Raw genomic sequence first — 72,089 nt, forward strand, 5'->3', positions numbered from 1 at the left:
TGCTCCTTTTCCAGCCCAGAATCCCAGCTGCTGGCATTCTCCCTCTTTATGTAAACCTTGTAAAATAAGAGAGAATAGGCATAAGTATTGTAACATAATGTGTAATAACAGCCCATAATGCAATAAATATCGATATAAAAGCATGATGCAAAATGGACGTATCAACTCCCCCAAGCTTAGACCTCGCTTGTCCTCAAGCGAAAAGCCGAAATCGAAAAATATGTCCACATGTTTAGAGATAGAGGTATCGATAAAAATAAAATACGGACATGAGGGCATCATGATCATTCTTAGAACAACAACTGATATAACTCTTGTCATATAATCTCTAATGCTAGAGGAATAATTCAATCACAATATCAAGTATGAATCATAAACTTCATTGAAAACTAACAACTACAATCTCAGTCATTGAAACAATTGCAATTTATCATAACATAGGAAAGAGTCAATGTATAAGAGTTTTTCAGCAAGTTCACATACTCAACTATCATATAATCTTTCACAATTGCTGACACTCACGCAATACTTATGGGTATGGAGTTTTAATCGGACACATAGAAAGATAGGGGCTTATAGTTATTCCTCCCAACGTTTTACCTCAAGGGTAATGTCAACGGTAATAGTTCATGAAAACTCACATCCAATTAGCCATATATACCAGGATCTTTCCAACATATTGTGCTTGCCAAAGGATAAAGTGTAAAAAGGAAGGGTGAAAATCACCATGACTCTTATGCAATGTAGGAGATAAAAGTAAAATATAGGCCCTTCGCAGAGGGAAGCAGAGGTTGCCATGCGCTTTTATGGTTGGATGCACAAAATCTTAAAGCGAAAGAACGTCACTTTATATTTCCACTTGTGATATGGACCTTTATTATGCAGTCTGTCGCTTTTATTACTTCCATATCACACACTCGTATAAAGCTTATTTCCTCCACACCAATCAATAATACATATTTAGAGAGCAATTTTTATTCCTTGCACCAATGACAACTTACTTGATGGATCTTACTCAATTCATAGGTAGATATGGTGGACTCTTATGGCAAGACTGGTTTAAGGGTATTTGGAGGCACAAGTAGTATCTCTACTTGGTGCAATGAATTTGGCTAGCATGAGGGGGAAAGGCAAGCTCATCATGTTGGAAGATCCAAGACAATATAATTTATCTCAGATGTAAGAAAACATAACCCATTACATTGTCTTCCTTGTCCAACGTCAACTCTTTAGCATGTCATATTTTAATGAGTGCTCACAATCATAAAATATGTCCAAGATAGTATATTTATATGTGAAGACCTCTCTTTCTTTATTACTTCCTATTAATTGCAACGATGGCCAAAACTATGTTTGTCAACTCTCAACAACTTTTATTCATCAAACTCTTTCTATGTGAGCTCATTACTCTCCATAAGACTCATATGATCTCTTTGTTTCTTTTTGTTTCTTTCTCTTTTCTTTTGTTCACTTAGGATCATGGCAAAATAATCAAGCCCTTGACTCGACACTAATCTTTATTATATAGCTCACGGACTCGATTACATAAAAGCAAAACTCACAGCTAGATCATACTAAGAACTTTTATTCTACTAGATCAAGATATTATCAAAAGTATTGAACTAAGAAAAACGGTAAAGATAAAAGTGATGGTGATACAATACCGGGGCACTCCCCCAAGCTTGGCAGTTGCCAAGTGGAGTGCCCATACCCATGTGATTATGTCTCTCTTTTCAGGGATGGTGATGTGATGTTCTTGGCGATGATGCCCCTCAAGATACGATTCTCCTCCTCAAGCTTGTTGACTTGCTGCTTGAGGTCCATTATTTCCTTTCGGAGTTTTCCTGTAACAGCCAAAGCTCCCTGCACCCAAGGGTGCTGCATAGCTGCGGGAGAACCAGTGACACTATTTTTCATATTCTCATAAGAAAGAAATCTAACATTGGAAGGGATAACCGAGTTTGGAATAGCTGAGCTCTGCAGTTCTCCCATTGTGAATCCAGCTTGGAGGCGGGAAGTGACTTCTTGATCTTCTTCCATGGCATCTATCCTCTTCAAATCAGCCTCCATCTCTTCCTCCGTTGCTGGCCCAAAGGGGTCAACATGATTGTTTGTCGTTGATCTCGGTGCCGGCTGAGACACCCAGCTCTCCCCGACTGATTCTTGCAAAGACATCCTGCTCTAACCTGCAGCAGCACAGCTCGAAACAAAGATAGGAGATTTTTGCGTGATACGGGAGTCAAAACCCCCGGGAGATTATATAATGAATTTTTACCGACCAAAATACATATTGTGTACGAAAACGGAGTCCGGAGAGCACACGAGGTGCCCATGAGGTAGGGGGGCGCGCCCTCCACCCTCGTGGAGCCCTCGTGTCCTTCCCGGACTGCTGCTTATTTTTCTATTTTTCTAAATATTCCAAAACGGAGAAATATTGCCTTAAAAATAGTTTTGGAGTCGGTTTACTTACCGTACCACATACCTATTCCTTTTCGGAGTCTGAAAGGTTCCGGAAAGTGTCCCTTATGTATTCCTCCGGGGTTACGGTTTCAATAACATTGGTTTCAACATTTATGGGATTACCAGAGATGTAGTGTTTGATTCTTTGACCGTTCACCACCTTCGGATTTGTGCCTTCGAAGTAGTTGATTTTTATGGCACCGGAATGGTAGACCTCCTCGATAACGTAAGGACCTTCCCATTTAGAGAGAAGTTTTCCTGCAAAAAATCTTAAATGAGAGTTGTATAGAAATACATAATCACCTACATTAAACTCATGCTTTTGTATCCTTTTATCATGCCATCTTTTAACTTTTTCTTTAAACAACTTGGCATTTTCGTAGGCTTGGGTTCTCCATTCATCAAGTGAGCTAATATCAAATAACCTCTTCTCACCGGCAAGTTTAAAATCATAATTAAGTTCTTTAATAGCCCAATAAGCCTTGTGTTCTAGTTCGAGGGGTAAGTGACATGCTTTTCCATAGACCATTTTATACGGAGACATACCCATAGGATTTTTATATGCAGTTCTATAGGCCCATAATGCATCATCAAGTTTCTTGGACCAATTCTTTCTAGACCTACTAACAGTCTTTTGCAAAATTAATTTGAGTTCTCTATTACTCAATTCTACTTGACCACTAGACTGAGGGTGATAAGGAGATGCAATTCTATGATTAACATCATATTTAGCAAGCATTTTACGGAAAGCACCATGAATAAAATGCGAACCACCATCAGTCATTAAATATCTAGGGACTCCAAATCTTGGAAAAATAACTTCTTTAAGCATTTTAATAGAAGTGTTATGATCAACACTACTAGTTGGAATAGCTTCTACCCACTTAGTAACGTAATCAACAACAACTAAAATATGTGTATAACCATTAGAGGAAGGAAAAGGTCCCATATAGTCAAAGCCCCAAACATCAAACGGTTCAATAACAAGTGAATAATTCATAGGCATTTCTTGACGTCTACTAATATTACCAATTCTTTGACATTCATCACAAGATAAGACAAACTTACAGGCATCCTTGAAGAGAGTAGGCCAATAAAAACCAGATTGCAGTACCTTATGTGCAGTTCCATCTCCAGCATGGTGTCCTCCATAAGCTTCGGAGTGACACTTGCGTAGGATCTGTTCATGTTCATGCTCAGGTACACAATGTCTAATAACACCATCTACTCCTTCTTTATAAAGATGTGGGTCATCCCAAAAGTAATGCCTCAAATCATAGAAGAACTTTTTCTTTTGCTGGTATGTGAAACCAGGTGGTATAAACTTAGCAACAATGTAATTAGCATAATCAGCATACCATGGAGCAGTATGAGAGGCATTTATGACATTTAATTGCTCATCAAGGAAGCTATCATCAATAGGTAGTGGGTCATCAAGCACATTTTCTAACCTAGACAAGTTGTCTGCAATGGGGTTCTCAGCTCCTTTTCTATCAACAATATGCAAATCAAATTCTTGTAGTAAGAGAACCCATCTAATAAGTCTAGGTTTAGCATCTTTCTTTTCCATAAGATATTTAGCAGCATGATCAGTGTGAATAGTTACTTTAGAATCAACAATATAAGGTCTAAACTTATCACAAGCAAATACAACTGCTAAGAATTCTTTTTCAGTGGTAGCATAATTTCTTTGAGCATTGTCTAGAGTTTTACTGGCATATTGAATAACATTTAGTTTCTTATCAACTCTTTGTCCTAGAACAGCACCTACATCATAATCACTAGCATCACACATAATTTCAAAGGGTAAATTCCAATCAGGTGGCTGAACAATAGGTGTAGAAATCAATGCTTTCTTAAGTATTTCAAATGCTTCTACACAATCATCATCACAGACAAATGGTATATCTTTTTGTAATAAATTAGTCAGAGGCCGAGAAATTTTTGAGAAGTCCTTAATGAACCTCCTATAAAAATCGGCATGACCAAGGAAACTTCTTATACCTTTGATGTCCTTGGGACATGGCATCTTTTCAATAGCATCAACCTTGGCTTTATCAACTTCAATACCTCTTTCAGAAATTTTATGCCCCAAGACAATACCTTCATTAACCATAAAGTGGCACTTTTCCCAATTCAAGACAAGATTAGTTTCTTCACATCTCTGCAAAACTCGATCAAGGTTGCTCAAGCAATCATCAAAAGAAGATCCATAGACGGAAAAGTCGTCCATGAAAACCTCACAAATCTTTTCACAAAAGTCAGAGAATATAGCCATCATGCATCTTTGAAAGGTAGCAGGTGCATTACATAAACCAAAAGGCATACGTCTATAAGCAAAAGTACCAAAAGGGCATGTAAAAGTAGTCTTAGATTGATCTTTGGCTGACACGGGTATTTGAGAGAAACCAGAATAACCATCTAGAAAGCAAAAATGTGTATGTTTGGACAATCTTTCTAGCATTTGATCGATAAAAGGTAAGGGGTAATGATCCTTTTTAGTAGCCTTATTTAATTTGCGGAAATCAGTTACCATCCTATAACCTGTAATAATTCTTTGAGGAATCAATTCATCTTTATCATTAGAAACAACAGCAATACCTCCCTTCTTAGGGACACAATGGACAGGGCTTACCCACTGACTATCAGCAACGGGATAAATTATACCTGCCTCAAGGAGCTTTAGTATCTCCTTTCTTACCACTTCTTTCATTTTAGGATTCAGCCGGCGTTGATGATCACGAACTGGTTTAGCATCTTCTTCCAAATTAATTTTATGTTGACATAGAGTGGGACTAATGCCCTTAAGATCATCAAGAGTATACCCAATAGCAGCACGGTGCTTCTTCAGAGTTTTCAATAATCTCTCTTCTTCATGCTCTGAAAGGTTAGCACTAATAATAACAGGATGTATCTTTTTCTCATCAAGATAAGCATATTTAAGAGTATCAGGTAACGGTTTAAGCTCAAACACGGGATCACCCTTGGGTGGAGGAGGATCCCCTAGGATTTCAACAGGTAAATTGTTTTTCAGAATAGGTTCCTGTTTAAAGAATACTTCATCTAATTCCCTTCTTTCATTCATAAACATGTCATTTTCATGGTCTAGCAAATATTGTTCTAAAGGATCACTATGAGGTACGGCAATAGAAGCAAGACCAATAATTTCATCCTTACTAGGTAATTCTTCTTCACAGTGTTGTCTACTAAATTTATAAAAATTAAATTCATGAGTCATATCATCTAAACCGATAGTACCAACATCTCTTTTGCAATCTATGGTGGCATTAACAATATTTAAGAAGGGTCTACCGAATATAATGGGACAAAAGCTATCTTGTGGGGAACCAAGATCAAGAAAATCAGCAGGATATTTAGTTTTCCCACACAAGACTTCAACATCTCTAACAATTCCCATTGGTGAAATAGTATCTCTATTGGCAAGTCTAAATGTGACATCAATATCTTCCATCTCAGCAGGTGCAATATCATGCATAACTTCTTGGTATAAGGAATAAGGTATTGCACTAGCACTAGCACCCATATCACATAAGCCATGATAACAATGATCTCTTATTTTAACAGAAATAACAGGCATGCCTACCACAGGTCTAGGTTTATCTTTATCACGGGGTTTAGCAATTCTAGCAGTTTCATTACAGAAATAAATAACATGCCCATCTATATTATCAGACAAGAGATCTTTAACAATAGCAATATTAGGTTCAACTTTAACTTGCTCAGGAGTTGTATATGTTTTAATGTTGCTTTTACGAACTACAGTTGAAGCTTTAGCATGATCCTTTATCCTAACAGGGAAAGGTGGTTTCTCAACATAAGAAGTAGGAACAATAGGATCATTATAAGTGATAGTCTTTTCTTCAACTTTAATAGGTGCAGCTACTTTTACTTATATGGGAGGATGATATTTAAACCACTTCTCCTTGGGGAGATCAACATAAGCAGCAAAAGATTCACAGAAAGAAGCTACTATCTCAGAGTCAAGTCCATATTTAGTGCTAAATTTACGAAAAATATTTGTATCCATAAAAGATTTAACACAATCAAAACTAGGTGTCATACCTGACTCCTTACCATTGTCGAGGTCCCAATATTCAGAGTTGCGTTTAATTCTTTCCAATAAATCCCATTTGAATTCAATAGTATTCATCATAAAAGAGCTAGCACAAGAAGTATCAAGTATGGTGCGATTGTTACCAGAAAGCCGAGCATAAAATTTTTGAATAATCATTTCTCTTGAGAGCTCATGATTGGGGCATGAATATAACATTGACTTAAGCCTCCCCCAAGCTTGAGCGATGCTTTCTCCTTCGCGAGGCCAAAAATTATATATATAATTGTGATCACGATGAACAATATGCATAGGATAAAACTTTTGATGAAATTCCAATTTCAATCGTTTGTAATTCCAAGACCTCATATCATCACATAGCCTATACCATGTCGATGCATCTCCCCTCAAAGATAAGGGGAAGACCTTCTTCTTAACAGCATCTCCGGGTACACCTACAAGCTTAAATAATCCACAAACTTGATCCACATATATCAGATGTTCATCAAGATGTTTTGTTCCATCTCCTAGAAAAGGATTAGTTGGCAGTTTTTCTATCATACCCGAAGGAACTTCAAAGCAGGCACTTTCATTTTCATTTTCATTTTCAGTAGGTTCAGTAGGTTGAGGAGCAACTCTTTGCTCTACTGGTCGGGGTGAATATACCTCGAACAAGCCCCTCAGAGGATTACTTTCCATGGTAATAAGTGATAGTAAATTTCAGCACACTATATACATTTTTCCTTACCAAATTCCACCTACCAAAGGCGCTTCACTCCCCGGCAACGGCGCCAGCAAATAGTCTTGATGACCCACAAGTATAGGGGATCTATCGTAGTCCTTTCGATAAGTAAGAGTGTCGAACCCAACGAGGAGCATAAGGAAATGATAAGCGGTTTCCAGCAAGGTATTCTCTGCAAGTACTGAAATAAGTAGTAACAGATAGTTTTGTGATAAGATAATTTGTAAGGAGCAACAAGTAACAAAAGTAAATAAGGTGCAGCAAGGTGGCCCAATCCTTTTTGTAGCAAAGGACAAGCCTGGACAAACTCTTATAAGATGTAAAGCGCTCCCGAGGACACATGGGAATATCGTCAAGCTAGTTTTCATCATGTTCATATGATTCGCGTTCGGTACTTTGATAATTTGGTATGTGGGTGGACCGGTGCTTGGGTACTGCCCTTACTTAGGCAAGCATCCCACTTATGATTAACCTCTATTGCAAGCATCCACAAATACAACAAAAGTATTAAGGTAAACCTAACCATAGCATGAAACATATGGATCCAAATCAGGCCCTTACGAAGCAACGCATAAACTAGGGTTTCAGCTTTCTGTCACTCTAGCAACCCATCATCTACTTATTACTTCCCAATGCCTTCCTCTAGGCCCAAATAATGGTGAAGTGTCATGTAGTCGACATTCACATAACACCACTAGAGGAGAGATAACATACATCTCATCAAAATATCGAACGAATACCAAATTCACATGACTACTAATAGCAAGACTTCTCCCATGTCCTCAGGAACAAAAGTAACTACTCACAAAGCATAAACATGTTCATAATCAGAGGGGTATTAATATGCATATAGGATCTGAACATATGATCTTCCACCAATTAAACCAACTAGCATCAACTACAAGGAGTAATTAACACTACTAGCAACCTACTAGCACCAATCCCGGACTTGAAGACAAGAATTGGATACAAGAGATGAACTAGGATTTTGAGATGAGATGGTGCTGATGAAGATGTTGATGGAGATTGCCCTCTCCCGATGAGAGGAGCGTTGGTGATGACGATGGCGATGATTTCCCCCTCCGGGAGGGAAGTTTCCCCGGCAGAACAGCTTTGCCAGAGTCCTAGATTGGTTCCGCCAAGGTTCCGCCTCGTGGCGGCGGAGTTTCGTCCGAGAAGATGGCTATGATTTTTTTTCCATCGAAAGACTACATATAGCAGAAGATGGCCACATGAGGGCCACCAGGGGGCCCACGAGGTAGGGGGCACACCCAGGGGGTAGGGCGCGCCCCCACCCTTGTGGGCAGGGTGTGGCCCCCCTGGTGAAGTTCTTGCTCTCAGTATTTTTTATATATTTAGAAAACATCTTCCGTGAAGTTTCAGGACTTTTGGAGTTGTGCAGAATAGGTCTCTAATATTTGCTCCTTTTCCAGCCCAGAATCCCACCTGTCGGCATTCTCCCTCTTTATGTAAAGCTTGTAAAATAAGAGAGAATAGGCATAAGTATTGTAACATAATGTGTAATAACAGCCCATAATGCAATAAATATAGATATAAAAGCATGATGCAAAATGGACGTATCAGTTACTATGGAAAACAATCGTTTGAGGGGTTTGTTCGGGGTATCTTCACCTCGTCCAGAACCACAATTAGCTACCCCTCAACCTACTGCACCGACTGAAAATATTGAATATGAAATTCCTTCGGGTATGATAGAATAATTGCTAGCTAATCCTTATGCAGGAGATGGAACCGAACATCATGATATGCACTTAATATATGTAGAACCAATGTGTGGATTGTTTAAGCTTGTTGGTTTACCCGGAGATAAAGTTATGAAGAAGGTTTTCCCTATATCTTTGAAGAGAAAAGCATTCGCATGGTATAGGCTATGCGATGATATTGGATCATGGAATTGGAATCGTTTGAAATTAGACTTCCACCAAAAAATTATCCTATGCATCTAGTTCATCGTGATCAGAATTATATACATAATTTTTGGTCTCGTGAAGGAGAAAGTATCTCTCTAGCTTGGGGGAGGGTTAAGTCAATGTTATATTCGTGCCCCAATCATGAGCTCTCAAGAGAAATTATTATTCAGAATTTTTATGCTCGCCTTTCTCGTAATGATCAAACCATGCTTCATACTTCTTGTGTTGGTTCTTTTAGGAAGAAGACTATTGAATTCCTGTGGGTTCTTTCGGAAAGAATTAAACGCAACTCTGAAGATTGGGAACTCGACAACGGTAAAGAGTTAGGTATTAAACTTGAGTATGATTGTGTTAAATCTTTTATGGACACCGATGTTTTTCAAAAGTTTAGCACTAAATATGGACTTGACTCTGAGATAGTAGGCTCCTTTTGTGAATCATTTTCTACTCATGTTGAACTCCCTAAAGAGAAGTGGTTTAAATATCACCCACCTATTAAAGAAGAAATGAAAGAACCAGTACCGGTTAAAGAAGAAACTATACTTTATAATGTTGATCCAGTTGTTCCTTCTGCTTATATTGAGAAACCACCTTTCCCTGTTAGGACAAAGGAACATGCTAAAGTTTCAACTATGGTTAACAAAAGCTATATTAGAACACCTAAACCTGATGAACAAATTAAAGTTGAACATAGTATTGCTATGGTTAAAGATCTCTTGGAAAAGATATGAGTGGGCATGTTATTTACTTCTGTGAAGAAGCTGCTAGAATTGCCAAACCTGATAGGAAAGATAAACATAGACCTGTTGTTGGCATGCATGTCATCTCAGTTAAAATAGGACATCACTGTTATCATGGTTTATGTGACATAGGTGCTAGTGTGAGTGCTATTCCTTATACCTTATATCAAGAAATTATGAAAGAAATAGCACCCGCAGAGATAGAAGAAACAGATGTTACTATTAAACTTGCTAATAGAGACACTATATCACCAATTGGGGTTGTTAGAGATGTTAAAGTCTTGTGTGGGAAAATAAAATACCCTACTGATTTTCTTGTTCTTGGTTCTCCACAAGATGACTTTTGTCCCATTATTTTTGGTAGACCTTTCTTGAACACCGTTAATGCTAAGATAGATTGTGAGAAACAAACTATCAGTGTTAGTTTTGGTAATGAGTCTCATGAGTTTAAATTTTCCAAGTTTAGTAGAAACCTTCATGAAAAAGAATTGCCTAATAAAGATGAATTAATTGGTCTTGCTTCTATTGATGTACCACCTACTGATCGTTTAGAACAATATTGGCTAGACCATGAGAATGATTTTCATATGAATGAAAGAAATGAAATAGATAAATTTTTCTTTGAACAACGTCCTCTACTTAAACACAATTTGCCTGTTGAAACTCTAGGAGGTCCTCCTCCACCTAAAGGTGATCCTGTGTTTGAATTAAAACAATTGTCAGACACTTTGAAATATGCTTATCTTGATGAAAAGAAGATATATCATGTTATTATAAGTGCTAACCTTTCAGAACATGAAGAAGAAAGATTATTGACAGTTTTAAGGAAGCATCGAGCTGCTATTGGATATACTCTTGATGATTTAAATTGCATTAGTACCACTCTATGTCAGCACAAAATCAATATGGAACCTGATGCTAAACCCATTGTTGATCACCAACGTCGGTTAAATCCGAAGATGGAAGAAGTGGTAAGAACGGAAATATTAAAACTTCTGGAAGCAGGTATAATATATCCCATAGCTGATAGTAGATGGGTAAGCCCTATTCATTGTGTTCCTAAGAAAGGAGGTATAACTGTTGTTCCTAATGATAAGAATGAGCTTATTCCGCAAAGAATTGTTACAGGTTATAGAATGGTAATTGATTTTAGAAAGTTAAAGAAAGCAACTAGAAAAGATCATTACCCTTTGCCTTCTATTGATAAAATGCTTGAAAGATTATCTAAGCACACGCAGTTTTGCTTCCTTGATAGATATTCTGGCTTTTCACAAATACATGTTTCTCAACCTGATCAAGAAAAGACCACTTTTACTTGTCCCTTTGGAACCTATGCTTATAGACGCATGCCTTTTGGTTTATGTAATGCACATGCTACCTTTCAAAGATGTATGACTGCTATATTTTCTGACTTTTGTGAAAAGATTGTTGAGGTTTTCATGGATGATTTTTCTGTTTATGGGAAGTCTTTTGATGATTGTTTAAGCAATCTTGATCGAGTTTTGCAGAGATGTGAACAAACAAATCTTGTCTTGAATTGGGAGAAGTGCCACTTTATGGTTAATGAAGGCATTGTCTTGGGTCATAAAATTTCTGAAAGAGGTATTGAAGTGCACAAAGCTAAGGTTGATGCAATCGAGAAAATGCCATGTCCTAAAGATATAAAAGGTATTCATAGTTTCTTAGGTCATGGTGGTTTCTATAGGATATTTATCAAAGACTTTACTAAAATTTCTAGGCCTCTTACTAGTCTCTTGCAGAAGGACATTCCTTTTTTTTATGATGATTGTTCAAAAGCCTTTGAAACACTTAAGAAAGCCTTAATTTATGCACCTATTGTTCAACCACCTGATTGGAACTTGCCTTTTGAAATTATTTGTGATGCTAGTGATTATGTTGTTGATGTTGTTCTAGGACAACGAGTTGATAAGAAACTTAATGTTATTCATTATGCTAGTAAAACTCTAGACAGTGCTCAAACAAATTATGCTACTACTGAAAAAGAATTCTTAGCAGTTGTGTTTGCTTGTGATAAATTTAGACCTTATATTGTTGGTTCCAAAGTAACTGTTCACACAGACCATGATGTTATTAAATATCTTATGAAAAAGAAAGATGCTAAACCTAGACTTATTCGATGGGTTCTCTTATTACAAGAATTTGATTTACATAACATTGATAGAAAAGGAGCTGAGAACCAGTTGCTGATAATTTGTCTAGGCTTGAAAATGTGCTTGATGACCCACTACCTATTGATGACAGTTTTCCTGATGAGCAGTTAACTGCAATAAAAGTTTCTCATAGTACTCCTTGGTATGCTGATTATGCTAATTACATTGTTGCTAAATATTTACCACCTAGCTTTACATCCCAACAAAAGAAAAAAATCTTCTATGATTTAAGACATTACTTTTGGGATGACCCACATCTTTATAAAGAAGGAGTAGATGGTATTATTAGACATTGTGTACCTGAGCATGAACAGGACAAATCCTACGGAAATGTCACTCCGAGGCTTATGAAGGGCATCATGCTGGAGATAGAATTGCTCACAAGGTATTGCAATCTAGATTTTATTGGCCTAGTCTCTTCAAAGATGCCCGTAAGTTCGTCTTATCTTGCGATGGATGTCAAAGAATAGGTAATATTGGTAAGCGTCAAGAAATGCCTATGAATTATTCACTTGTCGTTGAACCATTTGATGTTTGGGGATTTGATTACATGGGACCTTTTCCTTCCTCCAATGGGTATACACATATTTTGGTTGATGTTGATTATGTTACTAAATGGGTAGAAGCTATTCCAACTACTAGTGCTGATCACAACACCTCTATTAAAATGCTTAAGGAAGTTATTTTCCCAAGGTTTGGAGTCCCTAGGTATTTAATAACTGATGGTGGTTCACACTTTATTCATGGTGCTTTCCGTAAAATGCTTGCCAAGTATGATGTTAACCATGGAATTGCATCACCCTATCATCCTCAGTCTAGTGGTCAAGTTGAACTTAGCAATAGAGAAATAAAATTAATTTTGCAAAAGACTGTCAATAGGTCTAGGAAGAATTGGTCTAAGAAATTCGATGATGCACTTTGGGCTTATAGAACAACATATAAAAATCCTATGGGTATGTCTCCTTATAAAATGGTTTATGGAAAAGCTTGTCATTTGCCTCTTGAGTTAGAACATAAAGCATATTGGGCAATCAAAGAACTTAATTATGATTTCAAACTTGCTGGTGAAAAGAGGTTATTTGATATTAGCTCATTAGATGAATGGAGAACCCAAGCTTATGAAAATGCAAAATTATTTAAAGAAAAAGTTAAAAGATGGCATGACAAAAGAATTCAAAAGCGCGAGTTTAAAGTCGGAGAATATGTTCTTTTGTACAACTCTTGTTTCAGATTCTTTGCAGGAAAACTCCTCTCAAAATGGGAAGGCCCATACGTTATCGAGGAGGTTTACCGGTCTGGAGCCATCAAAATAAATAATTCCGAAGGTACTAACCCGAAGGTTGTCAATGGGTAACGAATAAAGCATTATATCTCAGGTACGCCTATTAATGTTGAAAGTAATATTATCCAAACTATGACACCAGAAGAACATATAAAAGAGTCCTTCTGGAACACTCCAGAATCGTGAAAATAAGGAGGTACGTGATTCGGTAAGAAACAGACTCCGAAAAATCTGCAATTTTTTTTATCAGTTTTGGAATATTTTAGAATTTTGGGAATAAAGAAACTTCCAGGAAGCGTCCCCTGGTGGGCACAAGATACCAGGGCGCGCTAGGTTTGCCTGGCGCACCCAGGTGGGTTGTGCCCACCCGGGACACCTTCTGTACTCCGTTTTTCTACCATATACTTGTCCTCCAAGATAAAAAAAATCTATATATACTCCCCGAACCTGTTGATCACCATATCGCAGAGAAATCCTTGTTCTCTTTTCTTGTTGTTTTCTGTCATATCTGTTGGGCCAGGCATCATGTCTTCTTCTGAAGGAAATATGCCCTAGAGGCAATAATAAAGTTTTTATTTATATTTCATTGTATCATGATAAATGTTTATTATTAATGCTAGAATTATATTAACCGGAAACTTGATACATTTGTGAATACATAGACAAACAGAGTGTCCCTAGTATGCCTCTACTTGACTAGCTCGTTAATCAAAGATGGTTAAGTTTCCTAGCCATAGACATGTGTTGTCATTTGATGAACGGGATCACATCATTAGAGAGAATGATGTGATGGAGAAGACCCATCTGTTAGCTTAGTACTATGATCGTTTAGTTTGTTGCTATTGCTTTCTTCATGACTTATACATGTTCCTATGACTATGAGATTATGCAACTCCCGAATACCGGAGGAACACTTAGTGTGCTATCAAATGTCACAACGTAACTGGGTGATTATAAAGATGCTCTACATGTGTCTCCGATGGTGTTTGTTGAGTTGGCATAGATCGAGATTAGGATTTGTCACTCCGATTGTCGGAGAGGTATCTCAGGGCCCTCTCGGTAATGCTCATTACTATAAGCCTTGCAGGCAATGTTACTAAAGAGTTAGTTACGGGATGATGCATTACATAATTAGTAAAGAGACTTGCCGGTAACGAGATTGAACTAGGTATGAGGATATCGACGATCGAATCTCGGGCAAGTAACATACCGATGACAAAGGGAACAACATATGTTGTTATGCGGTTTGACCGATAAAGATCTTCGTAGAATATGTAGGAACCAATATGAGCATCCAGGTTCGGCTATTGGTTATTGATCGGAAGTGAGTCTCGGTCATGTCTACATAGTTCTCAAACCCGTAGGGTCCACACGCTTAACGTTTGATGACGATCGGTATTATGAGTTTATGTGTTTTGATGTACCGAAGGTAGTTCAGAGTCCCGGATGTGATCACGGACATGACGAGGAGTCTCGAAATGGTCGAGACATAAATATTGATATATTGGAAGGCTATGTTTGGACACTGGAATGGTTCTGGGTGAGTTCGGGCATTTTCCGGAGTATCGGGAGGTTACGGAACCCCCCCCCCCGGGTGTCAATAGACCTTAATGGGCCCTAGTGGAGAAAGAGGGCAGCAGGAAAGTGGTGGGGAGCGCCCCCCTAGGCCCAAACCGAATTGGTTTATGGTTTGGGGGCCGGCCCCCCTTTCCTTCTCCTCTCCTCCTCCTTCCTCCTTCTCCTAGTAGGAATAGGAAGGGGGGCAAACCTACTTGGAGTAGGATTGCCCCCCCCCTTGGGCGCGCCTCCTCCTAGGCCGACCCTCTCGTCCTCCCCCCTTTATATACGGGGAGGGGGGCACCCCATAGACACACAAGTTGATTGTTTAGCTGTGTGTGGTGCCCCCCTCCACAGAATTCCACCTCGGTCATATCGTTGTAGTGCTTAGGCGAAGCCCTGCGTCAGTAACTTCATCATCACCGTCATCACGTCGTCGTGCTAACGAAACTCTCCCTCGGCCTCAGCTGGATCAAGAGTACGAGGGATGTCACCGAGCTGAACGTGTGCAGATCGCGGAGGTGTCATGCATTCGGTACTTGATCGGTTGGATCGCAAGACGTTCAACTACATCAACCATGTTTCATAACGCTCTGCTTTAGGTCTACGAGGGTACGTAGACATACTCTCCCCCTCTCGTTGCTATGCATCTCCTAGATAGATCTTGCGTGATCGTAGGAATTTTTTTGAAATACTGCATTCTCCAACATCTTCTTCCTACAACAACATGGAAGAGGATGCTTGGTTGATGAAGATCGAGTTGAAGAGAGAAGAGCCCACGGGAGCTATCGAAGGAGATGAGAGCAATGAGGTTACCGTAGACCAGCCTCCGGTATTCGAACAAGCACTGCCAGCTGACGAGGAGGAGGAAGACATCCTTGAACCTTACCTTACTCATGTTACTCCTGCTGAGATTGAAGCCTTTTGCATCATTGAAATAGTTTGCATACAAAATAAGTATCTCACTCATGAGAATATTCTTCATCAAGAACACATCACCCACCTCCGGAGCGTCATCCGTCGATTGGAGAATCTTTTGATCCTTAAAGATAGGATCGCTTCACCACCATCACCTTTTTCCCACCAAAGGAGAATTGAGTATCGGGTATGGGCACTCCCCTTGGCTTCCGCCAAGCTTGGGGGAGGTGCCTCGGTATCGTATCATCCCACTATCTTTTGCTTTTACTTATTTTAGTTTGATCTTTTGCTTTAGTTGAATAAAAGTTTAGTTCGATCCTTTCTTCGTCGAGAGTTTGCTTAGTGATGTAATCGTGTGCAAGTTATATAATAAAGTTAGTATGAGTTTTTGCTTTCTTTACTTTCATGTTGCAAATAAGAGAAAGAAATAAGCAAGGAAACAAATAAAAGAATGGAAATAAATAAATAAAATATTATATACTAATCCTATGGTAGGTGATGGCACCACATAAGGAAAAGTATAAGTAGAAAATTTTATTAGAGATTGACAAACATAGCATTAGTCAATGATGCAACTCATGAAAGAATTAATAAGGGAAGAGAAGATTCACATATAAATATACTACTATCCTAGAAATCTTTTGTGATTGTGAGCCCTCATCAAAATATTATATGCCAATTGACATTGGACAAGGAAGACAACTTAATGATTTATGTTTGTTCATATTCACATAGAAGTCATATTGTCATAGATCCTTTAACATGTGGTGCTTGCCCCCTATATTTGCTAGCCAAAAACTTCACACGAAGTAGAGATACTACTTTTGCATCCAAAAATCCTTAAACCCAAATCTTATTTTCAAGTGTCCACCATACCTACTGTTGGGGATATTACTACTGGACGTAAACCAGCCAGGGGTAGCCGGATTAACCCTATGAAGATTAGAAGCCCATGAAGACATAAGAATGATGGCGCTTTATGAAGGCCCAAGGCCCAGAGGCGAGTTAAGGCCTGTAGATGTAAACCGACCTTGTTATGTAACTTGCATTGTAAGATAGGAAGGATAGAGACTGAACCGGACACGTTTATGATCTGGCTTCGGGACTCTGTAAACCGGCGGGCGTCAACATATGTATATAAAGGGACGACCCGGCAGCGGTTGAGGGACAACAGACAACAACTCGAGAGCCAGAAAAAGCGGATTCACTCCCTGGCCTTCGAAACCCCAGCAATACCAATCACAACTAGACGTAGGCCTTTACCTTCAACGAAGGGGCCAAACTAGTCTAAACTCCCCGTGTCCCCTTGTCCGGTTTAACCCCTTTAAGCTAACCCGTTGCGATGGCTCCACGACTAAGTCCTTTCACAAGGACATCTGCTGTGACAAACCCACGACAGTTGGCGCCCACCGTGGGGCCATCGCACGATGGTTTCGAGTTCTTGAAGGGCAGCTTTGATGGACTCAAGGGATACACTATGGGCCGGATGACGAAGAGTCGTCGTGGCAAGCTCTACATCGACAACACAAGATGGGGTCCCGAGGCCGATTCACTCGAATACAGATACCGGGTCCCCTTTGGTGGGATTCACGTCTTTATCGGCAAGATTGGCGAACCGGCCCCTGAGTCGGACATCTGCACCGACATCATCGAGACGGCTCAGCGTGCAAGCCCTTCGCCGGTTCAGCCCGTGGCGAAGCATGTTTTCGTAGGCGTCATACATGGAGCAGAATACAAGGACGGACCGGCGTCCGATGGAGAAACTGTTGTCTGTTCCAACGACGAGTCTTCTGGAGAGACCGAATCGCTCTATCAGTTGCAGGATGGCCGGATTAGCGGAGGATCCGGGGGCAACAGTATTCCGGACTTACCTGATCTGCCAAACTGGGCCGCTATCTTCATGGCCGGTACACAGTCGGCGCCTCATTCATCAGCTGCCGCGGCAATACTCTCCAGTTCAACAACGGCCACGCCGGCAGGGGCAGGAAGCTCTGCGCCGCCTCCGGCTCAAGTCATGTCTGACTTGTTCGACGCTTTGGCAACATTGATGGCCGCAAAGGTGGATGCAGTAGCCCGGGATCAGCACAACGTGGAGATTGCAAAGGTAAAGGATCAGATAGTTCAGGCTAAGGCGGACCTAGCGGCAGAGAACGCTAGGATGGCTACAGAACGGGCTGAGTTGGAAGCTCAGGCCTACCGGATTAGGCTTGATCAGAACGCTTCCGAAGAAGTCATGAGAAGAAGGTACCGATCGCATCTCCCGTCGGGCTATGAGCCACGAAATCTCTTCAACATGCCAGGAGTAGGAACTAGTAACCAACCAATATTAAACCGGACGGAGGCGCCAGGAATAGGAGCGCCGGTTCAGCCGCGCACGATGGATCCGCCTCGTCAGAATAACATTGTACCGCAATATGTTCCAACACCTCCCGGGCATTACTCCAACCCATTGGACAACATAGTGGTCGCCGCTTCATGATTGGCAGCTCTCCCAACCGATGGCGAGTCATCAGTTGCGGTTGAAGCACGACAAGCCAGAGATCTCCTTCAAACAGCCCTAAATCAGCAGCAGACATATTCGCACAGTCGTGAGAGGATTCATTCCACCCCATGTCCAAGCCAGAGCTACAACAGGCATGTAGAGGATGAACCAGCCGTGTCAAGCAGTGCGCGTCGCTGTAACTCGCCGCGAGGACACAACCCGGCAGGGGACGGCGCCAATGCACAGGATGTAGTGGATCATGGTCGTGCACGTCGGGAGGCCGAGTTAGCGGCCCTACACGGGGCCCGTCAACCTACTCCGGTTCGTCCCACCGCTTCAGTCGAACCAGGGGTAGTGTTCAGTTCCTTGGAAGTGTCGTGCCTTACCCCCGCTTTGCGTAATGTGAGATTACCCAAAGACTTCAAGGGACCTCGTAAGGTACCCAATTATACCGCCGATCTACAGCCAGAAGCATGGGTTGAAAGCTATGAGATGGCGATGGAGATGCTAGATGTGGATGAAGCGGTATGTGCTAAATACTTCACCGTGATGTTGGAAGGAACAGCTTGTACTTGGTTGAAGAGCTTACCAACTAACTCTATTGGATCATGGGCCGAATTGAAGCACCGGTTTATCCAGAACTTCAAGGATACTTGTAAGCAGCCCATGTCAATCGTGGATCTGGCCGCTTGTGTCCAAGAGGAGGGGGAGTCCACGACCCATTGGGTCAAGCGGGTCTCAGCGATTTTGCATTCATCGGATCGTATCAATGCCATGAAACATAGCTCTTCTTCGGCCTTACTATACTTGAGCCATAGGCTCTTCATATGTACATATTTATGACGATGTATATATTATATAATAAACCGGAGCCTCCATTAAAGCGGGGTATCTGTTCTTTTTACATCATGTGTGTGCTTACAAGAGTTTCTACTGACAAAGTGGAGCTTTTTGTTAAACCGGTCTCTGCAGCCGCACGAATATAAAGAAAATCACTAGGGTGCTTGGTCCTATCTGAACCATAGCTACACCTCTTGATCGGTTTGAAACCACAAAGGGATATCACTAGGGGGCTTGGTTGTTATCACACCATAGCTACACCTCTTGATAGGCGTTTAGCCACAAAGGAAATTATGTGGGGCCAAAGAGAGTGTTGCAGAAAGCACAAACTCAAACATGGGCACCCACTAAGCACAGCTCACAAAGTTACTTGGGGGCTTTTTGTGCAAAGCAACAAAGAGTTTGAAAGGACCCTTGTAATTGGCTATCAAGCCACGGCTTGGAAGCCTGGTGTATTCACCTAAAACCCCGGGTTAACCTGTCTTCATCAAGTAAGCCACTCCTGTCCAGGTAATCCTGGTATGACCCGCCGAACGTTTGACAAGTCAATCTTATATAGACCCTGAACTTGTCAAAGTTAAAACGACGATTGGTTAATTGGAGGCCCATCTTAAAAGGCTTTGTTAAATGGTTTAACTCAGAGGCCTGGCAGCCCATGAAAAGCCTCGATTTGGAGCCTGGCAGCTCGTAAAAAGCCTTGTATATTTCTTTTTTGACTCTTATTTGTTAAGTTTTTTGACTTTATAGAGGTTCATAATGTCTTGTGACAAACCGGTGTCCTTGACCCAGCTTGGCTCTCAACTACAAGTTGTCAGTACATGATCAGTTATAAACCGGTGTTCGTTACCCCGGTCTGGTTTTGACTAACAAGTCGCCAGTGTTATATGGAAAACCCGATGTTCATTATATACCCGTACGGTTTATTATCATAATCCGGCGAATTAAGGACGGAGTTATCACTACTCCGGATTGGTGTTTACACCTTTACTATTCAAGCAGTTGGTCAGCCAATGAGGTATGTTACACATGTTATTTTTATATACAAACTTTGATTATCCCTTGGGCATCATGGCCCGTCCAGTGGTAAACCACTAGGACACATTTCACGTTCTTGTATCCAGGAACACAATTCATATGAGTTAAGCATAAATAGATCCCAAAAGGTGGAGCAAGTTTTCACATTGACAAAGCGTCACAAAACATGCTCGATGGCATGACAGATAAAGGAGTTTTTGCTATCCTATTACATGAAGCTTTCAAACGGCTCCAATTGAATAGTTGTTTTTAAGCATTGGCACACAGTAGCTGGTAAACCGGCGGCCGGTTTAAGATGCTTCGTCTGGACAGTTTGATGGTTGAGGGTCAGTTGGTGCGATCACTTCTTCTTCATCCCTCCCCAGACGCTGGAAATCAACCGTCGACCAATCGATTCCAGTTAACGCTTGAAACACAGCCTCTTCATGGATAAGGCTGGAAGGGTTAATATCAGGAGTGTAGGTATGCTTACGAATTGGAGGTACAAGTTCTTCGACTTCATGGATTTCGGCAGGCTGTCTCTTCCCTTCAGCGTCATAAGCGGTTGGAAATGAGACGAGTCTATGTCCTCTGCCAGCTTGCTAGCTATTTGTCGCATTTCTTTGGTCAGCCTTCGGAGGTCATAATTGTCGAAGTTTGAACCGTCCTCTTTCACACATGGATATCCTTTGATGATGTCCTCCGCTTCAAGATCTGGAATCCATGCCTTGGCTCGGATTAGTGCGGTTAATGCTCCTGCTCTTGTAGCTGCCTTCTTCAGTTCGGTAATCCGGGATGGTAACATGGCCAGCTTCTCAAGAGTTTCCTTTATCAGTGATGGCGCCGGTTTATTGTAAGCCGCAGTACAAACCGCACGCTGGGACCCAGAGTACAGCTGTTCAATAAGGATATAAGTCGCTTTAAGCTTCATCCGCATATCTGTGCCTAGATGAGCAATACGAGTGCCTGTTATGGTTCAAAATCAGCGTTCTGGTCAATGATAAGGTTTCATGAATTGGACAAAGTGCATAAAGAGATACTTACCAAAGATAGCGGAAGTCATGGCGTTTATTTGCCGTTTCAACCCAGTTAGTTCATCCACAACTGGTTTCAGGGCCACTTCAGTGTCTTCAGCTCTTTTGGTTAAACCGGTTTTCTCGGTTTCCCAACCAGCACGATCTTTATTAAAAGACTCTTTCAACTTTTCCATCGCTGCCAGGGCTTTGGTCAGCTCCTCTTTAGCTTTCGCGGCTTCTGCTTCTTGGGACTTCACATTCTCTTGCAAATCAGCAGTCTGGGCATCTCTATTGCTTAGTTCGGCCTACAACAAGGAAGAAATGTCAAACAACAGGATATATATTTTCTAAAGTACAAAGCGTATAACAAGTTATGCACTTCGTACTTGGGGGCTAATGACTATTTGCGCTGATTCACTACATCTTTTACAAAGTCTCCAGAACAATGCAAGCATTATCCTTGACACTTGGGGGCTAATGTACATCTGTTCAAAATGGATGCATGGATTAAAACCCGGATTACCTTGTAAAGCTAAACCGGCCTTTGGGGGCTACGCGGAGGAAAGCTATATCATTACATTGGTAAAGTATCGGCCTTGGTTTTCACTAAGGGCCTAACATTTTGAGGGTCAGTGGGAAAGAATTAAAGTATTACAAAGACCCGGTTCATGATTAATATCATAAAATGGCCCTTGGGGGCTACTTGGGCTGGTATTTCAACTTTGGAATTAAGAAGTAAAGGGAGATCAAAATACCTCATAGTGTTCCTTCATCAAATTCACCAAACCGGCTTCATAGTCACGGTTTGAGTGCAGACGGTTTAAGAAGCTGGAGTGAAGCTCTTCAGCATTGAGATGGGCTAAGTCAGTACTCCATTTGCCCTTCTCCCTAGCAGCACGCTCTTCTTTGGCACTATGTTGGGCCAAAATTACGGGATGGCCAGGAGAGCTGTGGCCCATACCAGTAACAATAACATCATCTCCTTGGCCTTCAGTGGTTTTTGCAGGTGATGACGGAGTTTCAGTATCTCTCATTGGACTAGCCCGGTTTGGAGCTGCCGGTTCAGTGTCAGGCATGGCAGGGTCAGCTTCTGGTGGTTCATCAGTATTCCGATCTTGAAGGGGCGGTTCATCAGCGGTGGTTTCAGGATGAGGACCCTCCGGTTCACGAGTTTGGTCCGGCTCACCTCTCTGCTCTTCTTCAAAAACTGCCTGGTCTTCTGACGGATTGTTGACCCGAGCTTTCTTATTGGGTCTGGCTTTGGCTCTGCAAATAAATTAAAAGAGGGTTAGCATCTTATTCAAGATTTGTAACGCGTTGGAAGAAAGAGTTTGAAAACTTGCCCAGCAACAGTTTTTAGAGGAGGGAGCTGGATTGTTGTCGACTCGCCAGAGGATGAGGGAGGTGTCACCTGATAATTTGAATCGGACGGATTAAGAGGTTGTCTGAAATAACCTGCCTTGGGATAAGAATGGTCAGAAGTGGAAGAGACCTCAGACCGGTGCTTCCGAGCCGGGGTATCAGGTAAACCGGCCGAAGTGACTTGTTGGCCACTGTGCCGGGTTGTCTGACGAGCTTCATGTTGCTGTGTCTTCAAAATAAATGTTGGGTCCAAGTAAGCAAGAGGATGAGAAAAGCTTACTTTCCGAACTGCTTAACGGGTTTTTTGTGTTGGCATAGAGTCTGAACCAGAGGAAAGGGTAATTACCTCTACATCATCAGCTTGGCTGCCTTCTACGTCCTCCTGATAAACATCATTGCTAATGAGGTGCATGAAAAGGGAGCCAAGTGAGTCAAGTTCTACCTCAACTTCCGGATCATCAGCATCGTCATCAAGTTGCAAGTTGATCCGGTCAGCTGTTTTCCGCTTTGAGGTCCGCTTGACGGCTATGGTTTTGGGACGAGATGGCTTGGCCGCTTTATCCCCGGTTGGCTTCACTACTTTATCTACGGATTTCCATTTCCAGAAGGGATCATCACCCTATTCATACATAAACAGAAGAAGGATTACAAGTTGAAACAAGTTAAAGACATCAAAGATGAAAAGGAAGTATAGTGCTTACAGCAGGCGGTTTGTTCTTGGTATAGAAGGGATTTAAGCCGGTTTGACTACAGACTGATTTCGATTCATTCAAAATTTTCTTTACGCTTTCAGTGACCTCTTCATCGGTCACCTGAATGTTGATATGGCGTTGAGGGTCTTCAACATCACCGGTGTACTCACACATTAAACCAGGGCGCCGGCTTAGCGGCAAGATGCTCAAAGATATCCAACAGCGCACGAAATCGACGCTTGTTAAACCATTGGCCATAAAAGCCCGGAGCTTGGCGAGTTGAGGGGCATACTTGGCCCGTTCTGCATAACTTAAGCGTTGCGGCATTGGATGGGTGTTGGAAAGCCGGTGATCACGATAGCCTCGAAGGGGATTTTCATCTTCAGGAGAAGTATCTCTGCAGTAAAACCAAGTATGGTTCCATTCCTTAGGATGGTTGTGCAGCTTGGCGTGAGGGAATTCAACTTCCTTCTGTTTTTGAATAGAAACACCACCAAGTTCAGTGTTGGGACCATTTACAAATTCTGTGCGCCGGTTCAGATGAAAGAAGTCCCGGAACAGTTCAGCAGTCGGTTCTTCTTGTAAATACACTTCACAGAAGACCTGGAAGTTGCATAGATTGGACACCGAGTTGGGTCCGATATCCTGAGGATGGAGTTGGAAACTAGCAAGCACATCTCGGTAGAACTTTGACCCTGGCGGTTTGAAACCACGGCCTATGTGGTCGACAAAGACCACAACCTTGCCCTGCCTTGGGGTTGGAGGATTTTCTGTTCCTGGAACTCGCCATCGGATTTCAGTTTTCTTAGGCAAAGTTCCAATGCTGACCATCCCGTTCAACTGTTCCTCGGTGACCCGGGAACGAGCCCAATTGCAAGCGGCAAACTGTTTGGCCATTGTGAAACAAAAAGCTGGAAAAGAAATGCCGGTTTACAAATCATTCACGGTGGTATACAAGATGCAGTGGAATAAAGATATATAGGTATGTGAAATTGCATAAACTGGAGACAAATACAATAGTGAATGGCAAGGTCATATCAAGGGCATACATGTGTTGTTAAACCGGACTATTGTAATCAACATAAAGAAGGTTTGCCGGTTTACTAGGGGACTAATGGTATGAGATAGATTGTTTTTGCAAAGGTAAACCGCCTACAGAGGATACAGATCTAAGGCGAAAAGGGCTAAGTAAGGAAAAACAAGTTTCACAAGATCACATGGGAATTTTGGATCTACCGAAGACAGAAAGGCAAAAATATTTTGACCTAATAAGAGTAGGACCCGAAACAGTTTATGAAGGACTAGATCAGTTTTTTGGCGCATAAGGGTTTATGGTGGTAACAGAAGATTAGCCACGGCAAGAGATATGTCAAGCATGAAGTGTCCATCTATAGACTAAGGAGGAACAAGGAAGAATAGCACCGAAACACTGATGAACTTCAGAGAACCGCGAAGAACAAGGAAACCCTAGACAGATCTACAAGGGGGGAAAGAAAAAGACTTACAGTGATTGTTGAAGCAACTAAGGAACGCCGCAGTTTTCTGGTAACGGTCAGGTTGATGCAGCGACCTTTGTCGAGGCAGAGGAGAAGCTCAGTCACGGCGGCGGCACTCAGGGGCAGAGAGGTCGCGAGGAGGAAGAAGCGAAGGAGACGAAGGGGAAAATAATAAAGACCCATGGCCCTATTTATAAGGCGAAGCAATAAAGCGACAAGTGCGGGAATCGAGGAGCTCAAAAATGGATAGTTAATAATGATGTCGCCTCGATGACTGGATATGTATTAATGAAGAGAATCTTCAGCCTCAACGGATAGATGACGTCAGGACAGTTTATCATAATCCTGGAGTATGACGTCACGACGGTTTACAAAATCAAGGTGAAGATGCAAAGGAGGAATTTTTCTAAGTATTGAAGATTGACATGAACAAGTTCAAACCAATCTGGGGCCTAATGTTGGGGATATTACTACTGGACGTAAACCGGCCAGGGGTAGCCGGATTAACCTTATGAAGATTAGAAGCCCATGAAGGCATAAGAATGATGGCGCTTTATGAAGGCCCAAGGCCCAGAGGCGAGTTAAGGCATGTAGATGTAAACCGACCTTGTTATGTAACTTGCATTGTAAGATAGGAAGGATAGAGACCGAACCGGACACATTTATGTTCCGGCTTCGGGACTCTGTAAACCAGCGGACGTCAACCTATGTATATAAAGGGACGACCCGACAGCGGTTGAGGGACAACATACAACAACTCGAGAACCAGAAAAAGCGGATTCGCTCCCTGGCCTTCGAAACCCCAGCAATACCAATCACAACTAGACGTAGGCCTTTACCTTCAACGAAGGGGCCGAACTAGTATAAACTCCCCGTGTCCCCTTGTCCGGTTTAACCCCTTTAAGCTAACCCGTTGCGATGGCTCCACGACTAAGTCCTTTCACAAGGACATCTGCCGTGACAAACCCACGACACCTACCTAGGGATTGACCAAGATCCCTCAAGTAAGTTATTATCGGTGCAAAAAGGCAATAAAATTGCTTCTAAAAGTGTGAGATCATTTAGTGTAAGAGAAAATTGAGTGTTGCACGAACTTGTGATGGTGAAGAATAAAAGTGACAGACTGCATAATAAAGGTCGCCATCACAAGGGGCAATGTAATGTGACGTTCTTTTGCACTAAGGGATTGAGCATACAAACAAATAAGCGCATGGCAACCTCCGCTTCCCTCTGCGAAGGGCCTATATTTGACTTTTATGTATTTACTTTTATGCAAGAGTCAAAGTTTTTCTCTCTATTCCTTTTATTTTTCTCATTTGGCAAGCATCATGTGGTGAGGAAAGATCTAGGCACATATGTCCAGTTGAATATGGGCCGCATGAGTTATTATTGTTGACATCACCCTTGAGGTGAGTATGTTGGGAGGCGAAACCATAAGCCCCTATCTTTCTATGTGTCCGGTTGAAATGTTTTGCTCATGGGTACGAGGTGAGTGTTAGCAATCATAGAAGACTATATGATGGTTGAGTATGTGGACTTTCCTAAAGGCTCTGACACGTGACTCTTCCTGAAAAGATGATGAATTGTAGTTGCAAAGTTGAGTGAGAACATAGTTTGTTGGTTTCTAATAGAGTTTTTGCGTTATACTTCGATTGTGTGATGAACTATTACTTATTCATGAGAAGTATATGATAAAAGTTCTATGATAAAAGTTCTATGATAAAAGTCCTATGTTTAATTTGTTGTTATAATAATTAACATGATGTTTCTATGTTCTTATTTTGTTTTTATCGACACCTCTCTCTCAAAGCATGTGGACATGTTTTTGATTTCGGTTTTCGCTTGAGGACAAGCGAAGTCTAAGCTTGGGTGAGTTGATACGTCCATTTTGCATCATGTTTTTTTACTGTTATTTATAATATATTTTATCCATAATAATGCTTTTTGGAGTAATTCTAATGCCTTTTCTCTCATAATTTGCAAGGCACACACCAAGAGGGAGAATTTTGGCAGCTGGAAATCTGGACCTGGAAAAGCTACGTCAGGCCATCTATTCTGCACAACTCCAAACAAGCTGAAACTTCATGGTTTTTTTTATGGATTATTTAAGAATTATTGGAGCAAATAACTACCAGAGGGGGCCCACCAGGTGGGCACAACCCACCTGGGTGCCCAGGCAGCCCAGGCGCGCCCTTGTGGGTTGTGCCCTCCCAGGCCCACCTCCGGTGCCCATCTTTTGGTATATAAGTCATTTGACCTAGAAAAAATAAGGGGAGAACTTTCAGGATGAAGCACCGCCGCCTCGAGGCGGAACTTGGGCAGGAGCACTTTTGCCCTCCGACGGAGCGATTTCGCCGGGGGAACTTCCCTACCGGAGGGGGAAATCATCGTCATCATCATCACCAACAACTCTCCCATCTTGGGGAAGGCAATCTCCATCAACATCTTCAACAACACCATCTCCTCTCAAACCCTAGTTCATCTCTTGTGTTCAATCTTGCTACCGGAACTATAGGTTGATACTTGTGGGGTGGCTAGTAGTGTTGATTACATCTTGTAGTTGATTACTATATGGTTTATTTGGTGGAAGATTATATGTTCAGATCCAATATGCTATTTAATACCCCTCTCTTCATGAGCATGTTTAGCATTTGTGAGTAGTTACCTTTGTTCTCGAGGTCACTGGAGAAATCATGTTGCAAGTAATCATGTGAATTTGATATGTGTTCGATATTTTGATAGTATGTATGTTGTGATTCCCTTAGTGGTGTCATGTGAATGTCGACTACATGACACTTCACCATATTTGGGCCTAAGGGAATGCATTATGGAGTAGCAATTAGATGATGGGTTGCGAGAGTGACAGAAACTTAAACCCCAGTTTATGCGCTATTCCGTAAGGGACCGATTGGATCCAAAAGTTTAATGCTATGGTTAGAATTTATTCTTAATACTTTTCTTGTAGTTGCGGATGCTTGCGGGAGGGTTAATCATAAGTAGGAGGTTTGTTGAAGTAAGAACAACACTTAAGCATTGGTCCACCCATATATCAAATTATCAAAGTAGCAAACACAAATCGAACCAACATGATGAAAGTGACTAGATGAAATTTCCATGTACCCTCAAGAACGCTCTGCTTATCATAAGAGACCGTTTTGGCCTGTCCTTTGCCTCAAAAGGATTGGGCTACCTTGCTGCACTTTTGTTATTACTATCGTTACTTGCTCGTTACAAATTATCTTGCTATCAAACGGTTCTGCTACTTATAATTTCAGCACTTGCAGACATTACCTTACTGAAAACTACTTCTCATTTCCTTCTGCTCCTCGTTGGGTTCGACACTCTTACTTATCGAAAAGAGCTACAATTGATCCCCTATACTTGTGGGTCATCAATAGGGCACACCCACTGGGTGTTCATATTCCAGTGGGGGCACGCTGAGTGCATCCACTGGGTGTAGTCCCTGAGGCTCCTGTTGACTGGAATCAGTCGACATGAGTCTTTGGACTTATTCTTCTTTTGTCGCTTTCATTCGGGATCTTGCCAGAGCGTTTCCGAGTGATCACGATCCAGTGGGGCACGCTGATTGCACCCACTGGGTGTAGTCCCCGAGGCTACTGCTGACTGGATGCAGTCGGTGGTAGTCTTAGAACTGTAGCAGTTTTGCCCTGTGGTTGTTTGCCATTTTTTAGCTTGACATGAGTCACTTTTCGGTGGGGGCACGCTGAGTGCACCCACTGGGTGTAGTCCCCGAGACGGTTATCAATTACGGGCAATCGATAGCGGTCTTTAGAACTGTCGCTTGGCACTCGGGCGCTCGGCAACACTCACGTATTGTTCAGACAGTAGGTAGGATCTTCTTCATTGCTGACTTGGAAGTTAGCCAAATGAAAGTAGATCAGTGTGTTGTTGCCCTCTATCTTGTTCATTGCTGACTCGATGGTTAGAGGGTACTTGAGGATCTGGTACTGGTCAAGCTTGTTCCTCCCATGGGCATGGTCGACTCGGTAGTAAGAGGGTACTTGAGGATCTGGTACTGGTCCGGCTTGTTTCTCTCGGTGGTGTACGACCGAGTGGTAGTGAGAGGGTACTTAAATATCTGGTACTGGTCCAGCTTGTTCCTCTCGGTGGAATACGGCCGAGTGCTAATGGATCGGAACTTTGGTTTTTTCCTTTAAGGCCCTGTTTGTTTGGGCTTTTGCTTCTATTTTTTGCAGATTTTTCACTTTGGCTAAAAAACCATAAAAACTCCTAAATAGGTGTTTTTGGAGCTTTTATGGCTTTTGGAGCTCAAATAGATTATATTGATTCATCAAAAGCCAAAAAAGCTTCAAAAGCACCTACTTAGAAGCTTTTATGACTTTTAGGCCAAAGTGAAAAGGCTGTAAAAGCAGAAGCAAAAGCTCAAATAAACAGGGCCTTAAAGGTACAACTGGCAAATATTCCTCACGATCTTTTCCATTGGTGATATTTTACAACATGTAGAGACGGAGATCATCACTCAAATATACCATGCATGAAGTTACTCATGGTTAGGTGTCGTAGTACAATTGTAGTCTTCGCATGTAACGATTGGAGATTGTGAAAATATCACCATTGTAGTACTCACAATTCGAGGCAGCGAGGTGATCCGCCAAGTCATGACACTGAAGCACAATGTCTTACGTGCAAGCTCAGAGTGTGAGGACGTCATCGGTTCACTCACAAGTTCACGACGGTCATCCCCTAGTGCCTTGGGTCAAAAAGGTTGCACAAAATATATATTCCAATAAGTGATCATTGTCGCTTTGTAATGAGCAATTTGACGACGAAAATCTTAGCGTCTTTGCGTCAAAAAGTTTCACAAAATGTATAATCCAATAAATGATCATCGTCGCTTATGTAAATGAACAATTTGACGATAAAAATGTTAGCATCTTTGGGTCAAAAGGTTGCATAAAAAGGTATGTATCCAATAAATGATCGCCGTCGCTTACGTCAATGAGCAATTCCACGACATAAATGTTTATGATGTGAATACAAATAGCGTAAATACCCACCATCTCTCATATTTAAAATGAAGATGGGTCGTGCCTTCGAGTTTGCCAAGAAAATAATTTCTTTTTGTTTTGACATCATACTTTGCCCCTGATGCGGCGGGTGCCTTGCATTAGTTTTTCTCAAAGTTTTTCCTCTTCGTTTTCGCCACTGTGAAAAAATCATGATGTACAGGACGATATTTTTCTTAAGAAAAAGTAAGCAGAACTTGATGAGAAACTAGCACTGCAGCAAGTCTGTTCATGACGTACTATTTTTCTTATTGCAGGAGGATGTATTAGTTGACGTGTAATTCTCTGCTGCCATCACTCCCCCGGACTCTCGCTCTCTCTCTCCCTCTCTCTCAGCACAGCACAGCACAGCACAGCACAGCGAGCACATCACTCTCCTCGCTTTTCCCCACTCGCCACTTTCTTCCCTCTCCGCCTCCTCCTCCCCCTCCCCCTCCCCTGCCATCGCCCCCGCTTTTTAGCCCACCTACCGGCAGCAGCGGCACCCCATAACAAAAAGCACCCGCGCCTCCATTCCCCACCCCGCCCTCCCCCTCCCCTCTCCCCCACCCAGCCTCCACACTCCATTGCTAGAACGAGAGCAGAGCTGCATTACCGAACCAGGAGCACCGAGCACGCCGAGGCCGCAGCCACGAGCTAGCAGCAGCGAGGCCGCGCCTGCTTGCCGCCTGCCGCTCGTGCTGCCAGGAGGAGGAGGAGGTGCGATTCCAAAGGGGCAAAAGGCGCGGGGAGCAAAAAGGGGCGACGCGAGGCGAGGCGAGGGCCGGGGTAAAAGGCGGGGGGAGTGGAGGGCATCCAGCGCAATCCACCCGGCTAAAGCGCCTCCGCCTGACTGATTGGAGCAAGTGTGCGCTGCAAGCGACGACCGCATCGCGCGCGCCAGCCACCGACACTCCCCCCGCCGCCGATCGGAGCGGCGCGCCAGATCCAGCCGCCGCCGGAATTGGGGCGCCCCGCCGGATCTGCATTCCGCGCAGCGCCTGCCTGAGCCGCGCCCCTCGCCTCCCGTAAGTCCCCGCTCCCCCCTCTGCTCCACGCCTGCATACCATCTCTCTCTATTTTCCTGTATCTCTCGCCGTCGCCGTGGCGCGGCCGCGCTTGCTGCTCGTGCGTGCAATGGCGCGTGGATTTTCTGGGTTGTTCTCGCGGAGCCTTGCCGTATCTGCGATGGTTTTCTTCGAGAGTTCGAATAGTGTTCATCATTAAAAAAAAAAGCTCCTCGGTTCAAGCCGTGCTCTCCGGATGGATTTCACTGTTTATCAGCCCGGTTTCTCTCCTCCGTTACAGTCCCCGGGCATTTTCGTTTCACTGGGCGCCGCTCGTTTCGCCCTCCCGGGCTTCCTGGCTCGTGTCCCCTTGTCTCTTACGAACGAAATCATACCACTAGTAGTAGTCCAGCCCCAGTGAAATCGCACAGCGTCGGCTCGTCGCCAACTGCTGCGCTAGCTCTCGCGAGCGCAATCAATCAGTCAGGCGCCATGCCGTGGCCGCTCGCTTTGGTCACGTTTTGTCTACCCCATGATTTCGTCCCAAGACTTCCATTCCACCCAGTGAATGAAATCGCCACCCCACACAGTACCGATTTTTAGTTTTTTACCCGTGACAGCATCGAACAACAAGTACGGCCACGGCTTCCTTCCTTTCCTCCGGTGGTATTTGAATCGTTGGTACTCCTCCGGGAGTACAGGATTAGTAAAAAGAGATCGTACAAGATTAGTAAAAGGAGACGGTAAAAATGGGCGCGCCTGCTAGCTAGCGAGAACCTGCAAGGAAAGGATTTAAGAGGAGTGTCACATCTGGTTAAAAATCCAATCAGCCGAGGGAGCACCGCCATTAATGGCCCGTATCGTGTTTGTGGTAGCTCCGGGCTTTCACTCCGGCTCACGCGCGCCATCATCTTTATTATAGCCAGAGCCACCTTCCAGTTCAAGAAGAATCCACCTTCTTCCCCGGGGCGGCGAGGTGGGTCGTCCGGTCATCTCATCCACCCCGTCCGTCCGTCAGTCAGTCCGGCCACGGCCACGGCCAAACCAAACCCTCCGCATGGGCTTAAATAAACATTCGATGCGGCCAGGCCACGCCGGCCATTACTCCCGCGGGCGTCTTAGGTGCCGCCCTTAACTGCCGCGCTTGCCGAGACCGAGGCCGCCCGCCCTCGCTGCCGTCCGCGTCAAACTCCACACGCTACAGCCTGGGCGCCATGGGTCCATGCATAGAGATACTGCTGCCGCCTTAATTAAGCCCAGTTAGGTGAGCACAGCCACGAGATGAGCCATGACTGTTGAGTACGTGACACGACTCTTCGTTACTTGCCCCGCGTCAATGCCCTGGCCTGGCCCTGGCGTGACGGTGATCGGATCGGATCGGCTGTTGCTGCTGCAACTTGGCGGCCTCTCGGGTGGGGGGGCACCCCAACTTTGGACGGGATCGGGAATTCTTTTGGCCTACTTGCCCTCCTCCTCCTCCTTGTTGGCCATGGTCCTATCTTAGTATCCTATATAGCCCTAGCTGCGTGAATTGTGACGCAGGCTTAGGTTTTTGGATCTTGCCAAATGGAATATGTGACGCTGGCTGGATGCTTCAGGTACGCGGGGTTTATGTTGCGTACCTTGTGCTGATCTGTTCTGTGGATTGGTTGTGAGTGGTTGATTGCTTGTATTGTACATACCATATATGGTGGACCGACTGTGATCTCAACTGAAGTGTGTACTTGCCCAACCACCGGTGTCCCACTGTATGTGTATGACCTTATCTGTGGATTAGGGATTCTTGGTAGCAGTGTGAATTATGGATGTTGTATGTGCGCGCAGGAAAAATGTTACTGATAACGTTTTCCATATAGTGACAATGGTGGAGTCAAATGCTTGCTTACTGAATTTGGTTTGCTGGTCACGTATATGAGCAATATTTTGTCTGATAGTTTGTGCTGGTTTTTTGTGCGTTCTCTTCTTAAAATTGGCTTATGATGTATTTTGTTGGCTTTCCTCGTCAATTCCACTGTCCTCTGTAGCTCTAGCCTTTAGCTGTAATACTACAAAAACTTATGCTATTGGAGTTTGGATACATGCGCCAGTCTGTCAGCTCATTGTAGGAAACCTGAGTTGTAAGGAACACCATACATATCAGGACTTCCATATAGTGACAACGGTGGAGAGTCAAATGCTTGCCAGCTATTTTGTTATATGACTTTATATGCAAATTTGGTTCTTGCAAGTACTGTCAATACTGAAATTTGTATGGATATGAAAGGAAAGGAGAGCTTTTCCTTGCCATGATGCTTTTTTCATTTGTCTGCTCTCAAATGATACATTTCATTTGATGCCTATCTACTGTTGCCTTTGTCTTGTCATCGTGGTTGTTGACAAACAAACAAAAATTCAGTTACTATTTAGCAACGCACTTGTATATGATCGATATATATATATATATATATATATATATATATATATATATATGGGCAAGTTTGTTGCATTAGGTTCGCTGATTACAGATATTTACCTTCTTTGATCAGATACATTGTGTGAGATGGACCGGCGTAGTTGGCCGTGGAAGAAGAAATCATCGGACAAATCCTCAAACGCAGATGTCTTGCAGAACTCTAATCAAGCAGAACAGGTTTGTGTCTTCAGTACTATTTTGATTTGGATTTGCTGAAGTGTCAGTGGTGTCATTCTATAGTACTGTCTGTCCTCAAATTTCCTCATTGACAAAGCTAATGCAAATAGTTCATAATTTCAGTAGCACAGATGTTCTTATGATTTAACCAGTGGTTTAAGATTTAAACCCTATTGTATTTGTATAACCTAGATACATTGCGAATAATCAATAAAATGCTGCCATTTCCAACAACAACAAAATCCTTACCAAGTGATTGTGCATGATCTGCTGCCTCAAGTTGCTGCCCTTGCAGCCAAATTTTTAGCTACTTATTTTGGCCCCATGAGTGTCTTGTGTTGGCTGTGTTTCAAACCTGTATGACAATGTTTGTTTCCTTCTAAAATTAACTTCTATTTTGCAGGAGGATAAAGTTCCGAAATTTGTGCAGATTTCACCGGAAACATATGCACATCTTACTGATTCTGAAGAACAAGTGAAAGTCTTGGATGAAAAGGTGAAAACCTTGAATGAGAAACTGTCTGCATCACAATCTGAGATCACTACCAAAGATGCCCTAGTGAAACAACATGCTAAAGTTGCTGAAGAAGCTGTATCAGGTGCGTAAAAGAACTCTATATTCATTCTCTCTTTTCTGGATCTGGGTAGAATTATTTACTCTCTGTAACTGCTGTCTTTACTAGACCTTCCTCATTTTCCATGAACCTTACAGAAGTGAATGATAGTTTACTTTAGTAGGCAGAAAAAATTTCTCCAGTGATCTGTGCTCCTTTTATGAAATGACTATAATTAAATTATTGATGGTATGTATATGTTGTTATGTTAGGTTGGGAGAAAGCTGAAGCGGAGGCCTCGGCACTGAAGGTTCAGCTAGAAACTGTTACATTGTCTAAGCTAGCAGCTGAGGAAAGAGCTGCCCATCTGGATGGTGCTCTAAAGGAATGCATGAAGCAAGTAAGAACTGTGAAGGAAGAAGGCGAGCAGAAGCTACATGATGTAGTTTTTGCGAAAACCAAACAGTGGGAGAAGATAAAGGCCGAGTTGGAAGAAAAGTTGCTTGAATTTGACCATGAGCTCATAAGGGCTGGTGCTGAGAATGATGCACTCTCAAGATCACTCCAAGAGCGGGCAGATTTGTTGATGAAAATTGATGAGGAAAAGGCTCAAGCAGAAGCTGAAATTGAAGTCTTGAAAAGCACAATTCAGTCAGGTGAAAGGGAAATAAATTCACTGAAGTATGAAGTACATGTTGTCACCAAAGAGCTTGAAATCCGCAATGAAGAAAAGAACATGAGTGTGCGCTCAGCTGATGTAGCAACTAAACAGCACCTGGAGGATGTTAAGAAAATCACAAAGCTGGAAGCTGAATGCCAAAGATTGCGTGGTCTTGTTCGGAAAAAGTTACCAGGCCCTGCTGCATTAGCTCAGATGAAAATGGAAGTTGAGAGCCTGGGAATGGGCAGAGATTATGGAGACAACAGATTGCGACGATCCCCTGCAAAGAATAATAGCTTCCATCGTCCTATGTCCCCTATGTCTCCAGTTCCTGATTATGCTTTTGATAACCTACAGCACATGCAGAAAGAGAATGAGTTTCTGACTGCACGTTTGTTAACTATGGAAGAAGAAACTAAGATGCTCAAAGAGGCATTGACAAAACGGAACAGTGAGCTACAAACTTCAAGAAGCATGTACGCTAAGATAGCGGGCAAGCTTCGCACCTTGGAAGTTCAAATGGTGACTGGTAACCAACGTAAGAGTCCATCAAATCCAAACATGGATATCCACTTTGATGGTGCACATAGTCAAAATGGAAGCAATCCACCTAGTATGACTTCCATGTCTGAAGATGGTGTTGATGATGAAGGCAGTTGTACCGAGTCTTGGGCCAATGCTCTGGTATCTGAGCTATCACACATCAAGAAAGAGAAAGTAGCTAAGAGTAGTGTGACTGATGGCTCCAATCGGTTGGAACTGATGGATGACTTCCTAGAGATGGAGAGACTAGCTTGTTTGCCTTCTGAAGCCAATGGCCATGACAATGCTGTTGACAAAGTAAAGATGGTTGATGCTGAGGCTGCTGTATCTGGTCTTACTGAGAGTGATGGTGTTAAAGATTTGCAGTCAGTACCATTGCCTGGAACTCCATCTAGTAAACAGCAGCTGTCCGAGGGATCTCCACTCTTGAAACTGCAGTCCAGATTATCTTCTTTGCTGGACTCTGAATCACCACAGAACAATGCTGGGAAGGTACTAAACAGTATCAGAAATATTCTTAAGGATATTGAAGAAGAGGCAGATTTAATGAATGCAAGCAAGATGGTTGAAGTTTCTGAAAGTGAATCATTAATGAACCAAGACAAGAGGTTGAGCATTGGGAGTAAGCATTCCATGGATCAAGAAGTTATAAATGCCATCTTGAAGATTCAAGACTTTGTTAAGTCACTTGATCAAGAAATGTCCAAGCACCAGAGACCGTCTTCTGATTATGGTGGGCTTTCTGAGAAAATTCAGCAATTCTCTGCGCTAGTTGAGAAAGTTCTATCAAATGAAAATGTCATAAATGACATCATTATGACACTATCTCACATCTTGTTAGAAACTAGTGAGATCAAGTTCACAATGTTGAGAGACAGCACAAATGAAGCAGACAGTAATAATTTGGATTATGTTGACAAAGTGACACTACTTGAAAATAAAGTGCAGCCTCATTCATCTTCTGGCCCTTGCCCACTTATTCCTCATCCATCTTCTGATCCTGAGATTGTGGGGCCTAATGATGCCGGATTCGATGTTAAGACTGCAGTGCAGATGTGCTCACCGGAGGACTACGAGCGACTTAAATCTGAGAAGATTAATCTGGAGACAGAATTAGCGAGATGCAGTGAAATGATAGAAGATACAAAGTGTAGGTTTAGTGAGATGGAGAAAAACCTGGAAGAGCTTACATCCAAGTTGTCTGCCAGCGAGAATTCAAACAGCTTGGCTGAGACGCAGCTGAAGTGTATGGTTGAATCCTACAAGATTCTTGAATCAAGGAAAGTTGAATTAGAAAAGGAAATAGAAGTGTTGCAGTCCAAAATAGAGACTTTAACAGCTGAACTCGGGGATGAAAGACAAAGTCATCAGGATGACTTAGCCAGATACAAAGATCTCGAAGAGAAGATGGAAAGGTAATACTGAAATCTATTTATGAGTAGTTAGTATATGTGCATCTGCTTAGTTTCTTCTCACTTGACTTTGTGATATGAAGGTACGAAAACGAGCAGAGTTCAATGCATGTGGAAGAGGTTGACGACACCAAATCAAAGCAGGTACTAATAATAACTAATAAGTGCTAGAGCTCCTTTTCTCAAACACACATCCAAGTGTGTGATTGTAGTACTCCCTCCAATCCGAATTAATTGACACAGCCTCTATACAATGTCAAACTGGCATTGTATAGACGCTTCAACAATTAATTCGGTTGACATTGTATAGAGGATGCGTCAATTAATTCGGATCGGAGGGAGTGCAAGAGATGTTCTTAGATTCACAATATCTATTTATATCTCTGTGTGGCTCTTTCGGAGCGATCTGCCCTGTTAAGTTTCACTGTTAGGTTGGCTGATGAATGTTGTCTTCCCTTTTGGTTCCTTTTTCTTCTTTTGGCAACGTTGTACCATACTGTTGGATTCTGGCAACAGAAATCAGTGAAAACCCCTTTTCAAAAATAAATAAGTAAAGATTGCATTGTAATGTTTGTTTCACTGCTGAATTCTGCATGTTCATGATGGCACAATTCCAAATCACTCCCTCCGTTCCTAAATATAAGTCTTTTTAGAGATTTCTATATGAACTAAATAAGGATGTATATAGACGTATTTTAAAGTGTGGATTCACTCATTTTGCTTCGTATGTAGTCCATATAAGAAGACTTATATTTAGGAACGGAGGGAGTACTTATGTTCATCTGTTGTGCTTGTGATTTCTGAATGTAGAATTTTAACTATGAAAAATATGTTAGCAATAAATGATATCCTACTAAGAATCAAGCGGCAAGCGCTAAATATGTTATAAGCTCATTTCCGGGTTACTTCAGACTAGGTTGTAAATTTGTAATGCTGAAAGCAATGGTCTTTTCTGGAAATTCAAGACTTACAAAACACTTATAACACACTTATTCTTGTTTAAATCGGTGGCAGGAGGTGGAAATAGCGGCCGCAGCAGAAAAGCTTGCAGAGTGCCAGGAGACCATGTTGATTCTTGGTCGTCAACTGCAAGCTATGCGTCCTCCAGCAGAGTCAATGGGTGCCTCGCCAACCCGGCAACGAATGGAGGACTTCTTGCAAGACGCGGCAGGAACAACCGAAGGCGAGTATGCCCAGAAACCATCAGGCCAGCATGATACAGATCAGGAAATGCTGGAGTCAGAGAATGTATCTCCCCTCAATGGATACAAGACCCACATGACCCCTTCTGATGCGGACGGAAGCCCTTCTCTTTCAACAAACAGTTCCAAGCGCCCAAAGCATAGGTCGCGATCCTCATCCTCTTCCTCATTTGCTAACCAGTTGCCCGAGAAACAAAGCCGGGGCTTTAGTCGGTTCTTCGCCAAGGGCAAAGAGTGAACATTAGCTGGATTGCAAGATTATGTGATGTTGGCTTGTTGATTCTTCGGCGAATGGATGGATGACGGATGAAAACGGATCATGGGTTTCTATAGAGCTACTCGGCGAATCTGCTTGTGTATTATTTTGGGGTGACGCCTCCGGTGGTTCAGTTGCTGGAGTAATACTTGCCTTGCAGTCGAGCGGTTATGACCAGGTTGTGTGTGAGAGAGAGAGTGTGTGTGTGTTAGCTGTCGTTATCTTCTTCTAGAGTTTTTTCTGGGTTGCTGTTTGTCTGAAACCTCACTAAAACCTCACTGTACATGGTGCTTACCTGCATGAAGAAGAGAGCTGCTGTTTGTTTGTGTTCCATTCTCTTGTGAGAAGTAGTCTGTGTATGTCGTTGGTGCCAAAACTGGCTTCATGTACAGCTAAGTTAACCTGCGTCAGTTTGAAGGTTATCATTGTGTTTATATCTGTTTATCAGTGTCAAAATCTGAAGAAAGATTTTTGTTGCCCATTTTGTGTCTTCTATGTTACTCATACATCCTTGCTGCTGGTAAGACAGCTTATACCAATTCAGAAACAGCAAAAACAACAGCCTAGTTTTCTTTCTCAACAATCCAGAAAATACAACGAACGCAAATTGCAATCCTGGTTGTCCATTCCAACTAAACATTGGTGACAAGGGAAAAAGCACCGCTAATATTTCCTTGTGCGAGCATGTTGAAGCGCCATCACCAATTTGGGAGGTCATAATTTAGAGTTCTCTAAAACAACACGACTGCAACTGCAAGAACCAGGGCAAAGCAATTGTCCAAAGAAGAAATCAGCCGCAAAAGAAGAGAAGCGCACGCATTTCTGGCATTGGATTAAAAGGGGCACAATCACGGCATTCTTGAAATAAGACACCAGGATTTACTTCACTGCAACAGGGCACGGTTACATCAGGAACACAACATTCGGCACCAAACTACCAACACCAACAGGATGAACAGGCACTCCCTCCGTAAACAAGCCGCCACGAGGAAAGGAAAGCCTAGCCGCCGAAGCCGTAGAGGGTGCGGCCCTGGCGCTTGAGCGCGTAGACGACGTCCATGGCGGTGACGGTCTTGCGGCGCGCGTGCTCCGTGTAGGTGACGGCGTCGCGGATGACGTTCTCGAGGAAGATCTTGAGCACGCCGCGGGTCTCCTCGTAGATGAGCCCCGAGATGCGCTTCACGCCGCCCCGGCGCGCCAGCCGCCGGATCGCCGGCTTCGTGATGCCCTGGATGTTGTCGCGCAGCACCTTCCTATGCCGCTTCGCGCCGCCCTTGCCCAGCCCCTTGCCGCCCTTGCCGCGCCCAGACATCTCCGCCGCTCTCTCTCTTCCTTTCCCGGGCACGAAGATGGATTTGGAGATTTTGTTTTCTGTTGCTTGGGATTGGATGGTTTGGGGGGAGACGAGTGGGCGGGGATATATAGAGCTGGAGGAGGGTCGCGGGAGGCGTTGGATCGGGGAGCGATCCGCGTGAGGGGCGAGCGCGATGGCCTTAGCCGTTGGATCGAGGTGGGCTGGTTCCTATTGGTCGAGCGGGTAGGGGCGCGGATCGCGGCTGCCCGCGCGGGGGGAATGGAATTCAGGCAGAAGGGCTGAGCGGGAATTTTTCTGTGCGTTCACGGGGGAGATGGAAATTTTGGGCCAATCCCATGTGCCGCCGCGGGCGGCATACCACAGTCGCCGCTTCGCTGAAGCCAGCCTCCAGACAGGCCGGCCTTTTCGGCTGTCTTTTTTTTCAGCTGTTTCATTTCTCAAAAAACAAATGTGTATAGTTTTTTTGTTTCGTTTCTTCTTCTTTTTTTTCTGTTTTTTAGATGTTCAGTCTTCTTCCTCTTTAGCTTTTTAATACTTTTTGCATATTTCTTCTTTTATATAGGTTGTGCAATATATTCTGAACTTTTTCTCAATATACGGTGAACATTTTTCAAATACTCACTGAACTTTTCCAGTATATGATACACATTTTTAAATACACACTGGACAAATTTCTATAATATACGATGACTATTTTTTATATAAATTGAACATTTTTAATATATAATGGACTTTTCAAATTATATGATGAATATTTTATAAATACACACTAAATATATTTTTATGTATGGTAAACTTTTTTATGTAACACATACTGAAAAAGTTTCTAAATTATTTTTTCTATTTTTCAATAGTTCTAAAAATATCCAACTCCTAAAAACAACTACAAAACTGAACAAAAAAGCAACATGCGGGGTATAGTGGGGACCCACTGGGCTTGCCTTCAGCGAAGGCACCCCTAGTTAACGCACACAGGCGTCAGGCGTCAACTAGGAGCTCCTGTAATTTTGTGCATGGCCCACTAAACCAGAATGTTTGGTGCTGCGATGGTTGACTAGGGTTGTGAGTATTGATGTACTAGATCTGGCCTGACACGACTAAGGCAAGGCTGCCTTCAAAGTCTAGATTCTAGCAGGCACGTCAACCATTGTTGTTGTCACTCTTGGTGGGCCCAATGATTTTCCTTTTTCAACTACAAATGTGTTTTTACACTCACAAATGTGTTCTATTCAAGGCATATCAGGAAAGAGAGGTGAGAGGACCTACCCTCTCGATTAGGGTTTAACCTACTCCCGTGTCGATCTTGATCGCCGACGAGAGTTCACCATTACGGGAGCTGTGCATGGATCTATTTGCTCTTTGGATAGATTTCAGCTTCTCCTCATCAAGGGTTCTCCTTGAACCCTAGCCACGACGGTGGCAAATGAGGGATCGTCTGCGTTGGTGGGAGTGTGGTCTTAGGAAACCTAGAGGAGATGATGAAGCATCTTGATCTGCATGAGGGCAGACTAAATGAGGTGGTCAATGGAAAAAGTGGAAGTAAAACAATTTGAGGCAACGCTAGATGGCTGGCAATCGGGCCTTTAAGCACAACCCGCGTGTTCAGCTCCTCGACAATGTTTGAGAAACTTAAATCTGTTTGGATCCTAGCCCATGAGACGAAGTATAAAGAGGCTAGCAAAAAAAACTCTTTTATGTTTTAGGTGTATTGCCTTGCGTACCGGAGGAGAGTAGTTCATGGAGGACCTTGGCTTCTTAGGGGCCTAGGTTTATTGATTAAGGATTACGATGGAAGGATTCATCCGAATTCGGTTGTGTTTGATGGCCATTATGCCTAGGCTCATATTCACAAGATCCTCAATTTGTACTGGCAGAAGGAGTGGTTGATCGGCTCACTCGAAGGATGGACCAAGTAAAAGGAACTCATATGACACCGAAGCCTTTTTTACGAGGGCGATTATGTGTGTGCCAGGGCATGAGTTCACGTGCAAAAGGCTCTTGCCAGGTTCACACCATGACTGTGCAAGGATAAGAGAGGCTCTTACTGTCGATCTGGTATGAAAAATCCCGTATTTCTACCAGGTGTGTGGGATCATGGTCCATAGTTACAATGAGTGCGATGACGGGGTATGGGTGATGAGTTTGGAATGTATGGTATTTTGATGGTTATTTTGCGCCTGCATAGTAGGCTTTGTCAGTTTCCCCAGATCGCACATTTTGATAGAAAATGGGATAATATGAAAGAAACCTTAGAAATTTATGGTGGGATCACATCAATTGACGTGATTATCACTTGTCATAAAAAAGTAATGAAGCATTTGGGAGAATTTGGGAGCTTGCGCTAGCTTCTAGAGTGCAAGATGGCCAACGGTATGAATGCGAGTGCTCGTACCCACGGTCGTACCACATGCCACCGCCTTCCTCTGGTCGTTTGCTTTCGCCCCATGGGATCAGATCAGAGATCAGACACACTTACACACGCGAAACTCATCTGGAAGGCAGAACCCTAACCTCCGCATGCAAAAAGGAGATCGCCATCTTCATCACTGTGTGCAAGGGGACGTTGAGATCATCCATCTCCACCAACCACCATCATCAACATCCATCCCCATCTAGTTGTAATACCAAACCCTATGTGGGTCAGCATGTGTACTACTCGTTCATACCATCCATGTTTATCAACACCGCTTGCATGATGTTTGTTGCCGCTATGTATGAGTAAACCCCCTGGTTCTCACGAATATGAATAAAACATTGGCGGCTCTCGAGTAAACCTCCTAGCCCGCGGACATTTGATAAGATTTGTTCATTGTGGTTGTAGATGCTCTTATGCCATGTTTGATAGCAAAATATTTTATAAGTATTTTAAGAATACCATATTTCTGTTTACAACGACGTGTTTGGTTGCCCTAAAAATCTGTAGTTTTAATACTGCGATATTTGCTAAGGGTGTGTTCGGCAACTGCCCACCTCCCAGATTCGTTGAATCCACGCGGGGAGCTGTCTTGAACGGCTTGGCTCCAGGAAGCTAGCTCTCGAGTATGAGATGGGTCGTAATACAAAAACTGGGAGCACGTGTTTCGTGGATCCCAAATATCGCAAAACCTGGAGTTCAAGTTATTTACGGCAAGCTGCCACCGTGAAGTGAAAGAAAATATTTTGTTTAGGGAAAAAAGACTGGAGCGAACTCCCTTCCCTCCATACCAAGACAGAAACGAGCTTAATGGGCTAGCAAGTGACCAGCCCAGGACTAGCGATTGGATCTGCCGAACGGTGTTTCCAAATCCCTGATTTTTCTTTGGGGAGCTAGAACCGAGATCCGGAAATTCCTATTTGCCGCTCTCTGTGATAAACTGTCGCTGGTTCGCACAAAGATAGCGATTAGCGAGCAAGGTGGGCCGACCCATTTACAAGATGACACACGCGCTACAGTTTCCGATTTTGGGAACCTCGTAGAAGGTTCCTAATCGGTTTTGGGAAGGTTCCAGAAGGTTCCTAAACCGGTCTTCTGTGGTTTTCGTTTTTATTTGTTGTTTTTCCATTTTCTGTTTTTTTTTCTTTTATTCCTTATTCCTTATTCTTTTTCATTTTTGCATTTTCTCTTTCTTTTATTTTTACAATTTATTTAGTAATTCCTTTTCTACTCATTTTTTCAGAATTTCAAAAATTGTTCACAATTAAATAAAAAATTGGAAGTTTAAAAAATGTTCATGTTTTTTATATTTGTTCAGAATTTTAAAACAAATCGTGATTTTAAAAAAATTTCATCTTTCAAGAAATGTTCATCAGTTCAAAAAGTGTTCCGGTTTCATATTTTGTTCAAAATTCAATTACATTTCTTGATTTTGAAAAAATGTTCGCATATTTGAAAAAATGTTTGCCTTTCAAAATATGTTCATAAGTTAAAAAATGTTCCTATTTTCAAATTTTATTCACAAATTCAATAAAATGTTCATAATATTCACCTTTTTAAATTTTTTTTCAGAGTTTCAAATTTTGTTCACAGATGCAAAAAAGTTCCCTTTTGTCCAAAATGTTCATGTTTTCACAATGTGTTCCTTATTTTCAATATTTATTCACAAAATTAAGAAAGTCCCCGTTTTTAAATTTGTTTGTGAATTCAAAAATTGTTTGTGTTTGTCAAAAAATGGAATTGAAAAAATGTTTCTATTTTTCAAAAAAATTCACAAATTCATACATTCCTTTCATTTTGAAATTTGGTTACGGATCTAAAAATTTGACAATTTTTAATACTTGTTCGTGTTTCTGAGAATTGTTCAGAGTTTTTTTTAAAAGTAGTTAGAATATTCTTTAAATGATTGAGAAAAGGGAAAATATTTTGGATCTGCCGATATAGTTAGTTCTAAAGGTTTTCGCGCTGTAAATTTAACACTAGCGCTGATCAAGGTAGCTATCTCTGCTAGCGCACTTGAATCCTAGCGGAAGCAGCTCCTTTTTTGCGTTGTTTTTCTTACAACACCGGCTTATTCTGCGTGGGTTGGCCCGGTCGGAGACTGGCGTGTGCGAAGCCCTACCAGTCTACCACGGGATGCGGCAGATAGGAGGTCTCGTGAGATTCTGGAGTGGGATTTGAGGATTTCTAGACGCTAGAGAGTTGCCGAACAGTGCCTAAACCATGAATTTTTTCTTTGTATTAAAAAGCACCTAAACTTTTTTTAAACAACCGAAGAGAATAATATCGCAGACCCTTATCATCTCCCCCGCTATTCTCAACAACTCACTCCGCTCTCCAAAAAACCTACCTTGCTCCCACGCCGCGCCGCCCGCCGCCGCGCCCGCCCCTCTGTTCGAGCGATCTCTTTGATGACCTACAAGCCTTGAGGATGGCCAGTTCGGTGGAATTCAATTTGTGCAAGCTCTAAAAAAATGTGATGCTCCATGGCAGATCGCTACATGCAACAAAAAAACGGGTGTGTTTGCAGTTGCAGCTAGTACAACTAATTTTACGTCGTTGTGTCAAACAGCTCCTCCATATTGTCAATAGTTTAAAATACGGTTTTGTGATTTATGTCACATCTAAATCCATCATCACAGAATCAAATTTGCTCCAATATTAGTGCAGCCACCTCATACGTCCGGCGCAGCTAAGTTTTTTTAGACAATGGTGCAGCTTTTTTTTAGAAACACCTGCAATTTTATTCATACTCATAACAATTACAGGTACACTGATTTGGATCTAAAATTCAAATAAAATATAAAGTAACTCCTATGACTAAGAATTACAATGAAATCTCTTGAAAACACCTTCTTCGTTGCATCAATCTTCGTTAGAAGAAATACTCCAAAAACTTCGGTAAAAAGGCTGCAATTGGACTGGAGCAACAATATTGTCACTCTTTCACCCACACAAACTAAACATTTTTTTGAAAACAGTAATGTTTTGGAATTTATGAACAATTTTTTCAAGCAATAACATTTTTTGAATCTTGATTTAGAAACGGAGAACAAATTTTGTACCACGACCAATTCTTTAAAGCACGAAGATTTGTTGAATCTTGAGAACAAATTTTGAAAAATCCCAAACAAATTTGGAACCATGATTTTTTTAATACGTGAAAAAAAATTGAAATCCGGTACATTTTCTGAATTTTGAAAGTTTGAAACAATTTTTGAATTTTGAGAACAATTTTTCAAAAACTGAACGCTTTTCGGAAACATGAACAAAAACTTAAATATTTTGAAAAAAAATTGATAGAAAGAGAATAAAAGAAAAAGAAATAAAAAACCAAAGAAAGAAAATTTGTTGAAAAGAGAAATTAACTTGAAAAGGAAAACTGAAAGAAAATAAAAAAGTAACAAAAAGAAAAGAAAAAAGAACCGAAAAAAGGAAGAAGAACAAACAAAAAGAGTAAAAAAGGAAAATAAAAAACCGGTTCAGGAACCTTCTAGATGGTTCCCCAAAACCAGTAAGAACCGACTAGGAACGTCTAGAAGGTTCCCAAAACTGGAACCTGGTAGACGCTATAGGGCCGGCCCAAAATTGATCGCTAGACAGACCCCCCTTTGCGACTCGGCGACAGCTCGACGCAACGTGCGTCCAATAAGGAATTCCGTTTTTGAAAGCAAGTTGAGTCGTCCATTCAAAAAGATGGGAAGCCTTGAGCGGTGTAGCTAAGTTGTTTTCTTCTTTGCGTGGCGTTGTCCTCCCTGGCCAGGGCCAATAGCGTAAATAACTTATTTTCTCTGTTTGTGCACTTTATATGGGCCGGAATTGTTCTGTGTGTTTGCGGGCTAAAGTTAAAACAAAGCAAGGCACGATTAAAAATGAGAAGAATAACACAGTGCATTTTTTCTGTTGTTTGTGTATTGCCGGGCTTGTGTGTGAGATTTACATTTTCCCTATTTTTTCTTATTTATTTACTTGTTTAAAATTCATGAACTTTTAAAATTCTTGGTTTTTTGTTTTGGTTTTTAAATTATTTTCCATTTTATCTCCCTTTTCCATTCTTTTCTTTTTTATTCTTTATTTATTTTTGTTCTAAATTCATGATTTTTTAAACGGATTTGCTAATTCTCAACCAGATGAGATTTAGTAGTGTCTCATCTAAGTTCTTGACCGTTCGATTTGTTCGCTTTAAATGTCGTGCAAATCTTGATCGTGTGTTGTCTTGTTGCGCGCGTCTCATGCGAGCCGTGCGTCCAGTGTCCACTTGTCAACCCGTTCGCGCTTGCGTATTTGGTTGAACCATTTTGCGGCCCAATCTAGGGGGATTGTTTCAATTTGTTTATTCTTTTTTGTTCTACGTTGTATATGTTAGAACATACGAGTTGGTCGCTGCCTCCTCAGTTCCATTCGCCATTTTTTCTCTCCCATTGCCCTTTGTCTTGGAGGAGAGCCAACACGAGCAGGAAGGAGGGAGTCAACTGGGGGGTTTGATCTTTGTCCCCCCGGTGAAGAAGATGTTGGGAAAATGATGATATGAGTGATCTCGGATTCATCTTTATCCCTTTTGCCCTATTTTTCATCCATGGAATTTGTGCTTTTGTGTTTTTTATGATTTCCATCTAACGACTTTTTTCCTGGTTGCAACTCCATGCCCGACATGCAACTGGGCCGCCATTTTTATCCTAGTTGCAAATCACCCCTCGATACACAATTGGGTCGACCCATTTTTTGTCCCAGTTACAAGTTCACCCTCTTTGTTGGTGTCCTGGACTGGGGAGTGCTTGCCATGTTGACCCGCCGGTAATGGGCCGGGCCGAGGACCCACCAATGATCGATGAATGGGTCGTGCAGGCCCTGACCCTCGGCGTAATCAAGATGAAGATCTCCGAAGTGTACTTAACATGCACTTCAAGACATGTTTAAACTATCGACATGTTTATCCCTAGATTGTAACCAACCATGTGTAAACCCTAGATACCCCTAGTGTTTATATAAGCCACGGGAAGTCTGTAGAGGCACGATTGCAGGGCTTTAGAGCTTAGAACTCCTTCATACGATCATGATGTAGATCATATTGTACTTTGTACTCCATCACAATCAATATATCAGAAGCAGGACATAGGGTTTTACCTCCTCGACAGGGCTTGAACCTGGGGAAAGATCATGTCCCTACTTTCTCATGTTATCATCTAGCTCAGATCACCAAGGTTGGGACCCCTACCCGAGATCTGCCGGTTCTGGCACCGACATTGGTGCCCATACAAGTCCTGATGTATGGTTGCAAGAGCTTGATGTCCAATCTTCGAATCGATGTCAACATTGGCTGCGGGGACATCTTCGTCCCCGACCATCTTTTCGCCTTCGGCACCATCATGTTGCATGCCAACTCAACCGGCCATCTCGGCCAAATAGAAAATTTCTGCCCTGGCCAAGCCATCCGGTTTGGCAATCTAGAGTACGGTGCAGATTCATGCGGCGAGCTTACTTTGTCAGGTTGGGTGTCAGATCAGCCCGAGAATCCCACGGATGGCATTGGCCACGCACCAGATTAGATCCCGGAGCAAGCCCACAGCGCGATCGATGCCTCGGTTCTAGCTTCAAGCTCGGATCCGAGGATCCTCTCGTATGTTCAGATATCGAGCCTCCTCGGTGAAAGCCCCGAGGTTACTTCAAGCAGTACCTCGGCTAAACTTCAAGTTAACCCCGCCTACTTTCAAGAGATGGGCGAGTCCGACCTCTCTGTTTTAAATGAGATGTTGGACCGAATCAAGAGTCTCGGGATCTCGGATAGGCAGACCTCGGTCTACGACCAAATCAAATGTAAATCTGAGGGAACAGAAATTTTTGTCCCACCCGCCACCACCTAGTTGCTACGGTCGAGGATTTAACCGATGTGCTGGACTACGCCTCTAAGGAGGCCATTGATATGGATGAAGATGCCGACGATGCGTCATATAACGCATGACCCATAGCCATTGGTTACACCGATAATTGGGTGGCTACCTCCACCCATGATGTCTACATGATAGACACTCCTAAAGATGGCGAAGGAGATCGATAAGGAGCCTCCCAAACATCAATGCCAGAGATGCCATAATAAAGGCGCAGGTAACAACGATACTAGCCATGAGGCAACTAATAATGACGATGCTGCCGACAACAGCGACACTCCGAATGGTGTCGAGGCCATAACGCGAGCGATATAGCTAGCGACGGTCCTGTTAACGGCACCACGCCCAAACAGGATGATGATGACCCCGAGGACCATGACTATTACCCATAGTCTAAGGAAGATTTAAGCCCTGAACCCGCCAAATTTTATATCCTCGAGGAGCCACTAGATGACCCTCGGTTACAGGCCTTCCACTGGTGGTTAATTAGCACCACCAAGAGCATGAAGCAAAAGTCCCAGAAGCTTCGAGCCGAACATGATAGACTAATGGATAAATGGACCGAGGTTATTGATACATCTTCAACGCATCTATAATTTATAATGTATTAATGCCATGTCTACATAAAAATTATATGGTTTTGGTATGATATGAATGGAACTAACCTGGACTGACGCTGTTTTCAGCAGAACTATCGTGGTGTTGTTTTTTGCGCAAAAATAAAAGTTCTTGGAATGGGCTGAAAATTTACGATGATTTTTTATGGACCAAAAGAGACCCCCGAAGATTCGTGGAAGGACCAGAAGAGACACTAGGACGCGACAAGCCTAGGGGGTGCGCCCTCCCCTTAGGGAGGGCCTACCGGGCTTGTCGCTTCCTCATGGGTCCCCTCGACGCGAAACCAACGCCAAAAATTCCTATAAATATAAAAAATCCTAGAAAGAAACCTAGAACTTCCACGCCACGGTCGCAAGCCTCTGTACCGATATGATCTCATCTGGAGACCTTCTTTGGCACCTTGCCAGAGGGGGAAATCATCACTGGAGGCCATCTTCATCATCCCGACGGTCTCCATGACGAGGAGGGAGTATTTCACCCTTAGGGCTGAGGGTATGTACTAGTAGCTATGTGTTTGATCTCTCTCTCTCTCTCTCTCGTGTTCTTGATTAGGCACGATCTTGATGTACTGTGAGCTTTGTTAATATAGTTGGATCATATGGTGTTTCTCCCTCTCTATCTTGTTGTGATGAATTGAGTTTTTACCTTTGAGGTTTCACTATTATCGGATTGAATACTTTTTGGATTTGAGAACACTTGATGTATGTCTTGCATGTGGATACCTGTGGTGACAATGGGGTGTTCTATCGGTTCACTTGATATATGTATTGGTATTCAACTTGCGAATTATCGTGACATTGGGGTAATCTATGCATAGGGGTTGATACACGTTTTCGTCCTACTTTCTCTGATAGAAACCTTGGGGCACTCTTTGAAGTTCTTTGTATTGGATTGAGTATTATGAATCTGAGATTGTTTGATGCATATCGAATAATCAACTCATGGATACTTGCGGTGACATTGGAGTATCTAGGTGACATTAGAGTTGGTTGATGTGTATCATATGGTGTTATTTTAGTACGAACTCTAGGGCTGTTTGTGACACTTATAGGGATGGATCAATAGATTGATCAGAAATGATAACTTTGAGGTGGTTTTGTACCTTTAAACAATTTCATCTTGTGTTCTCTGCTAGATAAGAACTTTGGAGTGATTCTTTGTTGCACGTCGAGGGATTGTTATATGATTCAATTATGCTAGCACTATTGAGAGATTGCACTAGTGAAAGTATGAACCCTGGGCCTTGTTTCTAAGCATTGCAATATCGTTTGTGCTCCGTTTTATCACTTGTTACCTTGCTGTTTTTATATTTTCAAATTACAAAAACATATATCTACTATCCATACTACACTTGCATCACCATCTCTTCGCCGAACTAGTGCACCTATACAATTTACCATTGTATTGGTTGTGTTGGGACACAAGATATTTCTTGTATTTGATTGGAGGGTTGTTTGAGAGAGACCATCTTCAGCCTATGCCTCCCACGTATTGATAAACCTTAGGTCATCCATTTCAGGGAAATTTGCTATTGTCCTAAAAAACTCTGCGCTTGGAGGCCCAACATGAGTCTTCAAGAATAAAGTTGTGTAGTAGACATCGGTTATCAGTGTCGAGCAAGAGCACGAGGAAAAATTCATGGGAAAGAATTACTACCCGTGAAGGAGACCTCGCTATCAAGGCGCGACTGGGCTAAGAATTACGACTAACTTGCCTGGGGTCGAGACAGGCGAGCTGGAGGACACCCTAATTTTTGGGAAATGTAGTAGAAAACAAAAAGTTCGCCCTAGTAACACCCAAGAACAATATGAAGATGCATATAGGGTTTGGATAAACGATCGTTACCGACTCCGGAGTTACAGCGGAAGAAGATGAGTCAGTGTAAATCATACTTGGAGTCTCTCGAACCATTGATGACGATCACGCGAACCTCCCTCAAATCCGGTAGCGCTTCGCCATCCAGAGCTAATCGTTGTAGGAGGATTAGAGGGAGGATGTTAGAACCACATTGAGATTCCAATTATGAGGATTAGAGGATCTAGGTCAAGCTCTAATTGATCAAGTAGGATCAACTAGAACTAGAGGAACTAGAGGAGGCTCCAGAACTTGTGTGTAAAAAAGGGCCAATACCTCAAGTATATATAGGTTAGGAGGGGGCGCCACACAAGGGGGGAACGTTCTCCCCCTTTGAGACGGCCATGGGGAGGGGGAATCCCTCCCCAATTTGGTCTCCCTCCATCATTTCCAATAGGAGGGGCGCCTCCCCCAATTAGGCCTTGGTGGCCCAAGTTGCCTTCCACCAGTTGGCCTTTTAAGGCTCGTAGATATTAATTAATTATAAAAGCCCTCTAAAAATTACTAGAGCACATATTATATATAATTTAACATCACTAGATACATTTTCTAGCTACATATTAATTATTAATTATCGATAATACCTAGTATTGCCCGATAAACTACGAAACCCTTCCGGTGACCCCGAAATGCTTCTAGTGCCCCTCAAAACTGTTTTGAATATCACAAATAAATCCTTGATATTCTCATCCTACTAAAAATAAAAAAAATCATGGTTACCTTAAGATTGTGACCCTGTAGGTTCAGTAAATCATAGACATGAATGAAAACCCCTTCGTTCAATGACCGATAGCGGAACTATGAATGTTCATATCGATCCCTACGATTACACGAATGATATTCGAGTGAACCTTTGGTTATTATGTGATGTTCCCTTTGCTTCATGATACTTTAAAAACCCGGGATGCATCGGTATCCTCCCAAGTCATACACATGCTCATTATACCGTTCTTCCCGTCCCAGTTTTGTTCTTCTTTCTCGTTGAGGTGTTCCGGCATCCCCGTGATGTAGTAACCTGTGTCTAGCCAGACGATGATGGATGTCATCACACCGAGAAGGCCCTAAGAATATCTCTCCATCTTTGGAGGAGAAAATCCCACTCTCGAGCTATCTAGTCCTTTGTCAAACTTTCCAATGAACCCGTAAGTTATCATTATGATCACTGTATTACTCATGATGTTTGAGCAACCCCAAAGTCCACCATATGGTAGGAAGTGACTACGATACTCTCATGGTTTGAGGAACTAAAACACATGCTAACACTCCATGTTATAACGATTGATTTCAGACGATATCATCTCAAACTATAACAAACAAAATTGGGTGATTCAATATGATCATTCTTCTAACGTCATACTCTCATTGTTGTTTTAGGACTATCGTTACACTTAACGATATCCTAAGATACAGAAAACACGATCACCAACAACACTTGAGCCAGACTTAGAGTCAAGATCGGGAACCTATATTATATCGTTTATCATTTCACACGTGCATATGAGTTTTCCACCGAGTCGCATATTCCAGAATCATAGCGGTTATAACATGAAATATAAACTCTTAATTATGAAAATGGAAATATAATAATACAATATTATTGACTCTAGGGCATATTTCCAATAGTCTCCCACTTGCACTAGAGTCAATGATCTAGCTGCATTGTCTATTTAACACATATCACTTATTTGGAGTTCCTCAGGCTTTGCTTGTGGTTGAACCTTCATCATCAGTTTTGACGTATTCAAGACCATGTAATATTTGTGCCAGTCATGTTTGCTATTGTAGGATCTTGATTCTTTTCGCTTTGAGCAATGGTGATGTAGGGTGGAACCCTAAGTTCATGATCTTTTCACACTTGGAGGGGGAAAGGAGCAATTCAAGAGAAGAACACAAGAAGAACCCTCAAATAGACAAGATCCAATAAAACATATGCTAAATCCACATACACATAGAGGGGATACAAAGGTCCAAATCCAACACAAGATGGTAACAAAGGCACTAGTTCATCCCAATCCTTGAAGGAGTTGAGGTCTTAAATCCTAGAAGGATCTTCTCCTAGGAGGTCTTGGTCTCCATAGGAGTAGGGGTAAGTGGATGAGCAAAGCTCTATCTCTAATGAGCTCTAACCTTTGGTAACTCTAGCTAGGGGGTGAGGGTCTATATATAGTGCTGGTACAAGTGGGGCGAAGGAAAGGGGTACATGGGCCTCTGGCCCGGTTAGGCACGCATAGGTGCCGGACGTCCAGGCTGGGGGCCGGATGTTCGGGGCTTCGGGACGAGCCAGATGTCTCGAGTCATGGCCGGATGTCCGGGCTGGCCTGGGTCCAGCTTTTGTAGGTATTAGGTCGGATTTCCGGGCAGGGGTCGGATGCCCGGTGGCTTGCATCAGGCTAGATGTCTGGGTCCTGTATCTTCTGGGCGGCGGGACTGCTGCTGTTGCGGCTGTCTTCGGGCGCTGGATATCCGGGCCATGGGCCGGATGTCCGACCACTGTAGTCGTTCAATGGTTCCTCTCGTGGCACTACTAGGAAAAGGGCTAAAGATAGGATTGACACTAATGGCGCACCAGAGAAGTGGTGCGCCACTACTATATACTAATGGCGCACCTGGTGGAGATACGCCATTAGTGTGGAATACACTAATGGCGCACCAGGCAGAAGGTGCGCCACTAGTAAAACAATTTTTTTTCATTTTTTCAAACATTCTAATGGCGCATCCGGGCAAAGTGCGCCATTAGCAGAGTGCGCCAGTATTTTTTTTTACTTTTTGGCAAAAAAACTTTCTAATGGCGCACCGCCGCTCGGTGCGCCATTAGTACGCTTCCCCCACTCCACCTATTCCCCTCCCTTCCTTCCTCCCCACTCAGTACGCCCCCTCCGTCCCAACCGTACGCCGCCGCCGCGCCTGCACGCCCCCTCCGTCCCCTGCCGCCGCCGCCCCGCCCCCCGCCCCCGCGCCCCCTCCGTCCCCTGCCGCCCCGACCCCCGCCCCCGCGCCCCCACGCCCCCTCCGTCCCCTCCGTCCCCTGCCGCCGCTGCCCCGACCCCCGCGCCCCCACGCCCCCTCCGTCCCCTGTCGTCCCCTGCTGCCGCCGCCCCGTCCCCACCGATCTTCGTCCGTCGACCATGGGAGCCGGCCAGGACTTGGAGGCCGGCGCCGGCGACGGCGGCGAGAAGAAGATGGCCCACTCCTCCTCCCCCGGCCCGCTCCCACCGTCGGAGCCGCCGCACCTGCGGGGCCAGGACCCCGTCCACCCCCCTGCCCCCACCCCGACGTCTGCTACCAGGCCGCCCCAGGTACAGTTCCATTTCTGGTTTCTTAGAGAGCATCTAAGTGAGGTGGCCAGCAAAGTTTGAAATGCATTTCATTTTGATACAACTAAGTTAGATAAGTGGCAAAATAGAGTTAGAGTAGTGAGAAAAAAGTTGAAAGGATGGAACATTAACTATGAAAGTTTTTATAGAAAACAGAAGAAAATTTTGGAAACTGCTATCGATGATATAGACAAAGAGAGTGAAATTATGCTTTATCTATAGACAAGTATAACACTAGAAAAGTTCTAGATGTGCAGTAACAACATATTAGAAAGGAGGAGCTGGTGAAGTGGTATCAGAGGTCAAAAGACACTGACCTGCTCCAGGGAAATTCTCTTACTAAATATTTTATGGCTAAAGCTAGTGGTAGAAAACGGAAGAAACATAAGATTTTATTATCTCTACAACAAGAGGAGGGTTTGATTGTAGGGGATGATAACATACTACTTAAGTATGCCATTAAATACCCTACAGAGCTCTTTGGTCCAGAGGCTAGTGTTATTAATGTCTCTTTAGATGTTCCTTCACAATGTGTGCTTGATGATATAGATAAGCAGTTGCTGATCAAACCTTTTATAGTTGAGGAAGTAAAACATGATGTTTTCCAGATGAAACATAATAAATCCCCAGGTCCTGATGGGTTTCCCAGAGTTTTTCCAGCATTTCTGGGACTTGAGTTGTGATGATTTGATGCCTCTGTTTCATGATTTTTTTAATGGAAAGTTGGATGTAGGAAGACTTAACTATGGCATTATTACTTTGTTGCCTAAAGGGAATGATGATCCAAAGATATAGGCCTATATGTTTGCTAAATGTTCCTTTTATGACTTTTACTGTGGTCAAAGCAGAGCCGTTGTTGTAGCTGATAAGATTATATCCCCTATCCAGACGGCTTTTGTGAGAAATATGTTTATTTTAGATGGTGTGCTATTGTTGCGTGAGATAATTCATGAGATTAGAGTTAAGAAAAGAAGTGCTGTTAATTTCAAGCTTGATTTTAAGAAAGGATAAAATTAACTAGGATTTTTAGAAAAGGTGATGGTTATGAAAGGGTTCCCAATTAAATTTGGAAAGTGGGTTATGACTTATGAGTACTGTTAATGATGGTAAGGTGGCTTTTCTAGCTCATTACATGTATTGTTTGTAGCTACAAATAATTATGCATAGTGATACCTTTTATCGAGTCCTTTTTGCTCAAGCTTTTAGTTCTTTCTGCAATACAGTTGTATTACATCTTTTACTAGTGAGTAAATTCGCTTCATAAAATTAAAGTGATCATCAATAAGCTGTGCCTCAGTGTTGTTTAGTTGTGAGTGTGAAGTAAAATAAATAAATCATGTTTCTCTAGGTATATTCCAAACATCAAAGTTGAAATAACTTTGATTTCCTAGATATAGATAGTTAGGCACATAAGTTTGCTGGTAAATCTATATGTCTGCCAGATCATGATTTCTTCTTATATACAAGGTGTTATTTTAGCTATGAACAACGATATGATTACAAGTCCATTGCCATACCACATTCATAGTTTGGAATGTATCTCTCTGCTATCTTATCATACAATCAATTTTCGATGGGGATCGACCATCCATTCACCAGCTAACGGAGAATATCAAAGCAGAGGCTGCCCTTTATTGGTGATCCCAATCACCTGGGATGTCCACTAAGACCATTGTAACATAAACTAAAAACCACCTCCTAGGAGGCATGTAATTTGTCCTGTTGTAGCAGCAAAACTTGTCAAACAACATATTGAATTATTGGAGGATGACCACGATGAAACTATGATGCAATATGGTAGTGATGATGAAGATCACACTGGTCACAATATTGGTGATGATGACGAGTAGTTCTTATTATCTTCTGTGTTCACGTCTCTAGATTTTATCTCATGTGTTCACATCTGTCTTAATACCTTGCCTTGCCTTGTTCGATTGTAAGGGTACTAATTGGTCTCTTCTGCTGCTTAGGTTGCATGAGAACTGAACTTTGTTAGGTATGTCAGATCTCCAAAATGATATATATATATATATACTTAGTTACCTATGTTATCTCTAATATGCTTAGTTTCCTATAGGTTAGCTTCATTTTACCTAAGTTGGCTCTAATATGCTAACTTAGAGCTTATATGCTTAGTTTCCTATAGGTTAGCTCCAAAATAACTTATGTTAGCACAAAATGATCAAGTTTACATAATAAGCTTATAGTCTTTTTCTTATTCTTCTTCTTTTCCAAAATGACATAGGTTAGCTTCATTTTACCTAAGTTGGCTCTAATATACTAACTTAGAACTTATATGCTTAGTTTCCTATAGGTTAGCTCCAAAATAACTTATGTTAGCACAAAATGATCAAGTTTACATAATAAGCTTATAGTATTCTTCTTATTTCTTTTCCAAAATTCTTCTTATTCTTCTTCTAGTGTTCTTCTTCTTCTATTATTCTTCTAGTCTTCTTCTTTTTCTTCTTCTAACTTCTTGTTTATCATTTTGCAGATTTGATTTAATTCACGGAAGCTTGCATGGATGGAGTGCTTCTTTTCCATTTGTGTTTTTATTTTGTATCAATGTGAAACTTTTGTGAATTGATGGATAACGGTGTTGGATGAACAATGTGAAACTTTTGTAATATGTAACGATGGAACTATGTGTTGGCTATGTATGTATATATGATGGAACTTGTGTGTTGGCTATGTATGTATATATGATGGAACTTGTGTGTTGGCTATGATTGTTATATGGATGCTTGTTGTATATATATGTGTTGGATATCTCATAGGTGAAATAGTGACCTGAGATTAAGAATTTTTTTTTTTAAAAAATTGTTACTAATGGCGCATTACCGTGTGGTGCGCCATTAGTATAGCAGACACTAGTGGCGCACCGTGGGCCATACTAATGGCGCACTGCCTGGTGCGCCATTAGAATACCAGATTCTAATGGCGCACCATAAGTGCGCCATTAGAAAAAAATTCTAATGGCGTGATACTAATGGCGCACCAGTGATGCGCCATTAGTAGGCAAAACTGGTGCGCCATTAGTAGCCCTTTTCCTAGTAGTGTGGCGCTCTTTCATCCATGTACTTGGTGACTTGTCCATCATTCCGAGCATCTCTGAGAGGGTCTTCTTGGTACCTAAGCACACGTAGTGTCTTTGCATTAGGTAGCAACCATGTCTCACATGAATGGGAAGGGGAAGTATTTAGGAGTGGGTTCACCTTGTGTCCAATGGCGTATGCTTGAGGTCTCATCGTATGTCCACTTGGGGCTTGGGGAGTAGTCGTAGTGTACATGGGAATGATCGTAGGATGCTCAGCATCATCTCCCCCCCTTGGGAAAGATCCGACCTCGGATCGTGAACCTCATCACCATGGAAACGATTGTCGTGGACGAACTTGTAGTTGGACAGAATTGAAGACACGACACAATCCAAGTACTCCAAGGTGTCTCTGGAGTGGTATACATGCAAAAAGAGCAAACACAAATGACACTCGGAAATACAATGGTTAGCGCACACAAGGGGTCCATCCATTAAGCATGAGTTTATCCGATAATATTTTTCGTGACAAGGCACATGAAGCTTAGCAAGATAATATAGAATGATACGCAAAGCATTCATGGGAGAAAAATCATTTGTTGTACACACAAAGGTGTCGTGAATGTGAGAAATGCAACCATTGTGCAAAATGATGCCATAACGGGACGATTTATCCAAAGCAATGAATATGGAAATTGGTGCGTAATGTGATTATGTTATCATGCAATTGATGGTGGGCAATGCGGTCATGATGTATGAATATGCCATCAAGGAAGATCATAACAAATTTTCTAAGAAAGTGCACAAGTTCATATATCATGGATGACATGGTAATACAAGATGCAACAAGGCAAGCATAATGTAAGTCAATCCATGCATAAGGTGCAAACTTGTCATGGAAGGAACGTTTCCATCTAGCATGCTCATCAAAAAATATGTAGGTGTCGGTGCAATATGGCAAAAGTGTGTTGGCATGCTGTTGCCCGATGTCATGGCAAGAGTGGTGGTCCGGTAGTGCATCCACTAATTCCGAGCACTCCTCAACTTGAAGGTTCATAGGGTCCATCTCCGATGTCGGTCCTCCATCTAATATATGTATCATGTAGACAAGAAGAATGAGACAACAATTAAAGTACGACCCATACAATATGTATATTTGAGGATGGCTCAAAGGGAAGGAGTTCAACTTTAGGAGTTTCTTGAAAATGTTGGTGTCACGCATTGTGTACGCCTTCACATAACCAATGTGTCTCGTGATGGAACCACCTAACTAATCCCTCAAAGTGAAAGAACATGACAAACACTCGGAAAAACAAATGAGATTAGCATAAATGCAACACCTATCATCCGTGTGGTGAAATACTCAACAAGTGCTTTCATCATTCTTATCACAAGAAAGGACAAGGGTGTAGGTGATGGTATGTAGGCATAAGATGCTAGCACAACTAAAGACATTAAGCTCAATCAAACAAGCATGCATCACAAGTAAGATGTCTAAGTCTCCAAGATTAATAAGCATAGCATGGTTGCGCTCACTACACGTGAATATTAGAGAGGCAACTAAAGGAGACAAGTGACAATGATCAAGATAAATCATGTGAGAGGCATGTATATATACGCCATCAACCCAATGAAATGAGTAATTATGTATCAAGGGTGATGCAACCAAGAAAGTAATTATATGAATCAAGTCATGTAAGCTAGTAGTGTGAAGATGCAACAGACTAGAGGTAATCATGGTCATCATGTCATGTGTGCAAATAGTGGGCATATATAATGCACATGACATATCACAAGCATGAAGACAAGATATGAGTAAGGTATCACCATGGTATTGGCAAGAAGTCTTATGTAGATAGTAATTGAACATCATGGATCTCCCAACACAAGAAGCAACAATAGAATGGAGCATGTATAGAGCATGGCAATAGCAACTAGTATCTCCACCAAGCAAGCAAATACACATAGAAATAGTAGAATGGTGAATCATGGGTAAATGCAAGAAAGGGTCACAATTGCATGGCAAAGGCATAGAAAGAGGCATAACATGCAAAGTGAACATGAAGGCATAAGGTGACAAATGGTACATAGCCCATAGCCGTGTGAGATCCAAGTAAAAGTAATGTGTGTAGTCCTTCCACAAAGGAAACAGTGGTAAGGACAATCCACGAGATCCTGAATCATCGTTTCTCTCAAGAGCTTGTTTCGTAAACTCATGGGATTGTGAGGTTGACGAGTATTCATGAGTACCTACACAAAAATAAGGCGAAGGAAAAATTGTGTGTGCGTGATATATGTACACATCATCCATTATGATACGCACGTGCATGTGTTGGTTAGCACAAATACCCAATGCTCAAATAAATGAGATGCATGATATAGAAACATGTCATTCATCATGATAGGATTGTTGTTATGTATAGCGTAATGGAGACTCAAATTGTGTAATGCATCACTAGTAATATCTAGAGCATTGTCACGAATGGTTGGCATATGGTGCACACAAGGGATGGAATCATGCGATCTAAAACTGGTCTCATGGCATGGAGTTTGGAATGCATCACCATATTCATGTGTAGAAATTTTATTAATGGGATGATGCACACAAAGTATGGAATCATGTGATGTACAATAATTTTTCACGACATGGCATATGGGATAAATTGCACAAAATTTGCAAAGGTAGCATAGCAATATCATCTCAAGAGAAATAAATACCACTAACCATCATCTCGTCATCTATGCCATAAGTGCAAATGAGATTTATTTTAATGGGGCATGCATAGTTACTATGTTGAGATTGTAGTGATGCAATATGAGAGATATCACTTATTGTTGGGGAACGTAGCATGCAAATTAAAAAGAATTCCTACGATCACGCAAGATCTATATAGGAGATGCATAGCAACGATAAGGGGAGAGTGTGTCCATGTACCCTCGTAGACCGAAAGCGGAAGCGTTAGGTTAACGCGGTTGATGTAGTCGAACATCTTCGCGATCCAACTGATCAAGTACCGAATGTACGACACCTTCGAGTTCAACACACATTCAGCTCGATGATGTCCCTCGAACTCTTGATCCAGCAAACTGTCGAGGGAGAGTTTCGTCAGCACGACGGCATGGTGACGGTGATGGTGATGTGATCCGCGCAGGGCTTCGCCCAAGCACTACGATAATATGAACGGAGGAGTAAACTGTGGAGGGGGGCACCGCACACGGCTAAGAAACAACTGTTGCGCTTTGGGGTGCCCCCTGTCCCCATGTATAAAGGAGGAGAGGGAGGATTCCGGACAAGGGGCATGCCATAGGGGGGGAAACCGACTAGGACTCCTAGTCCAAGTCTCCCTCCCTTCCTTCTTTCGGAGGGGGAAAGGGGGAAGGAGAGGGAGAAGGGGAAGGGAAGGGGGCCGCGCCCCTTCCCCTTGTCCAATTCAGACAGCCCATGGGGGGGGGGCGCCACCTCTTGCGGGCTTCCCTCTCTCTCCCCTATGGCCCATGAAGGCCCATTACTTCCCCGGGGGGTTCCGGTAACCTCCCGGTACTCCAAAAAATACCTGAAACGATCCGAAACCATTCCGGTGTCCGAATACATTGTCCAATATATCAATCTTTACCTCTCGACCATTTCGAGACTCCTCGTCATGTCCGCGATCTCATCCGGGACTCCGAACAAAACTTCGGTCACCAAAACACATAACTCATAATACAAATCTTCATGCTAAGCTAATGGATGGGTCTTGTCCATCACATCATTCTCTAATGATATGATCCCGTTCATCAAATGACAACACATGTCCATGGTCAGGAAACTTAACCATCTTTGATTAATGAGCTAGTCAAGTAGAGGCATACTAGGGACACTCTGTTTTGTCTATGTATTCACACATGTATCAAGTTTCCGGTTAATACAAATCTAGCATGAATAATAAACATTTATCATGATATAAGGAAATATAAATAACAACTTTATTATTGCCTCTAGGGCATATTTTGTCCAGTCTCCCACTTGCACTAGAGTCAATAATCTAGTTCACATCGCCATGTGATTTAACACCAATAGTTCACATCTTCATGTGATTAACACCCATAGTTCACATCGCCATGTGACCAACACCCAAAGGGTTCACTAGAGTCAATAATCTAGTTCACATCGCTATGTGATTAACACCCAAAGAGTACTAAGGTGTGATCATGTTTTGCTTGTGAGAGAGGTTTAGTCAACGGGTCTGTCACATTCAGATCCGTATGTATTTTGCAAATTTCTATGTCTACAATGCTCTGCATGGAGCTACTCTAGCTAATTGCTCCCACTTTAATATGTATCTAGATTGAGACTCGGAGTCATCTGGATCAGTGTAAAAGCTTGCATCGACTAACTCTTTACGATGATCTCTTTTATCACCTCCATAACCGAGAAATATTTCCTTAGTCCTCTTAGGTAACTAAGGATAACTTTGACCGCCGCCTAGTGATCCACTCCTGGATCACTATCATACCCCCTTGTTGAACTCATGGCAAGGTACACAATAGGTCTAGTACACAACATAGCATACTTTATAGAACCTATGACTGAGGCATAGGGAATGACTTTCATTCTCTTTCTATTTTCTGCCGTGGTCGGGTTTTGAGTCTTACTCAACTTCACACCTTGCAACACAGGCAAAAACTCCTTCTTTGACTGTTCCATTTTGAACTACTTCAAAATCTTGTCAAGGTATGTACTTATTGAAAAATCCTATCAAGCGTCTTGATCTATCTCTATAGATCTTGATGCTCAATATGTAAGCAGCTTCACCGAGGTCTTTCTTTGAAAAAACTCCTTCCAAACATTCCTTTATGCTTTCTAGAAAATTTTACATCATTTCCGATCAACAATATGTCATTCACATATACTTATCAGAAAAGCTGTAGTGCTCCCACTCACTTTCTTGTAAATACAGGCTTCACCGCAAGTCTGTATAAAACTATATGCTTTGATCAACTCATCAAAGCGTATATTCCAACTCCGAGATGCTTGCACCAGTCCATATATGGATCACTGGAGCTTGCACATTTTGTTAGCACCTTTAGGATTGAGAAAACCTTCTGGTTGCATCATATACAATTCTTCTTTGAGATATCCATTTAAGGAATGCAGTTTTGATATCCATTTGCCAGATTTCATAATGTCGCAATTGCTAACATGATTCGGACGGACTTAAGCATCACTACGGGTGAGAAAGTCTCATTGTAGTCAACTCCTTGAACTTGTCGAAAACCTTTTTGCGACAGGTCAAGCTTTGTGGACAGTAACATTACCATCAACACCAGTCTTCCTCTTGAAGATCCATTTATTCTCTATGGCTTGCCAATCATCGGGCAAGTCAACCAAAGTCCATACTTTGTTCTCATACATGGATCCCATCTCAGATTTCATGGCCTCAAGCCATTTTGCGGAATCTAGGCTCATCATCGCTTCCTCATAGTTCGTAGGTTCATCATGGTCTAGTAACATGACTTCCAGAACAGGATTACCATACCACTATGGTGCATAACATGCTCTGGTTGACCTACGAGGTTCGGTAGTAACTTGATCTGAAGTTTCATGATCATTATCATTAGCTTCCTCTCTAGTTGGTGTAGGCATCACGGGAACTGATTTCTGTGATGAGCTACTTTCCAATTCAAGAGAAGGTACAATTACCTCATCAAGTTCTACTTTCCTCCCACTCACTTCTTTCGAGAGAAACTCCTTTTCTAGAAAGGATCCATTCTTAGCAACAAAGTTTTTTCCTTTTGATCTGTGATAGAAGGTGTACCCAATAGTTTCTTTTGGGTATCCGATGAAGACACACTTCTCCGATTTGGGTTCGAGCTTATCAGGCTGAAGTTTTTTCACATAAGCATCGCAACCCCAAACTTTAAGAAACGACAGCTTAGGTTTTTTGCCAAACCACAGTTCATACGGTGTCGTCTCAACGGATTTAGACGGTGCCCTATTTAACGTGAATGCAGCTGTCTCTAGTGCATAACCCCAAAACGATAGTGGTAAATCGGTAAGAGACATCATAGATCGCACCATATATAATAAAGTACGGTTATGACGTTTGGACACACCATTACGCTGTGGTGTTCCAGGTGGCGTGAGTTGTGAAACTATTCCACATCGTTTTAAATGAAGGCCAAACTCATAACTCAGATATTCACCTCCGCGACCAGATTGTAGAAACTTTATTTTCTTGGTATGATGATTCTCTACTTCACTTTGAAATTCTTTGAACTTTTCAAATGTTTCAGACTTGTGTTTCATTAAGTAGATATACCCATATCTGCTCAAATCATCTGTGAAGGTCAGAACATAACGATACCCGCCGCTGATACGTCTCCAACGTATCTATACTTTTTGATTGTTCCATGTTGTTATATTATCAATCTTGGATGTTTTATAATCATTTTATAGTCATTTTATATCATTTTTTGGTACTAACCTATTGACATAGTGCCAAGTGCCAGTTGCTGTTTTTTGCATGTTTTTTACATCACAGGAAATCAATATCAAACGGAGTCCAAATGCAATGAAACTTTAAGGAGATTTTTTTTGGACCAGAAGGAATATAATGGGCCCTGGCTGCGCCTGGGAGTGCTCCGAGGAGAGCACAACCCACCAGGGCGCGCCAGGAGGCCCAGGCGTGCCCTGGTGGGTTGTGCCCACCTCGGGTGCCCCCGGACCGCCTCTTTGATCTATAAATACCCCAATATTCCCAAAACCCTAGGGGAGTCGACAAAATATTGATCCAGCCGCCGCGGAGTCCAGAACCACCAGATCCAATCTAGACACCATCTCAGATGGGGTTCACCACCTCCATTGGTGCCTCTCCGATGATGCGTGAGTAGTTCTTTGTAGACCTTCGGGTCCGTAGTTAGTAGTTAGATGGCTTTCTCTCTCTCACTCTCTCTCTCTTAATTCTCAATACAATGGTCTCTTGGAGATCCATATGACATAACTCTTTTGCGGTGTGTTTGTTGGGATCGAAGAACTTTGAGTTTATGATCAGATCTATCTTTTTATATCCATGAAAGTATTTGAGTTTCTTTGATCTCTTTTATGCATGATTGCTTATAGCCTCATATTTCTTCTCTGGTATTTTGGTTTTGTTTGGTCAACTTGATCTATTTATCTTGCAATGGGAAGAGGTGCTTTGTAGTGGGTTCGATCTTACGGTGCTTGATCCCAGTGACAGAAGGGGAACCGACACGTATGTATCATTGCTACTAAGGATAAAACGATGGGGTCTATCTCTACATAGATAGATCTTGTCTACATCATGTCATCGTTCTTATTGCATTACTTCGTTTCTCCATGAACTTAATACACTAGATGCATGCTGGATAGTGGTCGATGTGTGGAGTAATAGTAGTAGATGCAGGCAGGAGTCGGTCTACTAATCTTGGGCGTGATGCCTATATAATGATCATTGCCTGGATATCATCATGAGTATTTGAAGTTCTATCAATTTTCCAACAGTAATTTGTTCACCCACCGTTTGCTATTTTTCTCAAGAGAAGGCACTAGTGAAACCTATGGCCCCCGGGTCTCTTTCTCATATATTTGCCTTTGCGATCTACTTTTATTTGCCATTTATTTTCAGATCTATTAAACCAAAAATACAAAAATACCCTGCTGCAATTTATCCTTATTTATTTTATTTGGCGTTCAATATATCAATTTACTACAATTTTATCTCACGTCCGTTTGCTTATCTTGAGGCGCCGTACCCGGAAGGGATTGACAACCCCTTTAACACGTCGGGTTGCGAGGACTTGTTATCTGTGTGCAGGGGCTGTTTACGTTGTGTTGCTTGGTTCTCCTACTAGTTCAATAACCTTGGTTTCATATCTAAGGGAAATACCTACCGCCGCTGTGCTGCATCATCCCTTCCTCTTTGGGGAAATAACGACGTAGCTTCAAGCGACATCAAAAGGAATTTCTGGCGCCGTTGCCGGGGAGGATCTTCAACATATTCCAGATTCCTAATCACAAATCTCATCTCCTCACAATTTACATCATTTGCCATTTTCCTCCCATTTTCCTCTCCCCCACTTCACAAAAAATTGCCGTTTTATTCGCCTTCTTTTTCGTTCGCCGTTCTCTTGCTTTCCAGTCTTGATGGCTAGCGTTCCTACTGCTCCTTTGTCACCAGATTTTGAAGTTATTTACTTCAAGCAAAGACAAGGAGAAAAATTGAAAGATGCCTGGTATAGGCTTATGGAATCGTATCGTATTTCTGATTTAAAGGGGGACGCTAAGGTTTTGCTTCGTAATTTTTACATAGGATTGGCTTTGCATCATAGACAACTTCTAGATTTTGCTGCTAAAGGAAATTTCATTGAGCTTGATGCCAATGATGCCTATGAAATTTTAGAAGTAATTTAGGGAATTCCACCTCAAAAGAAGGGGTTTTCTTTTACCCCTGAGGGAGCTCAAATGTTGGACAAACTTGGTGATTTGCATAAACATATGGTAGAAATACAAAAATATAATGAACCCCTCAAACACCTCAATGGTAGTATCAATCACATGAATACCCTGATTACTCTTTGCAACAAGTCATTGGATATTTTGGATCTTAAGATGGTTTCTTTCCCGGAGAATTTAGGGAAGCGTAAAGCGCCTCCCAGGTTTGAGAAAACCCTTACAAAAGTTGCCAAAACTTCAGAAGACAAAACTTAGATCCTTGCTTTATGCCTAGCTAAGGGCGTAAAACTATAGCGCTTGTTGGGAGGCAACCCAATGGATACAATTTACTTTTGCTTTTTGCTTCCTGTTTTTGTGTGTTAGCACAGTTATGCTACTGTTATGATTGTGTTTTTTAATGTTTTAATTAGCGTTTGTGTCAAGTAAAGCCTTTAGGATCTTCTTGGGTGATAGTTGTTTAATCTTGCTGAAAAACAAAAAAAATTCGCGCTCACAAAAATCATTCTTATTTTTTATCAAAGAGCAATAAAATACCCATTCCTCTTGCAGTAGATCAATATACAAATTGCCAGGTCGTACTAACTTTTCAGAATTTTTTGAGTTACAAAAGTATTCGAAATAGTCAGATTGCTCAGACTATTCTGTTTTGACATATTCTGTTTTCTTTGTGTTGTGTGCTTGTTTTGATGGCTCTATGGTTTTCTTTGATGAGTTTTTGCTATAGAAAAGTTGGAATATAGTAGATATAATGCAAGAACAAAATAAGAATTGGTTTGACACAACACTTATAGTAGTGATTTATTTTCTTATACTAACGGATCTCACGAAGGTTTTGTTGAGTTTTGTGTGATTGATGTTTTCAAGTTTTGGGTTATCTTACGATGGATGACGGAATAAGGAGTAGAAGAGCCTAAGCTTGGGGATGCCCCGGCATCGCAAGCTATTATCCAAAAATGAGCAACCAACTAAGCTTGGGGATGCCCCCGAGTGGCATCCCCGCTTTCTTCTAACGACCATCGGTATTTTACTCGAAGCTATATTTTTATTCGCCACATACTATGTGTTTTGCTTGGAGCGTCTTGTATGATATGAGTCTTTGCTTGTTTTATTTTGTGTTTTAAGTCTTGATTCCTTGCTGGACACACCTATTTGAGAGAAAGAAAGAAATATTATGCTCATGATCTTCACTTATATTTGTTTGAGCTTATGAAAAGCAACACATGAAAATTAGTCCCAAAGTGATAGATATCCAAGAAGGATATAATAAAAACTTTTATGAAGATCATTGGACAAAATAAACTTGATTCTTAGTAATAGTTTTGAGGTATGATGATGTGATACGTGAGTTATATTGATGAGTAATTACGCTTTAGTACGAATATTGGTGTTAAGGTTTGTGATTCCCTATGCAAGCACGAAAGTCAATAGTCATGCAATGAAATTATATCCTACTTGTGGTGCATTATTCAGTGTTAATTATGCTTAATGCTCACTTATGAGATTATCCGTTTCTTGGTTGGTCTCTTCTCAATCTTTTGCTAGCCTTCATTTTGCACTAAGTATGATCTCTACTTGTGCATCCAAAATCCTTTAAACCAGTTTTGCCGCATGAGTCCATTATATCTACCTATATGCGGTATTCTTTTGCAGTTCTAACCAAATTTGCATGTGCCATCTCTAATTTTCAAAATAAACTTCTCTTTTGTGTGTTCATTTCACTCGTGGAGCGGTGAGGGGTGGCTAATATTTTCCATGCTAGATGTGTTATTCTCACGATGAGTGTTTATTCACTTGACATTGCACGAGAGTAAGGCAAAAGTATTAGGGATGCCCAGTCCTGAAATGAAAAAAATCAATTTACTTTATGTTGTCAAATAATAAATTCCTTTGAAAGTGTTGGTATGAAAGGCACCCGTGGATACGGTTAGCCATGGAAAGTGACAGAATGGTGGAAAAAGGAATGAACTTTATTTTCTGTTTGGGAACCGCCTATGATATATCTAGCATGGGAAGTGTTGGGAACTCTAAGTCGTTTTCGTTGGTGGGATGGATACACCTCCCAAAATGTTTTTATCTCTAAGTTTTTCGCTTTGAGCTCTGGCACCTCTACAAATCCCTGCTTCCCTCTGCGAATGGCATTTCTTTTACTTTATGCAATTTTTATTTTGAATTTGAGTCTCCATCTTCTCTTATAAAAGCACCAACTAGGAGGCAATATGATCGTACTTGAGTATTGGGTGTAGCTAATATGCGAGTGTGTTTCGTGAATGGATCAATGGTTGAGCATGATGGGCTAGGGATAACTTATTTTAGCGTTGATATTTTGAAACACATGGTTGCTTGTTGATATGCTTGAGTATTTAAATTATCATGTCAAAACTAGACTATTGCTTTGAATCACATAAAAGTCCAAATGTCCATGCTATAAAGAAAGAATATGATATGACATGTTAGGTAGCATTCCACATCAAAAATTCTGTTTTTATCAGTTCCCTACTCGAGGACGAGTAGGAGTTAAGTTTGGGAATGCTGATACGTCTCCAACGTATCTATAGTTTTTGATTGTTCCATGCTGTTATATTATCAATCTTGGATGTTTTATAATCATTTTATAGTCATTTTTTGGTACAAACCTATTGACATAGTGCCAAGTGCCAATTTCTGCTTTCTGCATGTTTTTTACATCGCATGAAATCAATATCAAACGGAGTCCAAACGCAATGAAACTTTACGGAGATTTTTTTTGGACCAGAAGGAACATAATGGGCCCTGGCTGTGCCTGGGGGTGCTCCGAGGAGAGCACAACCCACCAGGGCGCGCCCTGGTGGGTTGTGCCCACCTCGGTTGCCCCCCGGACCGCCTCTTTGCTCTATGAATACCCCAATATTCTCAAAACCCTAGCGGAGTTGACAAAATATTGATCCAACCACCGCAGAGTCTAGAACCACAAAATCCAATCTAGACACCATCTCGGATGGGGTTCACCACCTCCATTGGTGCCTCTCCGATGATGCATGAGTAGTTCTTTGTAGACCTTCGGGTCCGTAGTTAGTAGCTAGATGGCTCTCTCTCTCTCTCTCTTGTGATTCTCAATACAATGGTCTCTTGGAGATCCATATGATGTAACTCTATTGCAGTGTGTTTGTTGGGATCGATGAACTTTGAGTTTATGATCAGATCTATCTTTTTATATCCATGAAAGTATTTGAGTTTCTTTGATCTCTTTATGCATGATTGCTTATAGCCTCGTATTTCTTCTCCCATGTTTGAACAACACATCATGGCAGCAAGTTCTCTTTGGCAATCTTTAATTTTTTGCAAGAGATAACTTCTTCTTGAACCGGACGTTAAACCGGATATTGAGAGCTTCAAAGCTTTGTGGGAGACATCTTTCCCTTGAACCGGATTTTAAACCGGAATCTTCATTTTCAGTCGGAAATTTTCCGACGGCCTTTAAACTCGAACTTGCGAGAAATTAATTCTTTTTGAACCGGAAATTCTTAAACAAGATATGAGAGCTTCAGTGAGACTGACTTCCCTTGAGCCGGATTTTAAACCGGAATCCTTTCTGATGACCCGGAACTTCTTCATTGAGCCGGGATTTTGTAACTGTCATATACTTTCTAAGGTGGAAATTTTCTGACGGCCTTTAAATTTTCATCAATATAACAGTAGCCTCTGGGACCGGGTTATCTTTCCCTCCATCGTCCTGGGGTTCTTAAATTTGCTGAAACTGGCAAGATTTGCTGAGTCATGTCATCGTAGCCCCCGAGTCTCAAGGTGACTTGAGGAGTTGGCTTGAGATTCTCCATATTTGACCGTGATATAAACCGTTATGAGTCACTCAACAGCTCAGTAATATAATAGACCCTTTTGTAGTAGACCACTTGCCCTGCATTAGAGAACTTTGCAAGCCAGAGTAGTTGCCCTTTTTAAAAAAAGCAATATGTAATATAAAAGTATATTGGATGGATTTCACCTGATACGTGAGGCCAGTAGTTATCCACCATAGAGTTGATGATCACCACGGTGAAGCTAGAAATCAACCGCCGTTGAGCCGATCAAAGGGGCAAACAGATGAGCCGGTCACGGCATTGTAAGTCAACGCGGACAGGCGAGTTGGCCGCAGCGTTGTAAGCCGGTGCGGACGGGTGAGTCGGCAGCGGTGTTGGAAAACGGCACGAACACCGGTGAGCCGGCCGCGGGCACAGAAGACGAGTCAATCCCGTGTGTTGATGAAGCGGGGGAGGCTACTTGCTCACGTATCTGTCCAGCAACATGGCACGGATAAGCGCTAGTGCAAAAATAATATTGGCGCATGCCCCTTTGTGGCACATTTGCAACGAATAATAGTCCCGAAAAAAATACAACATGGCAGAACAGTATTGCTCAAATGATTTAATATGCACTTAAAAATAAATAGGATGAATAGCACCTGGTATTTTCCCCGGGCGTCTCAACCAGTGAAGAATTACTGTAAGAAAGAGTCGGCCGGATGCTTGGGTACTGACATCCAACTCATCATTGACAGACGATAACAGCTGCGGAAAAAACCACCAGGAAATTGCCCATTTGTACGGGATAAGCTCTTCTCTGGTCTTATCAGCATTCTCTTTGAGTTACAGCCGTGAGATAAACATCTTGGTCTCGTCATGAGCACACAATAATTGGCTCTGAACAATTAACAAACTCCTTGCAAGAGAAAAAGTCTTTGCGCATAACCCCTAGAAATTTGACCAAGTAATACCCTCTGGGTAGCATCAAGTGCCAATTTAGAACCGGTCAAAGCAATGGAATTTCTTCGCCACATCCCACTAAGCAAGTGCAACTTTGTAGAAGAAAGCTTATATAGTCAAGTTCTGTAGCAATATCGGTTTGTTTGTGATTCAGAACATTATCTTCACATCCTCCCATAGTCAAACGATGGCATTAGAGAGCTGGTGTGTCAAAGTTTTTGTAATATCCCTTCTTGTCAAAGACCATTCTGACTCTGAACTTCCTTCAGCAGCTGCTCAAGCTCACATCCTCCACGGTTGGCACAGAGAATGAAATAATTGGTGAGACTCCTTGTTGTATTACACTTGTAGACCAAAAACTCTCTTGGTTGTGCGTATATGCATCATGCGCAGTCTTGGATCTGTAATGAGTAGTGTACTGTTTGACTTGTAGCCTAGTCTTTGACTGCTTTAGCTTTTTCGCCTGAAAAGAATGAAGAAGGCGGTTTGAGGTAGAAGAAGTGAACCGGCGAGGCAAGTCACAGGCGAGGCCATGGCTGTAGTTGCCCCGGGCCGAATCCAGCAGAGCGAGTAGGCGAAGCGGCGACTCCATCGATTCCGACAGAGATGGCCAGCGGTTCATCAGCGAGACAGAGATCCAACACAAGGAGGCGGGTTTAAAAGGCGTTGTTGGTAGCGGCAAAATGAGGCGCCGGCGGCTCGGCGGAACACTGGTGTACGACGGCTTATGGCGCAGCAGAGGAGGCCCCCGGCGGCTCGAGGTGCAGCGGTATAACTGCACGAGGTCGTGGCAGCTTGAAAGCAGCGGCCCAAGGCCAAAGCCAGCGGAGGTGGAGGCGGCTCATGACGAGGCCGGTTTGGCGGTGCAGTCGAGGTAGAAGAACGAGGCCGCTCGGGGCGGCTCTGTGGCTTAAAACGGAGGTGCACCGCTGCGGAAATAGCTCGACGAGACCGACGGCTGACGGCACAACAGAGGAGGAGCAGTAGGCCGGCTTAGGAGCGGCAATTCAATTGGAGGCTCGAAGCCACGCGAGAAGCGTGGCGGAAGTAGAAGCGGGGGCACTCAAAGGGCGGCGACGGCCGGGTTCAGGGACAGCAGCGGCGGCTCATCAAGCGCGGGAGCCGGCGGGCGTGGAGGTGGCCGACAAAGGCAGGCAGAAACTCGCGGGCGGCGGCTCACGCGTGGCAGCTCAGCGACGGAGGCCGAGCGGTGGCGAGATGGCAAGGGGAGCTTGAGGCGGAGTAGAAGCGAGGCAACCAGGACGGCGGCAACTCAAGTCGGATCCCAGGCGGGCGCGCGGCCGACAAGTCCGAGTTTGGTTCAACTTGGAGTCTATAGGATCCTTTTTCTTGTCATGGTAGTCTTCTTTTTTATTTGGTAATACAGGCGGGCTCCGATCTCTTCGGGACTTGCAAATTCTTTGACGCTGCGATGGTAGACTTTGTTGACAGAAGATGATAATTCCGAGGTCCTGTTTGGTTCCAAATAATTCACCAACTTATAAGTTAAAAAATACAAAAAATGATTTATTTTATCAAACGAACCTAACTTATAAGTCACCCCAACTTATAAGTTATAAGTTGCTTCACCCCAACTTAAAACTTATAAATCACTCTCTCTTACGTGGGTTTCATCATCTTTACATTAAAAAACAAGATGAAAAGATATGCTCAGGTAACTTATAAATTAGATGACAACCAAACAGACATGATTTATAAGTCATTAATTTTAAGTCATCTGATTTATAAATCAGGTGACTTATTGAAATCAAATAAGGCCTGAGCTCGATTTGGTGCACAGACAACTTTATCAGCATATCTTCTTGGAGCAGGTGAACCGGCGGGCGGCTTGGCCACGCATGCGGCAAGCCGGAGGAGGTCAGAACCAGCAATGCACTCGGTCGCGGCGGCTCGAAGTGCAGCCGACTCAAGGCGGGGCCCGAAGATCAATCCTTCTCCAACGAGCTGGCACACGTGAGGCATGAGTTTAATCGGACACGTCCTCCCATCTTGGCGACTCTAAAACGACTTAATAAATCGTAAGACGGCGGCCACGGATAGATCGTAACCCTAACTCTTCTTGGACTTGAATCTCATGAATTTGTCAAATCTGAACCGATGAACTCGGAGCTGATGCAGACCCTTTCGATCTGAGTATTTCTTCATCCAGAAAATTGCGACCTTCTTGATCCCTGGAAGAGATCTCTTCAAGAACTCAACACCACCGTGCACAGGGCCCACGGTGGGCGCCAAACTGTCGTGGAATTGTCACGGCAGATGTCCTAGTGTGAGGCCAACACATCTATGTGGTAGCTTGAGAGGGGTTGAGCGGAATCGAGAGACGCAACGCAAGACAAGGATTTAGACAGCTTCGGGCCCCGGAAAACATCATCTGGTAA

General features: G+C 42.5%; 2 protein-coding genes across 3 annotated transcripts; one reads left to right on the forward strand and one right to left on the reverse strand.

The window, feature by feature from the left end:
• The first annotated feature begins 30,328 nt into the window (after window positions 1–30,328).
• Window positions 30,329–38,504, forward strand: LOC125552333 (filament-like protein (DUF869)). Of its 2 annotated transcripts, none has more exons than XM_048715838.2 (6): window positions 30,329–30,830; window positions 33,335–33,438; window positions 33,842–34,037; window positions 34,265–36,611; window positions 36,692–36,752; window positions 37,623–38,504. In XM_048715838.2, the coding sequence occupies exons 2-6, from the start codon at window positions 33,349–33,351 to the stop codon at window positions 38,046–38,048; spliced, it is 3,120 nt and encodes a 1,039-aa protein (XP_048571795.1). In that variant the 5' UTR covers window positions 30,329–30,830; window positions 33,335–33,348; the 3' UTR covers window positions 38,049–38,504. The 2 variants fall into 2 exon arrangements, with proteins under 2 accessions (XP_048571795.1, XP_087374795.1); XM_087518669.1 differs by lacking the exon at window positions 30,329–30,830 and adding an exon at window positions 30,962–32,407.
• A 418-nt stretch (window positions 38,505–38,922) lies between these two features.
• On the reverse strand, window positions 38,923–39,418 carry LOC125552334 (histone H4). The gene has a single exon (XM_048715839.2). The coding sequence runs from the start codon at window positions 39,376–39,378 to the stop codon at window positions 39,067–39,069; it is 312 nt and encodes a 103-aa protein (XP_048571796.1). The 5' UTR covers window positions 39,379–39,418; the 3' UTR covers window positions 38,923–39,066.
• Window positions 39,419–72,089: the final 32,671 nt, after the last annotated feature.

The sequence above is a fragment of the Triticum urartu genome, chromosome 4A (assembly GCF_056163025.1).
Source record: "Triticum urartu cultivar PI428250 chromosome 4A, HENAU_Tu73, whole genome shotgun sequence".
NCBI classification, from domain to species: Eukaryota; Viridiplantae; Streptophyta; class Magnoliopsida; order Poales; family Poaceae; genus Triticum; species Triticum urartu.

What these genes read in the sequence shown, in the direction of transcription:
- LOC125552333 (XM_048715838.2), top strand. Translation starts at nt 33,349, where the DNA reads ATGGACCGGCGTAGTTGGCCGTGGAAGAAGAAATCATCGGACAAATCC. An exon ending in ACTCTAATCAAGCAGAACAG is followed by an intron (nt 33,439 to 33,841) that starts GTTTGTGTCTTC and finishes TCTATTTTGCAG; the next exon opens with GAGGATAAAGTTCCGAAATT. An exon ending in ACGACACCAAATCAAAGCAG is followed by an intron (nt 36,753 to 37,622) that starts GTACTAATAATA and finishes AATCGGTGGCAG; the next exon opens with GAGGTGGAAATAGCGGCCGC.
- LOC125552334 (XM_048715839.2), bottom strand. Translation starts at nt 39,378, where the DNA reads ATGTCTGGGCGCGGCAAGGGCGGCAAGGGGCTGGGCAAGGGCGGCGCG.